Source organism: Pinus tabuliformis, chromosome 7 (genome assembly GCF_031772625.1).
Source record: "Pinus tabuliformis cultivar Carrire ecotype Pingquan chromosome 7, CPIR1, whole genome shotgun sequence".
NCBI lineage: Eukaryota > Viridiplantae > Streptophyta > Pinopsida > Pinales > Pinaceae > Pinus > Pinus tabuliformis.
Window position 1 is genome coordinate 969798928 of NC_142293.1, and position 72089 is coordinate 969871016.

At 37.1% G+C, this 72089-nt stretch overlaps 1 pseudogene; it reads right to left on the reverse strand.

Annotated features, from left to right (window-relative positions):
* Positions 1–18711: 18711 nt before the first annotated feature.
* LOC149250841 (phosphatidylinositol 4-kinase gamma 6-like) lies at positions 18712–41689 on the reverse strand (annotated as a pseudogene).
* Positions 41690–72089: the final 30400 nt, after the last annotated feature.

A 72089-nucleotide genomic window follows, 5' to 3' on the forward strand; every position in this document is an offset into this window, starting at 1 on the left:
CAGATTCGTGGGATAGTCTAGTTATTGCAATAGGTAGCAATGCAACTACCTTGCAATTTGATGAAATAGTCTCAGCCTTGCTGACGGAGGAGATGAGATGGAAAAGTATAGAGAGCTAGAATGGTGATGCCTTGTTTGTACGAGAACGGTCCGAGAACAAAAACAAAAATAAGTCATCGAGTGGGAGATCTAAATCTAGAGGGAGATCTAAATCTCTAGGGAAACCTGTAAAGGTGGTGTGCTGGAAATGCGGAAAGGAAGGGCACTTCAAAAGGGACTGTAAATCTAAAGCTCCTGATAAAGGAAAGGGATCTGATGATGCTCCTTCTGGAGAGGCGAAAACCACCTCAGATGAAGGTGGGGATGTGTACTTGGCTTCTTCAAGTACACATGTAGATCATGAGGCATGGTTGATTGACTTAGGTGCATCATTTCACTTAACTCCCCGTAGATAGTGGTTCTGCGAGTATGAGAAATATAATGGTGGTGATCTCTTCTTAGGGGATGATAGGAAGGCTAGAATCATTGTTCGTGGAAAATTAAAGTTGAAGTTGCAAGGTGGAATGGTTAGAACACTTCCGGGTGTTCTGCATATTCCTGCATTGGCCAAAAATCTGATTTCTGTAAGCAAGTTGGATGATGCAGGTGTAAAAACAGTGTTCAAGAAGGATACCTGCAAAATGGTTCAGGGAGAACTGGTATTGATGCGGGGAGTTCGAATCGGAACTCTGTACAAGCTGCAAGGTAGCACTGCTATTGATGGGTGCAACAGTTTTGTGGTTCCTGGAAGTGGAGCAGAAAATCTAGTGGTCTCTGGAGAGAAGACCATGTTGTGACATCAAAGGCTTGGACAAATTGGAGAAAAGGGCCTTCGAATACTTCATGGTAAAGGTATGGTAGAAGGTATGAGTAATAGCTTTCTGGATTTTTATTTTTGTGAAAATTGTGTATATGGGAAGTAGAATCGGGTGAGTTTCCCCTCTGGTATTAAGAGGGCGAAACAGATATTAGAACTTGTGCACAGTGATGTGTTTGGACCTGTGAAGGTTCCATCACTGGGTAAATCTGTGTACTATGTATCATTTATAGATGACTTCTCAAGGAATACATGGATATATTTCCTTAAGAAGAAATCTAAAGCCTTTGACAGGTTTAAAGAATTTAAGGCTCTCATGGAAAATCAGACAGAGAAGAAGATAAAGGTGTTGAGGACAGATAATGGTGGAGATTTTTGCAGCAACGAATTTGAAGAATTCTGTAACAAGTGTGGTATAGCACGACAGAATACTACACCATATACACCTCAGCAAAATGGAGTTGCAAAAAGAATGAATAAGACGTTGATGGAAAGGGAAAGAAGCATGCTCAGTGGTGCCGGGTTAGGACAAGAATTCCGGGCAGAAGCGGTGGATACTACATGTTACCTGGTCAACAGGTCACCTTCATCAACGTTGGAGGATAAGACTCCACAAGAGGTATGGACTGGTAAGAAACCCTCTCTTTCACATCTGAGGGTATTTGGATGTGATGCATATGTACATGTTCCAAAGGAGAAATGAACCAAGTTGAATAGTAAATCTGAAAAGTGCATCTTTATTGGGTATAAGGATGGTTTAAAGGATTATAAGCTTTGGAACCTAGTCACACGGAAGGTTGTGTACAGCCAAGATGTGGTGTTCAGAGAGGTAAAAGATGTTATTAAACATGAAGTCTAACCAAAGGAACCTGAGAAGATAGAGTTTGAGCTTAAGGAAGAAGAATCAGACTCTATAGCAAAGGATGAATTAGAAGATGAAGAGCCACAAACTCCGGGTGTGAGAAGATCAATTCGAGAAAGAAGGCAGCCAGAAAGGTATAGTCCATCTGCTTTCTATTCAAATTTTGTTTTATCTATTACTGATGATGATCCCATAACTGTGAATGAAGCAGTAGATTCAGGGGGTGGAAAACTCTGGAAAGAAGTAATGGTTGATGAAATGGAATCTTTGCACAAAAATGAGGCTTAGGATCTGGTGGAGTTGTCGGCTAGAAGGAAACCCATTAGCAGCAAATGGGTGTTCAAGAAGAAGACAAATGCATAAGGAAAGGTGGAGAAATACAAAGCTCGGTTGGTAGCAAAAAGTTATTCCCAAGTGCCGAGAATTGATTTTGGTGATATTTTTTCTCCTGTTGTCAAGGTAACTTCTATTAAATTACTTTTATCTGTTGTTGTTGCTTTTGATTTTGAGGTAGAACAGATAGATGTGAAGACAACATTTCTTCACGGGGATCTGGAAGAGGAAATATACATAAAGCAACCTGAAGGCTTTGTGGTGAAGGGTAAGAAAGAACTAGTATGCAAGTTAAAGAAGTCTTTGTATGGGTTAAAACAGTCACCAAAGATGTGGTATCAGAAATTTGATACATTTATACGGGGACTGGGCTTCACCAAAAGCAAAGCAGATCACTGTGTGTATTTTAAATTAATTGCTGACCGTGTTATTTATTTGGTCTTGTATGTGGATGATATGTTGCTGGTCGGAAATGACAAAGAAATTATCCAGGATTTGAAGACCCAATTTTCCTCCAAATTCGACATGAAAGATATTGGCGCTGCAAACTATATTTTGGGAATGGAAATTAAAAGAGATCAAGCAAAGAGGAAGCTCTGGTTAAACCAGAGTAAGTATGTCGAGACAATACTGCAGAAATTTAATATGCAGGATAGTAAACCGGTGAAGGTTCCTATTCCTGTAGGTGTGAGGTTATCTGCTGAACAATGTTCCAAGGCACAAGAAGAGGAAGAGTACATGTCTCGTGTTCCATATGCAAGTGCAGTCAGTAGCTTGATGCATGCAATGGTCTGTACTAAACCAGACATTGCACATGCAATGAGAGTATTGAGCAGGTTTATGTCAAAACCAGGGAAGAAGTATTGGACAACAGTGAAGCGAGTTTTCAGGTATTTGCATGGCACTAGTGATTATGGTTTGTGCTACCAAGGAAGATCAGGATTGGACAGAATGTTGGATATTCATGGCTTTGTTGATGCAGACTAGGCTAGAGATCTAGATCAGAGAAGATTTACAAGTGGGTATGTGTTTAACCTATTTGGAGGTGCAGTTAGTTGGATGAGTAAGAAATAATCTGTAGTGGCACTATCAACTACAGAGGCGAAATACATGGCAGCCACTCATGCAAGCAAGGAAGTAGTTTGGTTGCAGAGATTGTGTTCAAGTATGGGGTTAGTACAGGGAGCTATAAAGATAGACTATGACAGCCAAAGTACAATTTTCTCGGCAAAGAACCCTGTATATCATTCAAAGACAAAGCACATTGAAGTTCAGTATCACTTTGTGAGGGATATGATAGAAGACAAAAAGGTGTTGATGGTAAAGGTGGACACTTTGAAGAATACTGCAGATGCATTGAAAAAACTTGTGAGCTTTGAGAAGTTTTCTTGGTGTAGAGAGACAATGGGCATTTCAGGGCTAGAAAAATGACTAAGCTCTCTTGTGGCCCCCTGTGGAAAGAAAACAAGAAGTGGGAGAATGTTGGATTGTGTTATATTCTTTCCACGACTAGCGCACGTAGTTAACCGGGGGGTTAGAAGCGGCGCAAAGCCCCCCTTCATTGCGTTGATTGTGTAGCAAGGGGGGGTCACAAGGGGTTTAAAAAAAAATTGGACCCTATATTAGGTTGGGCGAACCTACCTATGGTTTTCGGTCCATGGTTTTGGACGCGATGGTTTTCAGTCCACAGTATTAGATGCTTCGGCATGTATATATATGTATTGTAACATTGAAAGAATATAATGAAAAATCAAGCTGGTAGTCCCGGTTTTGGGATCCAGGGGAAAATCTCTATGTATATGTGTTTTATGTGTTATGCAATTGCATTGTTTATTTTATGTGTTTTAGAATTCGTATGCAGGTAATTTTTGTACGGGGTTAAAACCTACATATTGAAAGAGCATGGAGAGTCATTTGTAGTGTGACCATTCATGAGAGAAGCTTATGTAAATTTTCATTCTTTTATTAATAAATTTCCTAAAGTGGCCAAGTTGGCTCAAGCTGTGGATTGTTTCTGTCTTTGAGGGTTTTAACCATGTCAAGAATACTGGTGTATTGATCTGTGATCTGTTTGTGAGTGGTGTCCTTTGGTGTTCTATCTAAGGAACTTACCCTGTAAATTCCTACATGGTACCAGAGCTATTTGGGGGCCGCATTCGTTGGTGATCCAAACCTAAAGCCGGTAAACTGCATCCGACTGTCGTTTCCTAGATCTACTATTTATCACTGCTTTCGGGTCGAGAGGGTTGCTCTATTGTGTTAGGATCATCTGTTCCAGTGAGTTTCACGCGAAAAGGTTTCTGGTAGCCCTAACTACATCATTTTTAAGATCTAGAAGTATACAGTCATTTTGCAGTTTTAGTTATTCATCTCTTTGTTTATTTCAGTTTATTTAGCTCTTTGTTTTTTTATTACCGGATCTATACCTTTCATTTCTGCATATGCTCTTTGGCCCATGGCTCTGTGTGATCTGGGCAAATAAGAAACATAAAGAAAGGATTTTTCTCATGCATATGCTCTTTTTTGCCATTCGTTAGTGTGCTCTCGGAAAATCAGAAACATTGAGGAAAATATTTAATTTCCAGCAAAAGCTAACTTCAAGCCATAAGGTTTGGTTTTCTTTGTATGTCTGTGTTGGGATGTGTGATTTTTTGTTTTGTAGACAAAAAGAGATTTTTCAATTAAGCACGCACTCCAAAGCTTCAGTGACTAAAAAAAACTAACCTTTTAAACTAGCTCACTTGGTCCAAAGTTACTTTATGAGAATAAAGGTCTTGAGTTCAAGTATTTTTTTTTGTTGAGTTACTTTTACTTTATATAAAAGTGTTCTCACCCATTATAAAAAGTGAGTCACTTATAATTCTAAAGTCTCTTTATCTTTTATTTAAGTTACAATTTAGTGGGTAGCTCATAAAGTACCATTGTAAAAGTGGCTTTCACGTATTTATAAAAGTGGGTCACATAAAAAAAAAGTGAGCTAATTACATTAAGTTTGGAAAGTGGAGAATTTAAAATATATATATATATATATATATATATATATATATATATATATATATATATATATATAACATTATCATTCACTTCCGCACATTCACGCACCTTGTCGGCATCTTCAACATCTTTTCTTCAAAAATCCATAACTTCTTCATCCGGAAGCCGTTATCAGAGCCATTTTTTTTATTTGTTGAATTGAGGCTTATGTGATCCATATCAAGTTTAAGACAAATTCTTCGGCGTAAATCACAAGATAAATCATTTGTCGACGCGTTTCGAACCAACAAGTGTGGTTCATCGTCAGGACAAGTTGAAGAAACAGATCCAGCTTAGCAAGTTAAATAGTCTGAGCAGAGACTCCAACGACTATCTTGACTAACGGCTAATTTTGACTTTAGGACCAGAGTCAAGATTTAATGGAAATTAGTTAAATTATGTGAATATATAAATATAAATTAATTTAAAAGTTGTTAAAGGTTAGTTAAAAAGGTATTGTTTAATAATTAAAAATTATAATTCGTTTTTTAATCGGCCTAATTTTTCGAGATATTCCATTGTAACACTTAGTTTCATCATATACAGCTTCAGTTTCTGTTAAAATAGAAAGTCCATGCCAAGTTATTTTTGATAGCACCAACCACTTCTAATGGTAGTCCTACATTGTGGATTTACTTAGAAGTAAAGGTCTTTACATAATAGCCTCAGGCCAAGAAACTAAACCTAAAGATGAAGATAACGCAGTCAAACGGGAAAATAGGGAAAATCAAGAACGTGGGTTGATAGGAATGTCTATTTCTCCAGACCTTAAATTCCTACACTTGCATTATTTTCTTGGTCTTCAAGTCTTGCAATACAAGGAAGGTATTTCCCTTTCCCAGTCCAAGTATGCCCGTGATCTTCTATGACACTTTCACATGGAACACTGTAAGCCAGACCCTTCTCCCTTTCAGTCTAGAGCCAAACTTTTAGTCACTTGTACTTCCATTGAAGTTGATGCTACCTTATACCATCAGTTTGTAGGAAAAATTTTGTATCTGACCCATACCCGTCCTGACCTTTCCTTTGATGTTGCCCTTATTTCTCGGTTTATGCAAAACCCACATGAAATTCATTGGAAAGCAGCTAAAATAATACTTCGTTATGTTCAAGGTACAGTTTATTTTGGGATTCATTATAGTGCAGAAGCATCTCCTCTATTGGTTGGTTTCACTGATTCTGATTGGGTTGGTGACCTTGATGATCAGAAGTCTACTGCAAGTTATGTCTTCACTCTTGGTTCTGGACCTATTACATGGGCTTGCAAGAAACAAAGTTCCATTTCTCTTTCTTCAACAGAAGCAGAGTATCATGGCGCTATAGAAGCTAGTAAGGAAGCCTTGTGGCTTCGTCAAATCCTGTCAGAGCTTGGATTTCAACAGCAGCATCTGACGACATTTTGGTGTGATAATCAAAGTACCATTCAACTATGCAAAGATCTAGTCTAACATCAGTGTAGCGAACACATTGAACTACACATGCACTTCATCAGAAATCTCATTCATGATCGTGTTCTTGAAGTTCAATATTGTTCAACAGATGATCAAGCTGCAGACATTTTTACAAAGGTTCTCACAGAGGTGAAGTTTACTAAACTTCAATTTATGGTTGGAGTTCAAGAAGTTGTCACTAAACGGGGATAGTCTCTAATGCCTCATTTTTTCTCTTATTGTGTCATATTTGTACATCCTTCAATCCTATCCCAAGTTGTTCTTAAGGGGAGTTGTTAGGATATTCCAACACATAAGAAATAGTTAAATATAACTTGGCATAGTGTAGAGTTAGGTAAAGTGTGTTTCTTTACTATGTACTTTTGTAACTTAAGATATGACGGTCACGATATGTTATAGACATTAAGTGATCTGATGATTCATTCTTTCCTCGGTATTGCCAACACTTGATCAGATCTTAACACCTGATTAGTCCATGATCTCTATTTAAAGAGCATGGATGGCCATTTGTAGCCTGACCATTCATGAGAGAAGCTTATGTAAATTTTCATTCTTTTATTAATAAATTTCCTAAAGTGGCCGCGTTGGCTCAAGCCGTGGACTGTTTCCCTCTTTGGGGGTTTTAACCACGTCAAGAATACTGGTGTATTATTTTGTGATATGTTTGTGAGCAGTGTCCTTTAGTGTTCTATCTGAGGAACTTACCCTATAAATTACTACAAAAACCTTGATCCGTCCCACTGTTCTATATGGCTTAGATATTTGGGGACCATCTTTACTTGAGTTAGACTGGGCTTCAGCTGAGAGAGTCTAGATTCTTCTTCTCCACCGCACCATTAGGTGCAAACCGATAGTGTCGCATCACACCATCCTTGCAGAGTTTGGATCTCAACCCTTTCAGCTTGAGAGAGTCTTCAAATTGGTTTCATTCTTGCGGCTCAAAGTTTCCTGAAAGTAACGATAATTATTCTCAGTCAATGTCAGTGTGTGGATTGGTGTGGTAATTATTCTTATTCAGTATGTTGATTGGTACAGGAGAATACTAGAAGCATTGGCTTTAAGGTTTGCACTCCAGATTTGCAACGGTTTTAAATATCGTTTGTGTTTTGGTTATCATCCTGCCAAGGTTCTTCAATGAATAACGGTTCAATTTCCTTTGAGATGCCATTAAACATACCCACTCTACAACATACTTCAGAGAAGGAGAAAAATCTTTGCACGTAGGAATATCCAAATCGAACTCCCAAACATCTTCCTAAACGAGTGTTTAAGAAGATCCTCCAATTATTTCTCTCTGCAAAGTGCTATAAAAGTGGGAATCACATTTGTTCAGGTTTCTCTCTTCTATTTCAATTCATCACTGGCAGATATGGATCCACTGTTAATCATGGAATAATCATTCCTCACCGTAATAATACCTATTGCTCAACATATCAAAGGAAAAAAAATTAGTGTCAGATGAAGTAGAAGAAGCTAATATATTCCCATTAATCACAGACAATCTCCAGCTTTAGCCTTTCACTGACGCTCATAGAAAAATCTCCACTTCATAAACCAAAAGTTGAGGTTAAGAAGGATCATTTTAACTAAAAGTAATAGCCTCCATTAAATTTCTCAATATCATGACTGTTGTTAAATTTGGTGGAGTGTTACGGAGGCATGGGACTGTGTTTAGCAAGGAACACTTTATTCAATAGAATCATGTGATGTTGTGCTAGAAGTTGTCTTGAAAATGGAAATCGGAAGACTCTGTGTTCCAAACAATGAACTCACTCGGAAGACTCTGTGTTCCAAACAATGAACTTAACATTAATGATAAATTAACCATAAGATTAAACAAAGCATGTGAATATTCATTATTCATAATATTAAAATGCTTCATTAGACATATACAACTTTTCAGACCCTCGTAGTGCTAAATGAAAATTGGAAGCTAAGCTAAATCAATCACTGAATCATTTTCTTTTACAAAATTTTACAATTAGTGGAAATGTGGAGAAATCACCATTCTCCATACTCTCGCACACCCTTCAATAATTCAGCGACCTTGGTCGTTGTCACTCACAAGTAATGTGAAGCTAGTGAATCCTCCACTTGAGTGCCATCTCCATATAAAATTTTGAATTGACATTTCGAATTATCTACGCACTTTGTCCCATAAGTTTGTTGACCTGCCTGTGAATCGCAGAGGTTTATATGAGGAAAAAATAAGAACGTTGACCTGCCTGTGAATCGCAGGGGTTTATATGAGGAAAAAATTGTGGGGTCGAAAGTTGGAGTGGCCGACTGTTTGCATGGAATCCAAGTGACATCACTATCGGCGTCTATGAGTGTATACATGCTTTGCTTGGGCATGCCAAAATCAACTTGTATTATGTAATCTATAAATCCAGAGTTAAGGTACATTCACGTTGGCTGTAATATTTCAAACATAAAAAAATTTAACTGGTACACTTTAGGTGTTCTAATAAATATTTTGCAGCAAAAACACCAAACACAAAACAGATCTGAGAATGCAACCTCTTATTTATGTAAATAATTGAAAACAAAGTTACATGCCCACACAAGGCATAGTAAAGCCCATGCCTGTGGCATGTATGGCTACCCATCAATAGAGAAATTGAAGACGCTGGAGCACAATTGTGGACCCTAAATGTATCCACTGGTCAAAGTCACCATGGGGTTTTCGTTGTAGGATCAAGTTAGAACTAGCCACGCTAAGTTCTCAACAAAAAACATAATAAGATAGACAAACTTAGGATGCCCCAAATGCCTAGCTCTTATCTTATTTTAAAGGTCGAATGGACTCCCTTGAAGCCTTATTTTATTGTTTTCCCTCGAAAAATGAAGATAAATACCATGGGAAAACACCACAATAAATACCATGGGAAGATTCTGTCTACTTTGACCATATCAAAAAAAGGGAATATTACAAATCCTCCTGCCAAAATATTGTTTGCCCTCAAGCAATCCACTTCTATCCACAACAGAAGAATTTTTACATTGATACCAGGATCCAATACAACCCAATGTGCTATTCCATGTGTTGTAACATTATTTGGTTTTGATAAGTTAGATTTTTACGCCGTAAGGCATTCCCTCTGAAATCAACTCTCCTCTTATCTTACCTGGCTTATTACCAACCGTTTGATTTGATGTTAGACGATTAAAACGTTTACCACCGTTGATTTGAAACAATAACCGTTTAAACTTCATCTTTTTCCTCTACCAGAGAACCTGAAAGGTAGGCTCACGTTGCAGAGTTCTTTTTCTTCGACCAGTGAACCTGAAAGGTAAACAGCCATGGCTCGTGTTGCAGAGTTCTTTTTCTCCAGAGAACCTGAAAGGTAGGCTCACATTGCAGAGTTCTTTTTCTTCGACCAGTGAACCTGAAAGGTAAACGACCATGGCTTGTGTTGCAGAGTTCTTTTTCTTCGACCGGCGAACCTGAAAGGTAAACGGCCCTGGCTTGCATTGCAGAATGAAGGTAGACGGCCATGGCTTGCAACCGGCTTGCGTTGCAGAATGAAGGTTGATGACCATGGCATAAAACCTCCTCTCATTTGCATTCTTGTCTGGCAAGTTTCCTACTTGTCATTGTCTAGCAAGTTTCGTAGAGAAGGTTTCATGTTCAGGAAATGTCTCATTAAGGTCCTCCACCATGGTATTCCGTTAGCTTAGTTGGCATTTTCCTGCCCTCATCTCATGTCGATTCCCCATTTTCCCTTTTAGCATAGAAAACAAAACAGTCAGTTCCATATTTGGTTCCGTTGTAATGAGTTTCTATTTTGTGGCAAGATCCTTAGATCTCTGGCCTGGTTACTGACAGGCAGATTAGAGATTTCTGGCAGGGATTTGTAGTCGGTTATTAGAAGGTTTGTGGCGTTCAATTTTTGTTGGATCACTAAGATTCTGGCAGTTTGGTGGTTTTGATAAAATTGTGGCTGGACCTGTGATAGGCAAAGGCCGGTAGTAGACATTTTCAGCGTAGACTGAAGGATTTTCTACTCTCAAGTGGTTAAAGGCAAGTTTTTATTTTTCTTTGTTTTCTGTGTGTGATTTCATCTTCGAGAACACTTTGAAAAATTGATATGGGATTAATTGTTCATTCAAAAAGGTAGTCTTAAGAATTTGGGAATTCATTACGGCCTGAAACCCACATCAAACCTGCAAAGATTTCCTTGTCACATTTGTGACAGCAGAATGGCACTCCTTAATGGTGGATTTTGAAGGAAATATGGAATCCTGTCACCTACAAATTGAAGTTAGTAGAGGTTATTTGTTAGAGAATTATCGCATCCATGCAAGAGTACTGAATCTTGGCAGCCGACTAAGGAAACATTGGAAGCATACTCCTTCCCTTTGAGCAGATCTAATTCCATAATCAACATTAGCTTGAGTTACTTTCCTTAGAAGCATGCTAACATAATTTTCACCATGATTCATCATTAAACCAACAGTATTATACCCACAGGTTAGGCAGCCCTTAAAACCCGCAAAGGGCGTCATTCCCAACAGAGTATGATCAGTTTGTTTATGATTCAAGGGGGCAGAATTGATGTAAATGGAGGTATTCCCATAACAAACAGCCTTGTCACTTTGTTGGGTATGGTTGCGTGAGACACAAATATATATATATATATATATATATATATATATATATATATATATATATAGATATATATGCGTCAACTTTTGCAGATTTCATTACGACCTGAAACCCACATCAAACCTGCAAAGATTTCCTTGTCACATTTGTGACAACAGAATGGCACTCTTTGATGGTGGATTTTGAAGGACATATGGAATCCTGTCACCTACAAATTGAAGTTAGCAGAGGTTATTTGTTCTATCTCCTGGTAGCGAATTATCTCATCCATGCAAGAGGACTGAATCTTGGTAGCAGACTAAGGCAGCATTGGAAGCATACTCCTTCCCTTTGAGAAGATTTAACTCCATAATCAGCATTTGCTTGAGTTATTTTTGTTAGGATATTCCGACACATAGGATATAGTTAAGTTCAACTTGGTCTAGCATAGAGTTAGGTTAGAGTTAGGTAAAGTGTGTTTCTTTACCGTTGTACATTTTGTAACTTACAATCCGACGGTCACGATATGTAGTGATCCGATGGTTCACTCTCACCTCGGTATTACCGACACTTGATCCGTGGCTTGACACCCGATTGGTCCATGAGTTCTATTTAAAGCGCATGGAGGGTCATTGTTCGGGTAATCCGTGCATGAGAGAAGCTTATGTAAATTTTCATTCTTTGATTAATAAATTGCCTGTAGTACCCACGTTGGGACAGGCCGTGGACTGTTTCCCTCCTTGCACTCTGAGGGTTTTAACCACGTCAAAAATACTGGTGTATTGATTTGATATCTGGTTGTGAGCGGTGTCCTTTTGGTATTCTTTCTGTGGAACTTACCCTGTAAATTCCTACATGGTATCAGAGCTATTTGAGGGCCGCGTCCGTTGGTGATCCAAATCTGAAGCCGGTAGAACTGCATGCGGCTGTCGTTTCCTAGATCTGCTGTTTCTGACTGCTTTCGGGCCGAGAGGACTGCTCTGTTGCGTTCGGAGCATCTGTTCCAGTGAGGAACCCCTTTCGTTTCACGCGAAAAGGTTTCCGGTAGCCCTAGCTGCGTCATTTTTCAGATCGGGAGGTATACAGTTTTTTTTGCAGTTTACTGTTATTTTCTCTCTGCTTATTTCGGACTCAGTTTATTTAGCCTTTTTTTTAACCGGATCTATACCTTTCATTTCTGCGTATGCTCTTTGCCCTGCGACTCTGTGCGATCTGGGCAAATCAGAAACAGAAAGGAAGGATTTTTCTCATGTGTATGCTCTTTTCCCTGCACCTTAGTGTGATCTCGGAAAATCAGAAACATTGAGAAAAATATTTAGTTTTTCGGCTAAAGCTAACTTTGAGATTTTTTTTAAAATTTCTAGTTTTTTTGGCTAAAGCTAACTTCGAGCCGCAAGGTTCGTTTTTCTTTGCATATTCGTGTTGGGTTTTGTGTTTTGTGTTTTGTAGGGAAAAAGAGCTTTCTCAAGACAAGCACGCAAACCGAGGCCCCCCCCCCCCCCCCCCCTCCCTCCCCCCCCCTCTCTCTCTCTCTCAAATTTTTTGTATAGATCAATTGGTTCAAAGCTATTTTAAGAGAGTAGAGGTCTTGGGTTCAAGTCTCCATTTTGTGGGGGCGGATTTTTTCATTCCCGCACATTCGCGCACTTTGCCGGCAACTTCAACAATTTTTTTTCAAAAAGCCATAACTTCTTCATCCGGAAGCCTTTTTCAGAGCCGTTTTTTTTAAAACCGCCTATTTTTTCGAGATCTATCCATTGGAACACTACTTTCAGCATCTTCAGCTTCAGTTTTTTTAAAAATGGAAAGTCCATGCCAAGTCATTCTTGACAGCACTAACTACTTCCAATGGGTAGAATACATGGAAGATTTACTTAGAAGTAAAGGTCTCTTCAGAATAGCCACAAACCAAGAGAAGAAACCAACAGATGAAGACAAGGCGGCAAAATGGGAAAATAGACAAGATCAAGCACGTGGTTTGATAGGGATGTCTATTTCTCCTGATCTTAGATTCCACATTGCAGGACTTGAGACTCCTCATGAAGCATTAGAAAAACTTGCTAAAGTTTTTGGGATTAAAAATGAAATTAGAGCCCATCAACTTGAAAATGAGCTGCTTACTTTGGATCCTAATAATTTTTCTTGCATTGAAGATTTCTTGTCCAAATTCAAGACCCTTAGATATCTCTTGGAAGGTGTTAAAGTTAAGAAAGATGATGGTAACCTTATTTATTCCATCCTTACTAAGTTAGGACCAGCCTACTCTGTATTTGTTTCCACTTTCCATTCTACAAGGGAAGCTTTCATTTGTCAAGGACAAGACTACAAGGCCCCTTCCTTTGACTCCTTTTGTGATTCCTTAATAAGAGAACAAGAAAAACTCTTACACCTTGGTCTTCTTAATCTTGGAAACTCTTCCACGAAAGCGTTAGCCGCCCAGCAGCACCCAAATTCAAAGAATCCTAAGAAGTCATATCCTCAAAAGAATGGTCCTAAACCATCTCAGCCTCAAAATGAAAGATCATTTCAGCAAAATGATAAGACCAATAAAAACAAATGGAAGAAGACTGATAGACATTGTAACTTTTGTAATCGAGATGGCCACTTAGAATCTAAATGCTTTAAGAAGATGGAAGCCTTGGAAGCCGCAATGAAGAAACATAACATCCATCTGGGGCCTACTTCAACTTCAACTTCCGGAACGGCACTTTCTGCATGTCATCGTTAATCATCTCAGTCTGGTTATGCATTAAATGTATCTTCTTCTTCTTCTCATTCTCATGAGTGGCTCATTGATTCTGGAGCCTCTTGTCACATGGCCAAAAACCAAGCCATGTTTTCTTCTTTAAATGATTGTAACACCAAAAATATATATATTGGTGATGATAGATCTCTTAATGTTGTAGGGACTGGAACTGTTCATCTAGACAATGGTCAGTTCAATGATGTATTATGTGTTCCAAACTTATCCTGCAACCTTCTATCTGTCTATCAGATAACTCATTCAGGTGAAGGTAAAATTGTTGAATTTTCACCTCATGATGTTGTAATCAAGGATCTAAAAGATCCTAAACAGATTCTAGCTACTGGTCTTGCTGATGATTCCAAAAGGTTGTATAAGTTTCACAACTTTGGGTCATCCCATCTTCCCTCAGTATTTGTTGCTCATAATGATGAAGTGAGCAAACTTTGGCATGAGCGGTTTGGTCACTTAAACTATCGCTCCCTTCAGCATCTATGTAAAGAAAATATGGTGACAGGTCTTCCTATGGTATCTTGCAAGATGGTGTTTGTTCCGGATGTGTACTCGGAAAACATCATCGGGACAGTTTTGACAAACGTGCCTCTTGGCACGCCTCAGCCCCTTTACAGCTTGTGCACAGTGATTTATGTGGTCCTCTTCCTGTTGCTTCATTCTCTGGCTGCAAGTACTTCTTAACTTTCATTGATGATTTCTCCAGACGCACTTGGGTATACTTCTTAAAACTCAAGAGCGAAGTATTTACCACTTTTTTGGCCTTCAAAGCATTTGTTGAAAAACAATCTGGACATCAAATTCTTAAGCTAAGAACTGATAATGGTGGAGAATATGTTAAAAACACATTCATCAACTTTTGCACCGAAAATGGAATTCAAATGCAACATACTGTTCCATACACTCCACAACAAAATGGTGTAGCTGAAAGGAAAAATCGCACCTTAAAGGAAATGGCTAATTGTATGCTGCAATCTAAAGGACTCAGTCTTAGTTTTTGGGCCGAAGCAATTAATTGTGCAAATTATATAATCAATCGCACTCCTACTAAGGTTCTAGAGAATATCACTCCAGAAGAAGCTTGGAGTTCCATTAAACCAGATGTAAGTCACTTTCGTGTGTTTGGAAGTGAAGCATGGGCCCATATTCCAGATGAAAAGCATAAAGCTTTAGAACCTAAGAGTGAGAAATGTACTTTTGTTGGATATTCTGAAGATGTAAAAGGTTATAGACTTATTCCATTTAAGTCCAAAAATGTTATCATTAGAAGAGATGTAAAATTTGATGAAAATAAATCGGCCTGCGAGCCTAGTCCGGCGGATGTGCCACCTCTTCCTATCTCTTCTATCTTTGAAAACATTTCTTCTTCTGATGATGAAAGCGAGGATGATAATCCTCCCCCACCTTCTCAGGATCCTCAACTTCCAAGATGGGTCCGTGCTACTCGGGATGCAGCAGGTGATCTTGCCGGTGATCCTACAGATCAGCGACGTACACGTTCTCAGTTTGAAAGAGCCTCTTCTTTACTGGCTCAAGCTCCAGTAAATCATGATCCTGACACTTTTGCAGAAGCTTCAGGCCATCCACATTGGGAAGCAGCTATGAATGAAGAATATCATTCATTGATGACAAATGATACATGGGATCTTGTTCCTCTACCAAAGGGACGCAAACTTGTTAGATGCAAATGGGTTTACAAAACCAAGTATGGACCAGATGGGAAAGTTGATAAACATAAAGCTCGTCTAGTTGCTAAGGGCTTTTCACAGGTTGAAGGCATTGACTACACTGAAACCTTCTCTCCAGTTGCCAAAATGAACTCTATCCGCCTTGTTCTTTCCCTTGCTGCCTCTTTAAAATGGGAAGTCCATCAAATGGATGTTAAATCTGCCTTCTTGCATGGGGACTTGCAGGAAGAAATCTATATGGAACAACCCATTGGCTTCATACAAACAGACTCCAGCCTCGTTTGTCGACTTAAGAAATCCCTTTATGGCCTCAAGCAAGCTCCTCGGGCTTGGTATGCCAAAATGGATAGCTTTCTTTTAGAATCTGGCTTTTCTAGGTGTCATTCTGACAATACTGTCTACACCAAGAAAGTGGGCAACTCTCTTATCATCCTTGTTCTTTATGTTGATGATCTTATTCTTACTGGTAGTGATCCCAACCTTATAAACCATGTGAAGTCCAGCCTTAAAAAGAAATTTGAAATGACAGACTTAGGACACTTACACTATTTTCTCGGTCTTCAAGTCTTGCAATCCCAAGAGGGTATTTTCCTTTCCCAGTCCAAGTATGCTTGTGATATTCTTCGTCATTTTCACATGGAAGACTGTAAGCCAGCCCCTTCTCCCTTTCAGTCTGGAGTCAAACTTTCAGTCTCTTGTACTTCTCCTGAAGTTGATGCTACCTTATACCGTCAACTTGTCGGAAAACTCTTGTATTTAACCCATACTCGTCCTGATCTTTCCTTTGCTGTTGGCCTTGTTGCTCGTTTTATGCAAAACCCCCGTGAAAGTCATTGGAAAGCAGCTAAAAGAATACTTCGTTATGTTCGAGGTACAGTACAGTTTGGGATTCATTACAGTGCCAAAGCAGCTCCTCTGTTAGTTGGTTTCACTGATTCTGATTGGGCTGGTGACCTTGATGATCGGAAGTCTACTGCCGGTTATGTCTTCACTCTTGGTTCAGGACCTATTACATGGGCTTGTAAGAAACAGGCTGCCATTTCTCTTTCGTCAGCAGAAGCAGAGTATCGTGGTGCCGTGGAAGCTAGTAAGGAAGCCTTGTGGCTTCGTCAGATCCTATCAGAGTTTGGCTTTGAGCAGCAGCATCCAACCACACTTTGGTGTGATAATCAAAGTGCCATTCAGCTATGCAAAGATCCAGTCCAGCATCAGCGCAGCAAACACATTGAACTACACATGCACTTCATCAGAAAGCTCATTCATGACCATGTTCTTGAAGTGCAATATTGTCCAACAGATGATCAGGTTGCAGACATCTTCACAAAGGCTCTCACAGAGGCGAAGTTCACTAAACTTCGATATATGCTTGGAGTTCAGGAAGTTGTCACTAAGGGGGGATAGGCTCTAGTGCCTCCTTCCTTCTCCTATTGTGTCATATTTGTAAATCCTTCAATCCTATCCCAATTTGTTCTTAAGGGGGGATGTTAGGATATTCCGACACATAGGATATAGTTAAGTTCAACTTGGTCTAGCATAGAGTTAGGTTAGAGTTAGGTAAAGTGTGTTTCTTTACCATTGTACATTTTGTAACTTACAATCCGACGATCACGATATGTAGTGATCCGATGGTTCACTCTTACCTCGGTATTACCGACACTTGATCCGTGGCTTGACACCCGATTGGTCCATGAGTTCTATTTAAAGCGCATGGAGGGTCATTGTTCGGGTAATCCGTGCATGAGAGAAGCTTATGTAAATTTTCATTCTTTGATTAATAAATTGCCTGTAGTACCCACGTTGGGACAGGCCGTGGACTGTTTCCCTCCTTGCACTCTGAGGGTTTTAACCACGTCAAAAATACTGGTGCATTGATTTGATATCTGGTTGTGAGCGGTGTCCTTTTGGTATTCTTTCTGTGGAACTTACCCTGTAAATTCCTACAATTTTCCTCATAAGGATGCTAACATAATTTTCACCTTGATTCATCATTAAACCGGCAACATTATATACCTACCATAGGGGTTAGGCAACCCTTAAAACCCTCAAAGGGCGTCATTCCCAACAGAGTATGATCAACTTGTTTATGATTCAAGGGGGCCAAATTGAAGTAAATGGAGGTATTCACATAACAAACAACCCTGTCACTTTGTTGGGTATGGTTGTGTGAGACACAAATATATATACACCTCAACTTTTGCAGAATTTTATTTTTGTAGCTATTTATTGATTAATTGAAGCAGAAATGGGTTACAGGCTTACTGTTGAAAGGTTTGTGTGTATAATTCTTGCTACTGTGTTGTCTGTTGATCATTAGTTTTTGTTGGGTGAGTTTGACTACAAAGATGCTCTGCATAAATCTATTTGGTTTCCAGACAATTTCCAGGTGGTAAAGACAATTTGTCATGTTGGAGTCATGTAATGTATAGTGTACATCGGTCTCACACACTGTACACTGTGTGTTTTTCCTCAGAAGGATTCTAACATAATTTTCACCATGATTCATCATTAAACCAATAGCATTACACCGACAAGTTAGGCAACCCTTAAAACCCTCAAAGGGGCATCATTCCCAACAGAGTATGATCAGATTGTTTATGATTCAAGGGGGCCGAATTGATGTAAATGGAGGTAGTCCCATAACAAACAGCCATGTCACTTTATTGGGTATGGTTGCGTGAGACACAAATATATATACGCCTCAACTTTTGCAGATTTTTATTTTTATAGCCATTTATTGATTAATTGCAGCAGAAATGGGTTACAGGCTTACTGTTGAAAGGTTTGTGTGTATAATTCTTGCTACTGTGTTGTCTGTTAATCATTAGTTTGTGTTGGGTGAGTTTGACTACAAAGATGCTTTGCATAAATCTATTCTATTTCCAAACAATTTCCAGGTGGTAAAGACAATTTGACATGTTGGATTCCTGCTATGTATAGTGTACATAGGTCACACAGACTCTGCATTGTGTGTTTGTAAGTGCCACCACCAAGCAGTAGGTATGACATCGATCAGACATAAATAATAGTGCTCTTTGAAAATAGGAGACAAGATAGCTTACATGATTTATTTTTCAACTGCAAAGCAAGGGACAATAGTAAGTTTCACAACATTGAGATCTTCAAGACCAAAATATGATGACAGACTTTAAATTGTCAACTGTAAATTTACAGAGTAGGTGTAACCTTTTACATAGCCGAATGAAATCATTAAGATCAGTCAATGAAATACATGGGGTTGGGCAGCCTGAAGGTCCTATCTCCAAAAGAATATCCAGACAAATCACTCCACTAATCACCTGAGTTCCCTTGGATCCTAAACGCGTTTTGCTCAATCTTCAATCTTCTCTCATATTTATAAAGAATAGTTGGCATCTCATATTCATCAGGACCCCTGCAACACAAATTCCCAATAAATTCAACCTCCAAGACATTGAATAGACCACACTAGTGATCTCATAACTTTTTTCCATGCATTAGCCTTAATAATAATCTACACTACCGTCAAACAAGACGATGAATATTCCGATCACCTAAACGATGGTCAGTGAAATAAGGTCCTGTAAATTTACAGAGCAGTTGTAACCTTACACGTAACCGAATGAAATCATTAAGATTATGCAATGAAATACATGGGGTTGGGCAGCTTGAAGGTCCTGTCTCCAAAAGAATATCTAGACAAATCATTCCACTGATCACCTGAGTTCCCTCGGATCCTAAACCTGTTTTTCTCAATCTTCAATCTTCTCTCATATTTATAAAGAATAGCTGGCATCTCATATTCATCAGGACCCCTGCAACACAAATTCCCAATAAATTCAACCTCCAAGACATTGAATAGACCACACTAGTGATCTCATAACTTTTTTCCATGCATTAGCCTTAATAATAATCTACACTACCATCAAACAAGACGATGAATATTTCGATCACCTCAACGATGGTCAGTGAAATAAGGTCCTATAAATTTACAGAGTAGGTGTAGCCTTTTACATAACTGAATGAAATCATTAAGATCAGGAAATGAAATACATGAGGTTGGGCAGCTTGAAGGTCATGTCTCCAAAAGAATATCCAGACAAATTGCTCCACTGATCACCTGAGTTCCCTCGGATCCTAAATCCGTTTTTCTCAATCTTTAATCTTCTCTCAGATTTATAAAGAATAGCTGGCATCTCATATTCATCAGGACCCCTGCAACACAAATTCCCAATAAATTCAACCTCCAAGACATCGAATAGGCCACACTAGTGATCTCATAACTTTATTCCATGCATTAGCCTTAATAATAATCTACACTACCATCAAACAAGACGATGAATATTCCGATCACCTCAACGATGGTCAGTGAAATAAGGTCCTAGTGGATGCAAGGTTGGTCCTGCCTGGAATTTCTTAAGATTTTTCCTTGGTACTACTCATCAAAATGCACCAACTAGATTGATTTCAGAGTGTTGGAATTTGTTTTTTTCCAACGACTGTATTGCCCAGGAGCACAAGCAGTATTTTTCACTTGAACATTGGGAGTGTAATCAATCTTGTTACAATCTCAATAGTAATTATTATTTCAGACGGAATTTTATATGGCTTACTGATAAACATACAGTAACTTCGAACCTCTAAACTTTTGGAAAATTTTAGTTAGATTTAGTTAACATGGCTTTCATGTTTTGTGAAAGAAAATTAGCCTTACTATCTATGTCTTGAACAAATTTCTTGAAACTTTGAGTTGGTAGTATGTTAGTTTGATGGTCGTTTGTCCAAACAGAAGTCTTATTTTCATTGCATCATGAGATCAGCCTTGAATTACTCTGTTCTGCTATTTTTTTGCCATGCACTCTAAATGGACCTATAGATTGTAATCAATCTTGAGACAATTTTGAAGATCGTTATTATTTAAGATCGTTTACATATAATAATATAAAATATAAAAAGCCAAGGAGATAAAGGACGCTGAATGACATTCAATGGTTTAATGGTTTACTGATGGAGAGAAATCATGCTGGCTGACATTCAATGGTTTTGACCCTTGTGGAAACTGAACATGAAGCATGCAAAATAAACTTTGTGGTAACTAAAGATGAAGTCAGGGAAGGTATAGAATAAATAGAATAAAACATTTTAAAATAGGGCACACTGAAAACAGATTAGTCCAGGCAGATAAAAGATAAAGCATTGAGGGAAATAAATAACATTCTAAAATAGGAAAAGTGAAAAGATTTTATTTTATGGCAGATGAAGCTGGGAATTAATAGGAAGATTTCACAGCAAATGAAGGATATAATTTTTTTTAATAGAACACGCTGAAAAGAGAATACAACATTTGGAAGAGTGTGAAAGGAGACTGTGACAAGAAAGTATGGGAAATGAATCAGAATCACGGCTAGAAATCATTTTTAATAAAACATGCTGAAAAAAGAGTACAATATTTGGAAGAGTGTTAAAAAAAATGTGGCAAGTATGGCTAATGAATCAAAATCACTACTAGAAAACACTCTCATCTTCACTCTCATCTTCTCTTTGACTCTCCTATTTCTAGTTGCAAATTCATACAACTTGCAAAAAAAAGTTGATCAATGTGAAGTTCATAGGATCAAGAATTTCTACTTCTAACTGTAAGTTAATTAAACCTACCCATCCTTATTAAAAGAAGGTTACATCATTTACTTTATGCCAGACAGAAACAAAAACATATATCAAAAGTAATATATACAAGAGGTGGAATTTCAATTCTACTTAAAAATAATTTCAATCACTGAAATGTCAATGCATCTACTTACAAAAAAAAACTTAAAGAGCAGACTCTATTAAAAGAACAATGTTGAAAATTAAAAACTAAATAATTGTTTCCAGACAATTGCCAGGTGGTAAAGACAATTTGTCATGTTGGAGTCCTGGGATGTATAGTGTACATAGGTCACACAAACTCTGCACTGTGTGTTTGTAAGTGCCACCACCAAGCAACATGAATGACATCGATCAGACATAAAGAATAGGGCTCTCTGAAAATAGGAGTCAAGATAGATTAAATGATTTCTTTGTCAAGTGCAAAGAAAGGGACAATAGAAAGTTTCACAACATTGAGATCTTCAAGACCAAAATATGATGATAGCCTTTAAATTGTCAACTGTAAATTTACATAGTAAGTGTAACCTTTTACATAACTGAATGAAATCATTAAGATCAGGCAATGAAATACATGGGGTTGGGCAGCTTGAAGGTCCTGTCTCCAAAAGAATATCCGGACAAATCACTCCATTGATCACCTAAGTTCCCTCAGATCCTAAACCTGTTTTTCTCAATCTTCAATCTTTTCTCATATTTATAAAGAACAACTGGCATCTCATATTCATCAGGACCCTTGCAACACAAATTCCCAATAAATTCAGCCTCCAAGACATCGAATAGACCACACTAGTGATCTCATAACTATTTTCCATGCGTTAGCCTTAATAATAATCTACACTACCATCAAACAAGATGATGAATATTCTGATCACCTTAACGATGGTCAGTGAAATAAGGTCCTAGTGGATGCAAGGTTGGTCCTGCCTGGAATTTCTTAATATTTTTCTTTGGTATTACTCATCAATATGCACCAACTAGATTGATTTCAGAGTGTTGGAATTTGTTTTTTTCCAACGACTGTATTGCCCAGGAGAACAAGCAGTAATTTTCACTTGAACATTGGGAATGTAATCAATCTTGTTATAGTCTCAAGAGTAATGATTATTTCAGATGGAATTTTATATGGCTTACTGATAAACATACAGTAACTTTGAACCTCTAAACCTTTGGAAAATTTCAGTTAGATTTTGTTAATATGGCTTTCATGTTTTGAGAAAGAAAATTAGCCTTACTATCTATGTTTTGAACAAATTTCTTGGAACTTTGAGTTGGTAGTATGTTAGTTTGATAGTCATTTGTCCAAACAGAAGTCTTATTTTCATTGCATCATGAGATCAACCTTGAATTACTCTGTTCTGCAATTTTTTTTTGCCATGCACTCTAAATGGACCTGCAGATTGTAATCAATCTTGAAACAGTTTTGAAGATCGTTATTATTTAAGATGGACATTTACATATAATAATAGAAAATATAAAAAGCCAAGGAGATAAATGATGTTGAATGACATTCAATGGTTCAATGGTTTACTTATGGAGAGAAATCATGCTGGCTGACATTCAATGGTTTACTGAAAGAGTATAACATTGAAATTCCAAATTTCTGTAAATTTTCATATGATTTTTCCGTGGTACTGGTGAGCAAAACAAAGCGTTGTACTAAATGACATATTCAATTACATGAGTATCAAAAAAATTTGAAGAGGAAAATTCATTAAATTAACTTTTAATTTTGAATCTAACACAAACTCTATGGACGCCTTAAAAATAGACATCCTTAACATGGGTTTTATTGTGTATTTGAGCAGGCGAATTTAGTGGGTGGTTACTACGACGCTGGGGATAATGTGAAGCATGGGCTTCCCATGGCATTCTTACGAGCTAATCGTTCTACACTTCCTACTTGGTGTAGCTTGCTATATGGGTCGTGAGTGGGAGCTTAGCTTCCGTCTAGGTATGGTCCTTGGATTGTTGTTGCATACTCAGCTCCTGTTGCAGCTGCTACTACTGTTTTCTTGATCTACCCTATTGGTCAAGAAAGCTTCTATGACAGTATGCCTCTAGGAATCTCTGGTACTTTCAATTTCATGATTGTATTCCAGGCTGAGCACAAAATCTGTTACCATGTTGGCATGGGGAGCCCCTCAGTACAGAGATGAACTTTCAGCAGCAGGAGAGTTGGAAAACGTTAGGGATGCCATTAAGTGGGGAACTGATTATTTCATCAAAGCAAGCGCCATCGAAAACCAACGGTGGGCTTAGGTGAATAAATTACCATGCCAACTAAATTTACTAAAGGATCACAACAAATAGAAATGGGTAAAATTAATTATGAAAATAGTCCAAAAAAATATATGTAGTGTAATTTTGACTGGTTTTCTTTTTAGCTAGGATATCCAATTGCAAACCACAATTGTTGGGAGAATCCAGAGAGGATGGACACTCTAAGGACTTTGTACAAAATATATACATCCACTCACGAGACAAAAATTGCAGCACACTGCTGCAACATTGGTTACTTCCTCCATCGTCTTTGTAGCCATTGACAAACCTTATTCCATTCTCTTGCTCAAAGTTGAAAATAGATACATCCACTCACAGGACAGAAATTGCAGCACACTGCTGAAACATTGGCTGCTTCTTCCATTGTCTTTGTAGCCATTGACAAACCTTAATCCATTCTCTTGCTCAAAAGAGCTACTTTGGTATAATATTATACCTTTTCTCTTGTTCGCATGAGTTCATTCCATGTTGGTAACTTTTATATTTTGTGGTTTTATGGGATAAGATTTTATATATCTTTTCTAAAAAAATTCTAGAAATAGGCAATTATCAATGTCACATCTCTATCTCTATTTTATGTTAAAAGGCAATGAAAAATATTCTTAGATTATTATAAATCCATAAATTTGTATTATGAAAATTCTAGAAGTCATACTCTAAAATAAACTACACCTATTAGCATAACGATATTTGTATCTAAACATAATTTATAATTGAATTATTATTACATATAAACTAAGAAAGAGTTTGAGAATGCAAATACTTTGTAAACACAAATCTTTCTCAATTAAACAAATTAAAAGAAGAGCTTTTTCTTTTCCAAAGCACTCAAAACGAGACAACTAGTTATTTCACAAAAATTTCCCTTTTCGTTTCAAAGCACTCAAACACTACAAAAAACAAACTTTTTCCAAAAGAGATTTTTATATTTTTTAATAAAACACTCAAAACTAATGAACATGACTAACTTTGAGATCTACAAATTATAAAAACCTATTTGAAGTCAAAACCTACTAAAAGTCCTTTTTAAGGATGTTTTACTTAGCTAGATGTAAGCTAAGGACCAATTTATGCAGAATCACAAATAAGTCAAGAACAACCAATTTTGTTTCCTTTTTGAAAATGAAAATCCAAACTTTTAAATACAAGCTTTTCGAAGTTTTGTAAAGAGAAAACTCAAAGCGGATTCCTCAAACAAGGGGAGATTTCATAAATGGTCAGACTCATAAGAAGGCTGGAAGACACTAAGGTGATCTGAAGTCCATACAGCTTCTAAGCTCAGAGCCACTACACAACCAAAATGAAAAACAAACCCAACAAGCAAAACTCCTAGGAATTTCACCTAAAACCCTAACACTAATGAAATCAATCCAAGGAAAGCTTCTGACAAGTTATATGCAGGTCTGGGCAGTGGATAACAATTTCTAAACACAAACTAAGCTGACTAACAGAGGAAATCTTAGGGTTTTCAAAATTTTGACAGGGTCCGCAGGCCCATAGTTGGCACAGGTGCGGTCCCGCTTTGTGCTAAAAGCCAAGCTGCGGGTAAGTACGCATTGTGTCAAACGGCTAGGGTGTGGTCCTCTCCCAAGCTATGAAAAACGAAAAATAACCCTGGATCTACAAACTCTACCCAATTTTACACACAACAAGCCAAAAACAGAAACAAAAATATAGTTTCTTAGGTCAAAGTAAAAACAAGGAAAACAATCAAGTCCCCAGTGGAGTCGCCATTTTGTCACACGGAATAAGTCGATCTTGCGGACAAGATAGACCTTCCTAGAATCTAAAGAAGACCTAATGACAAGAAAACCAACCAGACACTATCTTTCTCTAAATATGCTTTTATAAACAATGGCAAACAAGTGTTTTTAGGGCCTACCTTAGGTGTCCTCGCTCCTTTGATCCAAATGAGTTCCTTTTCGCGAATCTGCAAACACAAACAAGGCAAACAAATTAAATAGCACCTGAAAAGCCAATTGCATAAAACACATTTAACATGAAAGTCAAGGAGTCCATGAAACAAATAACATAAGATACTTGTTGAGAAAAATGAGTTTGATTGTATTAATTCAAAAGAAGAAGAACTTTACAACCTTTGCCTTGACGTTGTACAAGCTCCTCCCAGGGTCCAGCAAGAAGTCTCCTCTACTTTGACAAGTTTCACTCACTCCCCAATGAAGCCAAAAAGATGTGTGATCTCTCCTCTTAAGCTCAACTAGGAAGTCTTGATTTCACCAGCATTTACCCTAAAAAATGTTCAGCTTCTAACCTCCCCAGCAACCAGCCCAATGCCTGTATTTATAGTGCAATGGAGGGAGGTTACTAGGTCCTCCTTCAAAGGGATAAAGCCCTCCTTCAAAGGGATAGCTCCTCTCATCAAGGGATTAGCTCCTTCTCTTTTGGGATGCATGAACCACCTCAGAGCGAACAATCCACGTCAAAATTCCTTCTAGAAACCTCTAGAATTAACCCAAAGTGAGTTTTTTAAGATAAAACTTGCGCCTTTTTACTTTCACAGGGGTCCGCACCTACACCATTAGGGACAGAGCGGGCAGGTTCGCAGTTTTTGTACACAGAAGGTGCGGGACCGCAGGTGACCATGAGAGAAAGTGCGGAACCAGAGTTACATTGATTTTTAATGTCTTTCTCTCATTTCCAAAGCTTGATTTGAAGAGCTAAGGTCTGAGACTTGCTTAGGAGGACAGTACAAGTGATGACAGACCCATACTGACTGCAAATAATCATGGTGACGATATTTTTGTGTAACAACCTCACCTGTCACATTTGCTTCGTGATTTTTTTCTTGTTGTGCATCTCCTTCTTTTCCCTTCCGATATCTACAGTCTTTATTTAGGTGTCCTTTCTTTCTGCATTTCCAGCAGACTATCCCCGATCTGGACTTGGATCTGCCTTTCCTTGATTTACTGCGATATCCTGAGCTCTTTCCTCTTTCCATTTTTCTTCCCCTAGACTCTGCAGTCAAAGCATTACCCGATGTCTCACCAGAGCTTTTCCGTCGCATTTCCTCGGTAAGGATAGCACCAACAACATCATCAAACTTTAAAGTACTATATCCAGAAACAAAGTTACTAATGGCCATTACTAAACCATTCCAACTTTCTGGTAATGAGCACAAGAATAACAAAGTTCTAACTTCATCATCAAAGTTTACCCCTACAGAACTTAACTGAATTGTAACAATAATAAAATCATTTAAATGGTCTGCAATAGATTCACCTTTCGACATCTTCATATCAAATAATCGTTTCATAAGAAATACCTTGTTTGAGGCTGAGGGTTTTTCATATAGTTTTGCCAACGCCTTAATCAAACCCTCTGTCGTTGTTTCCTTCGAAATGTTGAAGGCGACCGACGCTGTGAGGCACAACCATATTGTTCCAAGTGCCTTTCTATCGAGAAGGTTCCATTCTTCATCTGTCATACCCGTCAGCATCTTTGTTTTTCCACCAAATGGTAGGTACAAATCTTTCTGATACAGATAATATTCCATCTACATCTTCCACAATGAGAAGTTTTGGCCGTTAAATTTCTCGACCCTAAACTTACCATCTTCCACCATTACTCCCACTCGAACCAAGAACCCTTCTTTCCTACGAGTTTACCAGCCAAATAGACCTTCGGCTCTGATACCAGTTGTTAGAAAATTATATATTATAGACCAATGGAACACATAGAATATTGCAGAAATATAAACACAAAAAATGCATAAAACCAGAGACACAGATATATATGGTTCACCCAGTTTGGGCTACGTCCACCCCAAATAGCCAGTCCTTCCTTTCTATTATCCAGCAACATGAAGAGACACAACCTATAGCAGATCCGCTATAATATCCTTTGTTTTCTCTCACAATCTCACCTCTATGTTTCTCGCTCGAAGAATACACATCTATTACACAACCTCAATACAATGCCCTCATACAAAGAGAGGGGTTGCCTTCTAGGGAAAAAAACCCCAAACTAAACATAAGTTCTACCGTCAGATCATCCGCCTAATGAATGACCCAGATTGACTAGAAATTACTATATTTTTACAAGGCAATTTTACATCTGTTTTTAGCTTCGGGGGCGCTACCCCCGAAACCCCCATTGGGGAACCATTGGCCCCCAGACCCCCCAGCCGGGGGGGATCGGCCCCCTGGAACCCCCGCGGGGGGGACAAGTCCCCCCCGCACCCCCTGCGTGGAGGGGTGTACAAACTTCCTGGGGTATACATTCGACTGAAACAAAGACCTCTAAATAATCATGCTCCACACCCAACAATCTCCCACTTGGAGAATGATTGTAGCAACTCCACCGCTGCTTCATTTGCTAGATAATGACTCCTCTTTGGACTTGGCTATTTCTCATCTTCATCGTCGTCCTTGAAGACCAATTGAAACTGAGCATATTCTCAGTTTCTCCCTGGTTACAACTTTTGTTATCATATCTACAGGATTCTGGCTAGTATATATCTTTTCTAGCTTCAACTCTCCATCTTCCAACACTGATCATATGAAATGGTACTTGAGCTGTATGTGCTTAGTCTTGGAACGAAATGTTGAGTTCTTTTCAAGATGAATGGCACTTTGGCTATCACTGTATAACATGCCCATATCATGCTTCTTACCCAATTCACCCATAAACCTTTATAACCAAATCATTTCTTTACTAGCCTCTGTAGCAGCAACATACTCTGCTTCTGTTGTTGAAAGTGCAACAACACTTTGGATTTTTGAAACCCAACTGACAGTTATTCCAACTACAGTAAATACATATCCTGTAGTGCTCCTCTTGTTATCACTGTCACCTACGATGTCTGCATCAACATATCCATGTAGAGAAATGTTTAAACCACCAAAGCATAATGTTTGATTTGTGGCACCTTTCAAATATCTAAGAATCCATTTCACTACCATCCAATGTTCCTTTCCTGGATTGTTCATGTACCTGCTTACAACTCCCACTGCATGTGCAATATCAGGCCTTGTGCAGACATATAATCCAACTGCTGATGCATATGGAACTTTAGGCATATAATCCATGTCTTCTTGGGTCTTTGGGCACATTTCCTTACTAAGTTTGAAATGGCTAGAAAAAGGTGTACTAACTAGTTTTGCATTGTGCATATTAAATATTTTCAACACTTTTTGTATGTACTCATTATGAGACAATGTTAATTTGTGATTTTTCCTGTCTCTTGTTATTCTCATACCAAGGATTTGTTTTGCAGCTCCCAAATCCTTCATTGCAAATGAATTTGCCAATTTTCTTTTGAACACATTTATTTCTTGCATGTTATACCCTGTAACAAGCATGTCATCCACATACAATAACAATATAATATAGCTGCCATCATTTTGATTTTTCAAATAAACACAATGATTAGAGTGACATCTAGTATAACCTTGTTCAGACATAAACTTGTCAAATTTTAGATACCACTGCCTTGGAGCCTATTTTAAGCCATACAAGCTCTTCTTCAACCTGCACACTAGTTTATCCTTCCTTTTCACCTCATATCCTTGTGGCTGTTGCATATATATCTCTTCCTCCAAATCCCCAGGGAGAAAGGTTGTCTTTACATCTAACTGCTCAAGATGCAAAACTTCAACTGCTACTAGACTTAAAATAGTTCTGATTGAAGTCATTTTAACAACAGGAGAAAATATTTCATAAAAATCAATACCTTTCTTTTGTGCAAACCCCTTCACCACAAGTCTAGCTTTGTACCTTTGTTTTCCTCCATCTTCTTCCTTCAGCTTGTAAACCCATTTATTCTTTAATGTATTTTTTCCTGCAGGCAACATGATTAAGTCCCAAGTCTGGTTATGCATCAAGGAGTCCATCTCTTTTTCCATGGCTAGCTCCCACTTCTTCCTGCTTTCAACCTGCATTGCTTCTTCATAACATTCAGGTTCACCAGAACCAGTCAACAATAAATAATATAATGAAGGAGAGTATCGTTCAGGGGGTATACTTATCCTGGTAGATCTTCTAACACCACTTTTATGCATTTGGGGTCCCTTTTGCTGTTGTGGTGGTTGTTGATTATTATTATTTTTGAGCACCTTTACTTTTTCAGTGATCTCATCAAGAACTATGTATTCCTTGTTTTCTTTTTCCCGTTTCTTTTGCTGCAACTGATTCTTATACAAGACCTTTTCATTGAATATTATATCTCTGCTCCTAATGATTTTGTGGTTTTCCTAATCATATAAGCGATAACCAAAATCATTAACACCATATCAGATAAAGGTACATTTCTTTGATTTTGCCTCAAGATTTGTTCTATTTTCTTTATTAATATGGACAAAGGCCTCACAACCAAAAGGCTTTAAAAAGGAGTAGTTTACCTTTTTACCTGCCCATGCTTCCTCTGGAACACCACCATCCAAGGAACTTGAAGGCCCTCTGTTTATTAGATAAACAGCAGTATCTATAGCATCTGCCCATAATTGTAAAGGCAATCCTGCATGCAATCGCATGCACCTTGTACGCTCCATGATTGTTCTGTTCATCCTTTCTGACACACCATTTTTTTGTGGTGTTCTTGGAACTGTCTTCTCTCTGCGAATTCCATGATCTGAACAGTACCTATCAAACTCTTTGCTGAAATATTCACCTCCATTGTCTGATCTGAGACACTTCAATTTCTTTCCTATCTCAATCTCAACCAAAGCTTTCCATTTCTTGAAAGTATCAAATAGATCAGATTTATTCTTAATTCAATAAATCCAAGTTTTTCTAGTTGCATCATCAATCAAAGTAAAATAATAATGAGAGCCATTGAGAGATGATACCTGAGCAGGTCCCCATACATCTGTATGCACAAGGTCTAATTTTTCACTCTTCTTTTCTTTCCCAACTCTGAGAAATCTGACTCTCTTCTATTTTCCATAAATGCAATTCTCACAGAAGTCCAAATCAGCATTCTTCAAACCCGGCAACAAATTCCTTGAGTGAAGGATATTCATCCTCTTCTCACTCATGTGTCTAAGCCTATGATGCCATAATGCTGCATCTTCTCCTTTGGAAGTTAAATCATTAACAGAGTTAGAAATACCATTACATAAATACAATGTACCAACCTTTTCGCCTTTTGCTATTACCAGTGCTCCTTTGGTGACCTTCCAAGCTTTATTTGTGAAAGTTGTCACACAACCTTCACCGCTTAACTGCCCTGTTGAAATCAAATTTTTCTTCAGATCTGGAACATGCCTTACCTCCTTTAGTAGCCATTGGTTTCCATTCTGCTGTTGTACAAGAACCTTACCCATTCCAACAATTTGACAGGGTTTATCATCACCCAAACAGACTTGTCCAAAATCTCCTTGAACATAGTCATGAAAGTATTTCTTATCAGGTGTGGCATGGAATGAGGCCCCTGAATCTACCACTCAGGAATCAGTAATATTTTCGAAAGAAGGAATCAAAGCATCTTGTAACACCTCACCTATCACATTCGCTTCATGTTTGTTTTCTTGTTGTGCATCTCCTTCTTTTCCCTTCTGAGATCTACAGTCTTTCTTTAGGTGTCCTTTCTTTCCACATTTCCAACAAACTATCCCCGATCTGGACTTGGATCTGACTTTCCTTGATTTACTGCGATATCCTGAGCTATTTCCTCTTTCCATTTTTCTTCACCTAGACTCTACATTCAAAGCATTACCTGATGTCTCACCGGAGTTTTTCTGTCGCATTTCCTCGCTAAGGATAGCACCGACAACATCATCAAACTTTAAAGTACTATATCCAGAAACAGAGTTACTAATGGCCATTACTAAACCATTCCAACTTTCTGGCAATGAGCACAAGAATAACAGAGCTCTAACTTCATCATCAAATTTTACCCCTACAGAACTTAACTGAATTATAACAGTATTAAAATCATTTAAATGGTCTGCAACAGATCCACCTTCCAACATCTTCATATTAAATAATCGTTTCATAAGAAATACCTTTTTTCAGGCTGATGGTTTTTCATATAGTTTCATCAACGCCTTAATCAAACCCTCTATCGTTGTTTCCTTCGAAATGTTGAAGGTGACCGATGCTGCGAGGCACAACCGTATTGTTCCGAGTGCCTTTCTATCGAGAAGGTTCCATTCTTCATCTATCATACTCGTCGGCATCTTTGTTTTTCTGCTCAATGGTAGGTACAAGTCTTTTTGATACAGATAATCTTCCATCTACATCTTCCACAGCGAGAAGTTTTGGCCATTAAATTTCTCGACCCTAAACTTACCATCTTCCGCCATTTCTCCCACTCGAACCAGGAACCTTTCCTTCCTGCGCGTTTATCAGCCAAATAGACCTTCGGCTTTGATACCAGTTGTTAGAAAATTATATATTACAGAGCAATGGAACACATAGAATATTGCAGAAATATAAACACAAAAAACGCATAAAACTAGAGAGACACAGATATACGTGGTTCACCCAGTTTGGGCTATGTCCACCCCAAACAGCCAGTCCTTCCTTTCTATTATCCAGAAAAATGAAGAGATACAACCTACAGTAGATCCGTTATAATATCCTTTGTTTTCTCTCACAATCTCACCTCTATGTTTCTTGCTCGGAAAATACACATCTATTACACAACCTTAATACAATGCCCTCATACAAAGAGAGGGGTTCCTTCTAGGAAAAAAACACTAAACTAAACATAAGTTCTACCGTCAGATCATCCGCCTAATGAACGACCCAGATTGACTAGAAATTACTATACTTTTACAAGGCAATTTTACATCTGTTTTCAGCTTCGGGGGCGCTACCCCTGGAACCCCCGCCGGGGGATCGCTGGCCCCTGGACCCCCCAGCCAGGGGGGGTCGGCCCCCCTAAACCCTCACGGGGGGGACAAGTCCCCCCTGCACCCCCCCGGGTGGAGGGGTGTATAATTTTCCCGGGGTATACATCCAGCTGAAACAAACACCTCTAAATAATCATGCTCCACACTCAACATTTCATAGAGGATTCTGTGAGCTATCTATCCTATGGAGGTCATATGGACTTGTATGATGTTGTGAAGAAGTATCTAGATAAGATGTTGATAAATAAGCCCCATTTATATATATGGAAAACACATTATATTAGTAGGCCACAAAATAAATTGGCTCAACCACTTCTAATTTCTCTTCATAAGTCTATACAAGTATTGTACAATATATTACAATTAAAATCAAGCATGCAACAAGCAGCTTTCAAAACCTTTTTCAGAAGACTAGTCCCCAAAACTGGCATGCACCAAGCAACCTTCAAAACCTTTTTCAGAAGACCAATCCTCAAAACTGGCATGATGTTCCGAGTCTCTGCCTGTGGTTTCTAGTCCTGGTTCTTCTTGATGCGACTGCTTTGGGCAGAAATTCCTGGAAAATTTTAATGGACAAGGTCCAATTCCCCTCACTCAAGTCTGAAAACATTATGTTTTTTGGAGCCACCATACCCATTTCATGGTCACTTTGCATTTCTATTAAAGTCGAAACAACTTGCCCTGAATGCTCTTTCCATGCTCCTTTACGGCTTGGACAGCGCTGATTTTTCCAAGGGAAGCAAATACTCCTGGGTGATATAAATTTCCCATGTGATGGGCCTCGTTGTTTCAAAACATGAATTTCTCGCTTGCTCTTAGAAAGCTCTTCCTGTAGTTATTCCCCTCCTAAATAAGGAATATCAAACTATCCATGCGATGGACCTTGTTGATTCAAACCATGGATTTCTCGCTTGCTCTCGAAAATCTCTTCCTACAGTTCTTCCCCTTCTAAATAAGGAATCTCTTCCAATTTCGAGAGTGGGCACCCTCTGGTGTTTTTTGTGGAGGATCCCCTCCTAAATAAGGAATCTCAAACTGTACATGTGATGGACCTTGTTGCTTCAAACCATGGATTTCTTGTTTTCTCTCAGAAAGCTCTTCCTGTAGTTCTTCCCCTCCTAAATAAGGAATCTCTTCCAATTTCGAGAGTGGGCACCCTCTGGTGGTTTTTGGGGAGGAGAAATTATATGGAAAATACATTCTAGTACCTCCATGCAAAAGTCTTGGTGATGAAGGATAATTTACAAAAAAATCTTTGGAAACAACACCATGAAATGACCCATTCAAAGCCGAATGATGTTGGAAATCATTTCTTTCCTGGTAATGACCTGGGAATGTAGATTGAGAGAGCAAGCATGGAAGTCCAGTCACTTCAGTTATTTTAGGTAGGGTATTATACCTACCTAATTTCTAAGGATCATGCATCCTGCCAAAGTTCAACCCATTCTCCACATAATTCAGAGAGTTAGCAACATGCTGAAAATATTCCTCATACTCCATATCATCAAACTCAAACTGATTTTTTGCATGTTCCTTCTCAGGGAAGGCTTCTGAGAAATTAGTAACCGATTCACAACTAGTGGTAGACATTTGTTGATCTGCCTCAAATTTAGCCTGCATACAAATTAGTTCCAGCTCACTCACTTCCTCTTCTACACCATGAAACTATGGACTCATCATTTCACCAATTTCTGCAAGGCAAAGACCAACAATGACAACAGTTTTTAAGAATGTGGTGCACAATATAAGAATCCTTAAAGATGACTCCCTCAGCATGGGAAACTTCAATCTCAACATATCTACATCTTTATTTGCATCAAGCCTATTTATATACTCTAACTCATCCTCTGAAAATGGCAGAGAAGCTTGAGGCCAATGAAGCCACTCAAAGAAAGGATCCTCCAGCATTTTTGGAAGGCAGAGACCGTGGTCTATAGGTATAAGCTCAACAACATCACTCATTTGAGGATATCTGCCAAAATATCTTTCCAACCTTTTTACAAGGATGTTTCCAGCATGTCTGTCAGTATTTAATATCCTTATATCTAAAATTCATATCCTATGTACAACAACAACAGAGAAGCTAGATGTCCCATGGTCACTGGCATCACAATTATGTATAACAAACTGCTGAAATGAAGCAATTTTACTTGTTTACTTTTTGGGCTTTTGTTTATGGTCATCCCATTGTTAATATTAAAAATTGGATGTGAAATCTTAACAAGCACAGTTGGAGGCACCTTTGCAAAATTTCTGTGATCTAGAAGGTAAGCAGCAACTTCTTGGACACCTGTCTCTCCCACATGAACTGAACTCTTTAGGTCAGGTTGCCCTAGAATCTTTCCAATGCAACCTTTTGCTGAATGATGTTGGGAATCATTTCTTTCCTAGTAGTGACCTGGGAATGTAGATTCAGAGAGCAAGCATGGAAGTTGAGTCACTTCAGGTATTTTAGGTAGGGTATTATACCTACTTGATTTATGAGGATCATGCATCCTACCAATGTTCAACTCATTCTCCACATAATTCAGAGAGTCAACAACAAGCTGAAAATCTTCCTCATTCTTCATGTCGTCAAACTCAAACTGATTTTTTTCATGTTCCTTCTCAGGGAAGGCTTCTGAGAAATTAGTTCAACCCATTCTCCACATAATTCAGAGAGTCAACAACATGTTGAAAAACTTCCTCATACTCCGTGTCATCAAAGTAAAACTGATTTTTTGCATGTTCCTTCTTAGGGAAGGCTTCTGATAAATTAGTAACTGATTCACAACTAGTGGTAGACATTTGTTGTTCTACCTCAAATTTACCCTGCATACAAATTAGTTCCATCTCACTCACTTCCTCTTCTACACCATGAAACTATGGACTCATCATTTTGCTAACTTCTACAAGGCAAAGACTAGCAGCGGTAACATTTTTTAAGAATGTGGTGTACAATATAAGAATCCTTAAAGACAACTCCCTCAGCATGGGCAACTTCAATCTCAGCATATTTGCATCTTTATTTGCATCAAGCCTATTTATATACTCTAACTCATCCTCTGAAAATGGCAAATGATTACAAAGTTCTTGCTGTCACAGTACCCTGTACAACACTAACTTAAAGGATAGGACCTGCCCTCCTGTTAGAGCCTACAAAGAAGAACTAATAAGCTTTTACCATTTTGCATTCATTGTCTCGACTTGCTTTGAATGAAACATTTTAAGAAAAAGTAACTAGGAGAGTAAACCGGGTCATGAAATGTGATCATCGAAGCTTCTTTAGAGGCTGGTACATAATTCCCAGCACCCATCGAGAGTATCAGTTCATAATATGCATGGAGTTATATTTGAGCTCTAAGCTTCACAAGCTGAAAACACAATGAAGTTACTTCAAAATAACAAAAATTCACATGATTTAAGAAAAAAATGCCTTCACCAATTAGTACCATGTTTTATCTTGGAATAGGGTATATGACTTACAACGGACCATTATTGGTCTAAAAATGCAACAAAATATACGCATAGATTCTTAATATTGAAAAAAGTGTTGATATGGACAAGCATGAAATTTTAAGTAATGGCCATGCATGATTCCAATACAAATAAATAGAGCTCCACGAATACTGAACCCTAGTTTAATTAATGGTCACACACAAATCCAATTTAAAGCAGTACACTTCCAGAGTCCACACAAACTGAACCATGGGAGTGGTAGCAGGGTCAAATATATAAGATAAGATCCTAGAACAAAGAACTATATTTAAAGAGGAGAAGGAATGAGGGAGGAGGAGATTATTGAAGTGGACTCAGTTGAATGACTCGAAACATTGGTTATGGATGACAGCTTATCATATAAACTACAACAACATCGGAGGAGTAGCAAGTCCAAAGAGGTAAATATCTTACAACAAAGCATAATGATTTTAAGGGAGGAGTTGCAAGTCTAGAGATGTAAAGATCTTACGACAAAACACAATATTTTTAAGGAGGAGAAGAATGAATGAATGTATATTTGCACCCCAAAGTCTGCTTCCTGAGTGGAAAAGCTTTTAGTATAGGATGGTACCGAAACCGCTAGCAATATTAGGACTACATGTTGACACATCAAACTGGGGACTTGCATCCCAAAGTCTGCTTCTAGATTACCATAGCTTTTGGTGTAGATGTTACCTCATAAACTAGCTCTGTAAGATGGCATCAAAACTGCCAACAATGATTATATGCTCACACATCAACTTGGAGATTTGCATACCAAAGTCTATATATTAGGTATATATGTTAACACATCAAACTGGGATATATATTATGGCACCAAAACAGCCCAACAATTATTGTATATTGACACATCAACTTGGAGACTTGCATCCCAAAGTCAGCATATTATGACTATATGCTGACACATCAAGCTAGGGACCTGCATCCCAAAGTATACTTCTAGATTAGCATAGCTTTTGGTGCAGATAACGCCTCATAAGCCAGCTTTATAAGATGGCACCAAAATAGCTAGCAGTGACACATTAATCTTAACACATCAACGTGGAGACTTGCATCCCAAAGTATGCATATTAGGACTATATGTTGACACATCAAATTGGGGACTTGCATCTAAATGTTTGCTTCTAGATTAGCATACATTTTGGTGTAGATAATGCCTCATAAACTAGCTTTGTAAGATGGAACCAAAACATCCAACAATAACTGTATGCTAACAGACACGTCAACCTGGAGACTTTCATTAGCCTGCATATTAGGACTATATGCTGACATATCAAACTAGGGACTTGCATCCCAAAGCCTGCTTCTAGATTAGCATAGCTTTTGGTGCAGATAATAAATCATAAATCAGCTCTGTAAGATGGCACCAAAACAACCAGCAATGACTATATGCTGACATATCAACCTGGAGACTATACCAAAGTCTGCTTCTAGATTAGCATACCTTTTAGTGCAGATAATGCCTCATAAACCAGATCTGTAAGATGGCACCAAAATAGGTAGCAAGGTTAGTATCGAAGACCTGCAAACACAACAAACCAGAAACTTGTACTCCAAAGTGTACTTCTAGAGTAACAAATATTTTGACGTGGCTAATCCCTCGTAATCCAGATCTGCCTCACAATTGTTATCCGGTGTGGGATTATAAACAAAGACACAAGAACAATTCAAAGAAAAAGTCTTGCATTCTGCTATGGTGGGTAGATTCCCATGTAGAGAAATTATGATATAGCACCCAACATGATAACCCCATTACAGGATGGCATGATAACACCATGGCAGGATGGATAACATCATGTAGAAATACAGAGGAACCACCCTTTGATAAACACTTCAATTTAAGCAACACATCATGAGTGATCCTCAATGCTAGCAATAATTTCAGATCAAGTAATTAACTAAGAAGTTAAACTATCAGCATACCATCCATGACAATCTGTTAGACCCTCATACCTTTGCAACTTTAGAAGCCATTTTGTCAGGGTCAGTGAGATTTGAACCAAAGGCATTGATGAGCTTCCCAAAGAATATGAGCTTAGTTTCTTCAAGGAAACTACTTTTCAGGACAAGACAATGTCTATTTCTAATTGCAGTGGATTGGTATTATGATTTTGGAGTACCCCTTGTTAGTAGACAAGCTATTATCATCCAAGAGATTATGAATGCAGTTCATTCTATTTTGCAACTTTTCATCTCCTAGATTCATTTTATCTACTGCATTAACAGTTTCAGAAACACTTTATTTGCTTCATTCTATTGGAATCAAAGTGTCTGCATTTGATGCTCTAATCTGTAGCAGTGGGAGTAAAATTTTATATATAGCTGGTTACAATTCATATTCACCCATAGATCCAATATCTAGACTATGATTCTCATATTGATTAATGTCGGGGTGCCGAAGGACTAAGGAAAAGCATGAAAAAATTGAGAGATCCAAAGAATTCTCAGTTCCTAGTGGAAGACCTTGAAGCATCTAACTTCCATTGCTTGAATTATAAAGTCAAGAATATATCAACTATAAGTTTCAATTCTAGATGTCATTTTCAATGGCTAGTGCATGTTTTATGAGTGGGATCCAACATCTTGAAATAAAAAAAGTAAAAATTGGTTGTTGATTTAGGCACTTCTTTACTAGATCCAATTTGATGACATTAATACCCTATTATAAACAATTAGAATGGAGTACATGAACTAGCTTTATTTATGCTAGATATTAGGGATCCATGACAACTATTAGTAGGATAAAAACAAGATTCAGGACTATCATTGAATGTTAACTAGTCTTGTTAATTTGTTAACATTTTGCTTATGTACAATTTTGCCAGGCTCCCAAAGTAGATGAATTGAGGCGGAAACTAAGAATGAGAGGTTTGAGATGCCATGTGGTTTATACTCAAAATTGTTCCTAGCTATGTGTGATGCCTCTTCATGCTTCGAGATCTCAAGCTTTAAGGTGATAAAATTGAAGACAACTCTTTTGCCTATGAATTTAATTTGATGATTTTAGTCTTTAATTTGATGATTTTGGACATATTACTAATCCTTCACCAAAAATTTTCACAATAGCATATTGTATTCTTAAAAGAGTGAAAATTGTTGCATCCCTAAAAATAATCATATAATGAATCCTCAAACAATCCTGGATACAAACTTTGTGGCACAATGACAATCGCAACAAATATCAAATTCAAGGCCTTTTGGTTATGTGAATGGATGACCTATAGCTAATAAACCCAAAACAAACGACTCAGTTCTAACTTTGTTTTCAAAATATATGTTTCTTATCGCAGTACTTCATCATTGTAATGCAATGTAAAGTTCTTGTCCATTATATTACCTTCACCATTCATTAGTTGGGCCAAGCTCTCTAAAACCATGTATATTTTCTGTGACTGTGGGTGCGATCTAGCTGCTTCAATAGATGCACGGACCCTCTTATTGATCTCAATCCAACTACACCCTAGATTTTTTTTTAACCCCCTGTGGTTTAATATTGTTCTCACTTTGACTACATGAACCCATCTTCCAACTGCAATAGAGAGGTTCAATACCAATACATAGTTTCCTACATTTTTGGAGCCTAACTCAAAACTCCATTATGATACCCATTCTCCTAGCTCCACATTGCAATGAATGTTGCATGAACCAAGTGAGGCATTCCATATGGTAGGATTAGGTTCTATTGGAACCATCCTTATAAAATTTTGATCCTCATAATGATGTTGAGAACAACCAAGAATTTCAACCATGCATGCATATTGTTCTATCCTATGGGTAATGCCATAATCTTAACTAAAGCAATGAAATCATTTCCAATGCAATTCCACTAAGCTTGCATGACTACATGTGTACAAAAGGCAAGTAAAAGTGATATGAGATGGTTTAACTCCCATCTATTTCATTTGGTGGAAACAACAAAGGCATCCTCACAACCATGATTCCATACCCATCAATCATCATGTTCCATGAAACCAAATCTTTTTCAGACATATTGTCAAACATCTAGTGAGCTATATCTATGCTTCCACACTTGCAATATATGGATATCTCGATAATATCTAGGGAAACATCCAATTCAATTCCATTTTTTAGAATAAAATCATGATTAGACTTACCATGTTGAAGGGTTGCTAGATACACACATCCATGGCGAACACCCAAGTTGATCACTCGGTTAGGTTTCATATCTGTCAATTTAAACTGATTAAAAAATGTCAATGCCTCACTAGCATGTCCATTCTACATGTATGCTGAGATCATGTTGCTCATTGAGATAATATCCCTTTAGGAATTTTGTTAAAGAATTGGTGTGCATTTGCACAATTTCCACACTTTGCATACATTTCCAGAACAAAGACATCAAACTCAAATCCAATTTTGACAAAATGGGCTTAGGTCTTCTCCCTTTCTCTTAGAACAGACAAGTTGACACATGCCTAAAGAGCAGAGGAAAAAATGATTATATTTGTTTGTACACAGACTCCATACATTTGGTAATATGGAAAGGTCACATCCTCATAAAGACCACTTCCTACATGGCATTTAATTGTTTCTTCCATAAGAAAACATTTCTAATACTAATGTTGTCAAAAAAGTTGTGTGGATTCTCCATGCTATTGCACATGGCATATATAATCAGAAGCTTGGAGATAATGTTTTGATCGAGCTTAATCCTAATCATGTAGGAATAAATCCATTAATCATCTTGCAAAACCCCTAAGTGTGCACACACTGGCAACACGCTAACTAGATTACCATAGCTTTTGGTGTAGATGATACCTCATAAACCAGCTCTGTAAGATGGCATCAAAACTGCCAACAATGACTATATGCTGACACATCAAGCCAGTGACCTGCATCCCAAATTCTGCTTCTAGATTAGCATAGCTATTGGTGTAGATAACACCTCATAAACCAGCTTTATAAGATGGCACCAAAATGCCCAGCAATGACACATTAACCTGAACACATCAACCTGGATACTTGCATCCCAAAGTCTACATATTAGGACTATATGTTGACACATCAAATTGGGGACTTGCATCTAAATGTTTGCTTCTAGATTAGCATAGATTTTGTTGCATATAATGCCTCATAAAATAGCTTTGTAAGTTGGCACCAAAACATCCAGCAATAAATATATTCTAACAGACACATCAACCTGGAGACTTGCATTACACTACATATTAGGACTATATGCTGACATATCAAACTAGGGACTTGCATCCCAAAGCCTGCTTATAGATTAGCATAGCTTTTGGTGTAGATAATAAACCATAAATCAACTTTGTAAGATGGCATCAAAACAACCAACAATGACTATATGTTGGCATATCAGCCTGGAGGCTATACCAAAGTCTACTTCTAGATTAGCATACCTTTTAGTGCAGATAATGCCTCATTAACCAGATCTTTAAGATGGCACCAAAACAACCAGCAAAGTCAGTACCAGATACCTACAAACACATCAAACCAGAAACTTGTACTCCAATGTGTACTTATAGAGTAACAAATATTTTGACGTGGCTAATCCCTCTAAACCAGCTCTTCCTCACAATTGTTATCCGGTGTGGGATTATAAACAGAGATACAAGAACAATTCAAAGAAAAAGGCTTGCATTCTGCAATGGTGGGTAGATTCCCATGTAGAGAAATTATGATATAACAGTACAAAGCAAACGACCCAATGTGATAACCCCATAGTAGGATGGCATGATAACACCATGACAGGATGGATAACATCTTGTAGAAATACAGAGGAACCATCCTTTGATAAACACTTCAATTTAAGCAACACATCATGAGTGATCCTCAATGCGAGCAATAATTTCAGATCAAGTAATTAACTAAGAATTTAGACTATCAGCATACCAGCCATGACAATCTGTCAAACCCTCATACCTTTGCAACTTCAGAAGCCATTTTGTCAGGGTCAGTGACATTTGAACCAAAGGCATTGATGAGCTTCCCAAAGAATATGAGCTTAGTTTCCTCAAGGAAACTACTTCTCAAGACAAGAAAGTGTCTATTTCTGATTGCAGTGGATTGGTATTATGATTTTGGAGGACCCCTTGTTAGTAGACAAGCTATTATCATCCAAGAGATTATGAATGCAGTTCATTCTATTTTGCAACTTTTCATCTCCTAGATTCATTTTATCTATTACATTAACAGTTTCAGAAACACTTCATATGCTTCATTCTATTGGAATCAAAGTGTCTGCATTTGATGCTCTAATTTGCAGCAGTGGGAGTCAAATTTTATATACAGCTGGTTACAATTCATATTCACCCATATATCCAAGATCTAGACTATGATTCTCATATTGATTAATGTCAGGGTGAAAAAGGACTCAGGAAAAGCATGAAAAAATTGAGAGATCCAAAGAATTCTCAGTTCCTAGTGGAAGATCATGAAGCATCTAGCTTCCATTGCTTGACTTATAGAGTCAAGAACATATCCATTGTAAGTTTCAATTCTAGATGTCATTTTCAGTGTTGGTGCATGTTTTATGAGTGGGATCCAACATCTTGAAAATAAATAAATAAATTGGTTGTTGATTTAGGCACTTCTTTACTGGTTCCAATTTGATGATATTAATACCCTATTATAAAAAATTAGAATGGAGTACATGAACTATATTTATTTATGCTACATATTCGGGATCCATTACAACTATTAGTAGGATAAAAACAAGATTCAGGACTATCATTGAATGTTAACTAGTCTTATTAGTTTGTTAACATTTTACTTGTGTACTATTTTTCCAGGCACCCAAAGTAGATGAATTGAGGCGACAACTAAGAATGAGAGGTTTGAGATGCCATGTGGTTTATACTCAAAATTGTTGCTAGCTATATGTGATGCCTCTTCATGCTTCGAGAAGTCAAGCTTTAAGGTGATAAAATTGAAGACAATGCTTTTGCCTCTTAATTTAATTTGATGATTTTGGACATATTACTAAGCCTTCACCAAAATTTTCCACAATAACATATTGTATTCTTAAAATAGTGAAAATTGTTACATCCCTCAAAATAATCATATAATGAATCCTGAAACAATCCTAGATACAATCTTTGTGGCACAATGACAATCACTACAAATATCAAATTCAAAGACTTTTGGTTATGTGAATACATGACTTGTAGCTAATAAACCCAAAACAAATGACTAAGTTCTAACTTTGGTTTCAAAATATATGCTTCTTGTCACAGTCCTTCATCATTGTAATGCAACATAAAGTTCTTGTCCATTATATTACCTTCACCATTCATTAGTTGGGCCAAGCTCTCTAAAACCATGTATATTTTCTGTGATTGTGGTTGTGATCTAGCTACTTCAATAGATTCATAGACCGTCTTATTGATCTCAATCCAACTGCACCCTAGTTTTTTTATTAACCCCCTATGGTTTAATATTTTTCTCACTTTGACTACATCAACCCATCTTCCAGCTGCAACAGAGAGGTTCAATACCAATACATAGTTTCCTACATTTTTGGAGCCTAACTCAAAACTCCAATATGATTCCCATTCTCCTAGCTCCACATTACAATGAATGTTGCAAGCACCAAGTGAGGCATTCGATATGGTAGAATTAGGTTCTATTGGAACCATCCTTATAAAATTTTGATCCTCATAAAGATGTCGAGCACAACCAAGAATGTCAACCATGCATGCATACTGTTCTATCCTATGGGTAATTCCATAATCTTGGCTAAAGCAATGAAATATTTTCCAACACAATTCCACTAATCTTGCATGACTACATGCGTACAAAAGGCAAGTAAAAGTGATATGAGATGGTTTAACTCCCATCTATTGCATTTGGTGGAAACAACAAAGGAATCCTCACAACCATGATCCCATACCCATCAATCATCATGTTCCATGAAACCAAATATTTTTCAGACATATTGTCAAACATCTAGTGAGCTATATTTATGCTTCCACAATTGCAATATATGGATATCTAGATAATATCTAGGGAAACATCCAATTCAATTCCATTTTTTAGAATAAAATCATGATTAGACTTACCATGTTGAAGGGTTGCTAGATACACACATCCATGGCGAACACCCAAGTTGATCACTCGGTTAGGTTTCATATCTGTCAATTTAAACTTATTAAAAAATGTCAATGCCTCACTAGCATTTCCATTATACATGTATGCTGATATCATGTTGCTCATTGAGATAATATCCCTTTAGTCATTTTGTTAAAGAATTGGTGTGCATCTGCACAATTTCCACACTTTGCATACATTTCTAGAATAAATGCATCAAACTCAAATCCAATTTTGACAAAATGGGCTTAGGTCTTCTCCCTTTCCCTTAGAACAAACAAGTTGACACATGTCTAAAAAGCAGAGGAAAAAATGATTATATTTGGTTGTACACACACTCCATACATTTGGTAATATGGAAAGTTCACATCCTCATAAAGACCACTTCCTACATGGAATTTAATTGTTTCTTCCATAAGAAAACATTTCTAATACTAATGTTGTCAAAAAATTTATGTGGATTCTCCATGCTATTGCACATGGCATACATAATCACAATCTTGGGGATAATGTTTTGATCGAGCTTAATCCTAATCATGTAGGCATAAATCCATTAATCATCTTGCAAAAGCCTAAGTGTGCACACATTGGCAACATGCTAACTAGATTACCATAGCTTTTGGTGCAGATGATACCTCAGAAACCAACTTTGTAAGATGGCATCAAAACTGCCAATAATAACTATATGCTGACACATCAACTTGGAGACTTGCATAACAAATTCTACATATTAGGTATATATGTTAACACATCAAACCGAGAACTTGCATCCCAAAGTCTGCTTCTAGATTAGCATAGTTTTTTGAGTAGATAATGCCTCATAAACCAGCTCTGTAGGATGGCACAAAATATCCCAACACTGACTATATACTGACACATCAACCTGGCGACTTGAATCCCAAAGTAAGCATATTATGACTATATGTTGATACATCAAGGTGGTGACCTGCATCCCAAAGTTTGCTTCTAGATTAGCATAGCTTTTGGTGCAGATAACGCCTCATAAACCATATTTATAAGATGGCACCAAAATAGCCAGCAATGACACATTAACCTAAACACATCAACCTAGAGACTTGCATCCTAAAGTCTGCATATTAGGACTATATGTTGACACATCAAACTCGGGACTTGCATCTCAATGTCAGCTTCTAAATTAGCATAGATTTTGGTGTAGATAATGCCTCATAAACTAGATTTGTATGTTGGCACCAAAACAACCAGTAATAACTATATGCTAATAGATACATCAACCCCGGTGACTTGCATTAGCCTGCATATTAGGACTGCATGCTGACATATCAAACTAGGGACTTGCATCCCAAAGCTTGCTTCTAGATTAGCATAGTTTTTGGTGCAGATAATAAATCATAAATCAGCTCTTTAAGATGGCACCAAAACATACAACAATGACTATATGATGACATATCAACTTGGAGACTATACCAAATTCTGCTTCTAGATTATCATACCTTTTAGTGCAGATAATGCCTCATAAACCATATCTGTAAGATGGCACCAAAATAGCCAGCAAGGTTAGTACCAGAGACCTGCAAACATATCAAAGCAGAAACTTGTACTCCAAAGTGTACTTCTAGAGTAACAAATATTTTGACATGGTTAATCCCTCATAAACCAGATTTGCCTCACAATTGGTATCCGGTGTGGGATTATAAATAGAGACACAAGAACAATTCAAAGAAAAAGGCTTGCATTCTATTATGATGGGTAGATTCCCATGTAAAGCAATTCTGATATAGTAGTTCAAACCAAATGACCCAACATGATAACCCCATAGCAGGATGGCATGATAACACCATGGCAGGATGGATAACATCATGTAGAAATACAAAGGAACCACACTTTGATAAAAACTTCAATTTAAGCAACACATCATGAGTGATCCTCGATGCTAGCAATAATTTCAAATTAAGTAATTAACCAAGAAGTTAAACTATCAGCATACCAACCATGACAATCTATCAGACCCTCATACCTTTGCAACTTCGGAAGCCATTTTGTTAGGGTTAGTGACATTTGAACCAAAGGCATTGATGAGATTCCCAAAGGATATGAGCTTAGTTTCTTCAAGGAAACTACTTCCCAAGACAAGAAAGTGTCTATTTCTTATTGCAGTGGATTGGTATTATGATTTTGGAGAACCCCTTGTTAGTAGACAAGCTATTATCATCCAAGAGATTATGAATGCAGTTCATTCTATTTTGCAACTTTTCATCTCCTAGATTCATTTTATCTACTGCATTAACAGTTTCAAAAACACTTTATATGCTTCATTCTATTGGAATCAAAGTGTATGCATTTGATGCTCTAATTTGGAGCAGTGGGAGTAAACTTTTATATACATTTGGTTACAATTCATATTCAACCATATATCAAAGATCTATACTATGATTCTCATATTGATTAATGCCGAGGTGTAGAAGGACTGAGGAAAAGCATGAAAAAATTGAGAGATCCAAAGAATTCTCATTTCCTAGTGGAAGATCTTGAAGCATCTAACTTCCATTGCTTGACTTATAAAGTCAAGAACATATCCACTGTAAGTTTCAATTCTAGATGTCTTTTTCAGTGGTTGGTGCATGTTTTATGAGTGGGATCCAACATCTTGAAAATAAAATAAAAAAAATTGGTTGTTGATTTAGGCACTTCTTTACTAGTTCCAATTTGATGAAATTAATACCCTATTATATACAGCTGATGTTCCAGCATTCTTAGGGTCTGCGGTTCAAATATTTGCTGTTGTTCCAGCATTCTTTCGATCTGGTGCAGATCTGCGTAAAATATGGCTCCGAGCTTCGCAAAAATAACTGGTGGCTCATCCGCCTCTGGAGGGAAATCTCCTGCCCATATTGTGAGTGAAGCCCCAGCTCCCACTATCCAAGTGGTCCAGGACTCACTCGATGAAGCTTTGAAGTTCTCCGAAAGTGCCCTAATTTGCCGGTTCAATGGTTTTTGGCCGCGGCTGATAGCACTCCACAATTGGATCTCGGAGGTATGGAAGCCTATCATTTCTGATGAAATTAATATCTACCCCTGTGCTAGAGGTTTCTTTATAGTAGATTTTGAAAATCCTGAAAGCAGACAATGGATTCTAGATTCCGGCCCTTGGTTTTGGGAAAATCAGGCCTATTCATGAAGCCATGGAACCCATCATTCGATCCCTCTACAACAGTGATAACCTCAGCACCAGTTTGGGTGAGATTGCCAAGCCTACCCTTGCATCTCTGGAATCTCTCCTCGCTAAAAGCCATCAGAAATGCAATTGGAAAATTTTACTGCAGGTGCCCAGAAACAGAGGAATATGCCAGAACCACCTATGCACGCATCTGTGTGGAAATGGATTTCAGCGCCGGATTCCTAGCTGAAATAAACCTAACAAGTAAAGACTATGTGTGGAACCAGAAGCTTGATTATGAAAGTGTCCTCTTCAGATGTCGATCGTGCTTTGAGACGGGGCATCTAGCCAAAAATTGCCCAAAAGCCTCTGAGAAAAATTTTGCTAGAAAAAACCACCACAGATCTACATGGTGGGAAGGAGCACAAAAAGAACACTACACTGTCATCAAAGAAGAATATTCTAGCGAAAACTCTGAGTCACAAGAAATCAAGGAAGAAGGAAACAACTCTCAAAGCAAGCAAGGAGAAAGCCCGCCCCAACAAATCAACAGTTATGAGGATTTGAATACCGCAGAAAATAAATCTTCATTTAATAGCAAAGTAGATCTCTTAAACCAAACTTCTCTGACTATAGATCGTGAAGCTAAGACACCAATGTCCCAAGAACCAGAAGAGATGAAGGAGATGCAAGACAAAGGAAGTTGGAAGACCGTAGAGACAAGTAAAAATTAAGAAAATTGTAGGTCCGATAGACCAATTTGGTCTCAGTGGACGTTAACCACCACCACCATCATCATCATCATAAACAATTAGGATGGAGTACATGAATTAGCTTTATTTATGCTAGATATTAGGGATCCATGACAACTATTAGTAGGATAAAAACAAGATTCACGACTATCTTTTTTTTCTAAGGTAATCTATCAATATGTACAGAAAAATATAGAGAGGACTAAGCCTCGACCAAGTTTAGCATAGAGTATCAGCAAAATCTGGACTGCCCCAACATTGGGGAAACCAGTCCACCAAGATCATAAAAACCAAAAATGGTATCAATTCTTGAGTCCAGAACCCACAAAAGAAATAGTAAGATGATGCCCTGACAAATAGTCCAGCTAGGAAACCAGATTCCATCCAAAACTAGTAGAAACAAACATAAAAACTAGATAGAAAACACATGTTCAGCCACATCCTAACACCAGGCAGCCACGTCCGAACCCCTGACAACCTCGTCCATTTCTCTGGCTGCCACGTCCAGCCACCTGGAAGCCACGTCAGCCTAGATGAAGTCATCCGGGATGGGTTCCTCGATGATTGGGCATGCCCACTCATCTGCCTCGTCCCTGGGAATGCTGTCGTGTGGCTCTCCACCTCTGCCATGAGGCTCTTCCCCATCGCTAGATGCAACCCGCAGAGCAGACCCGTCCTGACTCGAACCACCAGCGGGGCGCATGGCCGCAGAGCTGCCCCCTCCGCCATGCTGATTGCCACCCAAATTCTGTCCATGCGAGGTGAAGAGGCTCTCGTCCATCTCATTCTTGCCAGTATCTCTGCAATTACTACATCTGAGAGCGTCCTCCTGCGGCAAGTTGGAATTGTCATCCTGAGAGGCCGTCTGAGAGTTTTCTTCAGTGAAGAAGATGGAAATATTAGCGGTGATGACAGGCCTGTTCAGGGAGCTACAGAACCTGAATTGGGCAGTGTGGGGAGCGGGTTGAAGGGGAAAAGGAAGATTAGCAGAGTGGACAGCAAAGTCGCCATGAATAGCCTCTGAAGAATGAGCCAGACCCCGCCTACTTCTAGTGCAAGGATATCTGCCCACCCTATGAATTGGAGGATGATGCAGTTCCGGGGAAGGAGAGGAGGTGGCGCGCTCAGGGTACTGCTCAGTCAGAGGGCGAGAACTTCCTCCCCGAGTTCCTCCCCTACGACTTCTCATACGATGTCTCACCATGCTGTTATCACTGGCTGAGCGCTCAGAGGTAGCAGTGACAGGAGGGACAATGACAGAGGGAGCTCTAGCAGAGGAGTTGCGAGGCGAAACAGGGTCGTTCTGAGCTGAGGTTAAAATGCAGAGACCCGAATGAGAATGGTGAAACCCATTACCAAAGTCCACGCAACAAACAATCCAGCAACGACGGCCAGTTGCAGTGCGAAGGCTGGGCTCATAGGCCTGAGGCGGACAGTTGCAGCAGAGCAGGGGAGACGGTGTAAGAATGAACCAAGGTACCTCCATAACCAAACAATGAATGACTTTTTGCCGATCCGGACCTGCAATGAATGTAACCTGCAGAGTGTCTTGAAGTCGCCTCAGGGTGGTATGGGGAGGGGCGCCATCAGCCAAGTGGCATGTCCCCTCACCGCCATCCATCAAGGTGTTCATTAAAGACTTAATGTGTCACCCGCATCCGGGTACAAGATTCACGACTATAATTGAATGCTAACTAGTCTTGTTATTTTGTTAACATTTTACTTGTATACTATTTTGTCAGGCTCCCAGAGTAGATGAATTGAGGCAGAAAATAAGAATGAGAGGTTTGAGATGCCATGTGGTTTATAATCAAAATTGTTCCTAGCTATGTGTGATGCCTCTTCATGCTTCAAGATATCAAGCTTTAAGGTGATAAAATTGAAGACAACTCTTTTGCCTCTGAATTTAATTTGATGATTTTAGTCTTTAATTTGATGATTTTGGACATATTACTAAGCCTTCACCAAAATTTTCCACAATAACATATTGTATTCTTAAAATAGTGAAAATTGTTACATCCCTCAAAATAATCATATAATGACTCCTCAAACAATCCTAGATACAAACTTTGTGGCACAATGACAATCACTACAAATATCAAATTCAAAGCCTTTTGGTTATGTGAATAGATGGCCTATAGCTAATAAACCCAAAAGAAATGACTAAGTTCTAACTTTGGTTTCAAAATATATGCTTCTTGTCACAGTCCTTCATCATTGTAATGCAACATAAAGTTTTTGTCCATTATATTACCTTCACCATTCATTAGTTGGGCCAAGCTCTCTAAAACCATGTATATTTTCTATGACTGTGGGTGTGATCTAGCTGCTTTAACAGATGCAAGAACCCTCTTATTGATCTCAATCCAATTGCACCCTAGATTTTTTTTTAACCCCCAGTGGTTTAATATTGTTCTCACTTTGAATACATCAACCCATCTTCCAGCTACAAAAGAGAGGTTTCATACCAATACATAGTTTCCTACATTTTTGGAGCCTAACTCAAAACTCCATTATGATGCCCATTCTCCTAGCTCCACATTGCAATGAATGTTGCAAACACCAAGTGAGGCATTCCATATGTTATAATTAGGTTCTATTGGCACCATCTTTATAAAATTTTGATCCTCATAAAGACGTTGAGCACAACCAAGAATGTCAACCATGCATGCATATTGTTCTATCCTATGGGTAATGCCATAATCTTGACTAAAGAAATGAAATCATTTCCAATGCAATTCCACTAAGCTTGCATGACTACATCCATACAAAAGGCAAGTAAAAGTGATATGAGATGGTTTAACTCTCATCTATTGTATTTGGTGGAAACGACGAAGGCATCCTCACAACCATGATACCATACCCATCAATCATCATGTTTCATGAAACCAAATCTTTTTCAGACATATTGTCAAACATCTAGTGAGTTATATCTATGATTCCACACTTGCAATATATGGATATCTCAATAATATCTAGGGAAACATCCAATTCGATTCCCTTTTTTGAGAATAAAATCATGATTAGACTTACCATGTTGAAGGGTTGCTAGATACACACATCCATGGCGAACACCCAAGCTGATCACTCAGTTAGGTTTCATATCTGTCAATTTAAACTAATTAAAAAATGGCAATGCCTCACTAGCATGTCCATTCCACATGTATGCTAGGATCATGTTGCTCATTGAGATAATATCCCTTTAGGCATTTTTTTTTTTAAATTGGCATTCATTTGCACAATTTCCACACTTTGTGTACATTTCCAGAACAAAGACAACAAACTCAAATCCAATTTTGACAAAATGGGCTTAGGTCTTCTCCCTTTCTCTTAGAACAGACAAGTTGACACATGCCTAAAGAGGAGAGGAAAAAATGATTATATTTGGTTGTACACAGACTCCATACATTTGGTAATATGGAAAGGTCACATCCTCATAAAGACCACTTCCTACATGGCATTTATTTGTTTCTTCCATAAGAAAACATTTCTAATACTAATGTTGTCAAAAAAGTTATGTGGATTCTCCATGCTATTACACATGGCATATATAATCACAAGCATGGGGATAATGTTTTGATCAAGCTTAATCCTAATCATGTAGACATAAATCCATTAATCATCTTGCAAAACCCCTAAGTGTGCACACACTGGAAACACGCTAACAATGGCAACAACATCATGGTTCACTCTTTCTGGCCTTAAGGCCTCGTTGACATCTTCACTCTGAGCATAAGAGAAAATCATGGTAAACCATGAGATGGCATCTCGTTCATGCCATTGGTCACACAATTGACGTGAAAACTCCAAATTCCCATATTTGGCATACATTATAACAGGTGAATTATCCACTGATGTATTTGACTCAACCATGTTTGACCGCATGGGTGTGAATTTTCTTCCCCTCTAGAAGAACATTGAGCTTACTACATGTCTTGAATAAAAAGAGAAATGTAACTAATTGGTCATTTTGTACTAGTGTTATATACTTGACCAAGTTCATGCATTAGAAAATGAAATTTTGCTACAAATAAAATGACAAGAATTAAACATCACAACTCAGATTATTTGTTTTTACAAGTTATCTACAACTTGAGATTTTTAGCATGTAACTTAGTTGGCATAATTTTGCCTAAGCTTTCACTGAAGGTTGAATACTAAGCTATTAAGGTGTTATTTTATATGGTGACATTTTATTTTCTTTGTTTATACAGGTCATATGACCATATTATAGTGGCCACTAATGCCCAAATGAAGAAAACATGTTTGGGTTTCTTTCTTGTATGGGGAAAAATGGCTTTGACATTGTTGATGTTGAGGTATATGTCATATAAAATAATTATATTCTACTTTATTTTATATTCTAGTGTTCATTGTATTTCATGTCTTACACTCTTCATTATATCTTCTTTTGTTTTCAAAAAAGGAACTTGGTATTGATGGTAAGAAGCAAGAATTGAAGAAAGAGGCTCAAAGCAATAACACTGGAGCGACAAATGAAAAAAGAAAGATAGAAGAGAACTGATAGTGATACCCTTATATTCAATATCCCATACAAGACACACACATAGAGGTTGGTGGTCAAGTCTCGAGAGTTGGTGAATTCACCTGTAATGCCTTGGCAACATAATGATAATGTTTTGAAATGATGAAACATCATTTCACATGTAAATTGTAGTCCAACCAATATTAAGTTGGAAACTCATATTGTAATACTTTAACATTTCATATAATACAATTTACGTGGTTGAAATTATTTATAGTTGCACTTGATATTGTTTAGTATTGTAATTAACATATGTAACTTTGTGTTTTCATATAAGATGAATATGCACATTCACTAGTACAAACTGGCTAATTAGTTACTAAAAAAAAAACTAAAATTTGCATATAAATGACCATTTTTTAGTCGGTGACCAATAGTAGTTAATTTATAGTATCTTATAATGTGACCAAATTTTAGTCATTTTTAGCTTAGTCATTAATTGGTTTCCTAATTTTTACCATCTAGTAGTATATTTAGTCATAAATTTTTTTATTAATTTTTCATTAGTTTAGTGACGCAGGGTTACCCTTGCTTTACCCATAGTTTGCATGATCTATGCACATTTCTGATCTGTCCCAGGAATTTTAACTCACTAAGGAGTTAAATCTTCATTTACTAAGGTTAAGACCCTAATAATCAACCCTTTGCGGAATAATTCATTACTAACCTATCAATGCCTAACTCCTAGGCAATATCCACTTATCGGAATTTAAATCGCCCCTTAAGCCTTCAATTAGGACTTTATTAAAGGCCTTCTCTTAATTCCTTCCTATCGGGATATTATTAGAACACATACACCCACCTAAACCTTTAATCATTCATTATCGGGACTATCGGGACTTTATAAACCCTTATAACCTTCATCCATTTATAATCGGGACTTGTTCGACCCTTCTAAGCCCTCATTAGCCCTTGGCTGCATATATATAAACTCCCCCTTCCTTATGCATTGGTTATATACAATTTAACACATAAAACCTTATATCCGCGTTATAATCCTTTATAACCATTTACAAAGGAAATTAACCATAAACATACCTTTCCGCCTTTGGTACGGCCTCTACACAATTCTCGAGGCTACACCTTTATCACAATCAGCAATCACTCCTCCGCAGGTTCCACTAACATATGTTCCCCCATATCCTCCAATATACGATAACGCATAACCTTTCGGACTTCAAATGTCATTAAATGTGCTTCATCTCCCTATCGGGTCTGCTCCTATCACATGCCTCCATACTCCTCTGCCGATACAATGCTAATAAATTGTTGCGATGTGATATTTTATAACAATCTCCACCGTTGATACTTTTCTTGATCCAACGGTCATTAACTCTCCTGATCTCCAAAGCTGCATTACAATTCCCCACCGTTGATCTGCATATAGAAGATCTGATGGTCCACACCCATTTTGGGTGAACAACAAACCCAACAATTATTTGGATATATGGACTCGATGGGAATTATACGTTCCCAATCTAATACAATTCGGGTCTGGCTTCTCAATTAAACTCTGATTACTTTGGTGCCCGATGTCTGTCCGATGGAGAGATCTCTTGATCACTGATGCGATTTAATCCCGACCATTGATCATAAAGATCCAATGGCTACGATTCGCCCATACTCCATTTCTTTTGCCCTTCTATTTACTTGGTTTTTTTCGACATTTCTTCAAGGTTTCTATGGTTTTAGGTTTTCTTCAGGGTTTCGCTCTTTCACTCTTCCATTGTTCAATTCACTTCTTCTTAAGCTTAACTCTAAGAATTATTAATCATGATCATTCCATAGCCTTACTTGGGTTCTCCAATTGGGTTCTACGCCATTTACGATACTCTGTCTCGTCTCAATTCTACCTCTTTGCATTCACCGCACTTCGCTTGCATAAATATATATATACAATTCTTTGATGCGCTCAATCTATCATTCAACACTCAATCACGCATTTATACAGATTGAATCAATCTCTGTATATATAAATACAAACAATTAATTACAAAATGAGGTCTCTGTCTCTCTGGCCTAATCTTCTAATATCAGTGGCCTCTATTCCAACTCTGCTCGTAGGCTTACAGTCACTCCAGATATCTAACCTATCTAACCCCTTTCTCTGCTTTTTAGGCTTACATTTATACAAAGGGATTCTTGAACCAATTCTGGTTTAGATCCATGAATTCCTTAAAAAAATTCCTAAATCTCTTCCTTGTTCCTAAAACTCCTCTCCAATCCCTAAATTCATGAATTGACTCCTAATCTAGGATTTACAATCAATTCTCAATCCCTCAATCTCTCAACTATCCTAAATCTCTCATGTTCTCCTATATTCGAGAACATTTACAAATATGACTCACAATATTCAATTAATTCCCTACTCTAGCTTCTCTCATTAAAATCACTCAAAACAGTAATAATTACATTTAATTCACTTTTACGAAACCAACTTCCTTGAAAACACAATACCTCTATGTTTACTAAAATACAATGAGTTTTTCTTGGGTTGGATGCTCCTGCATCATTTAGTCATTAATTGTCGCAATTAATGACCAAAACATTGGTCATGTTATAAGATACTGTAAATTAGCTACTAATAGTCATATACATGCAAATTTTAGTCATCATTTAAAACCAGTTAATGACAAAAGAAATATGACTAAATTTTAGTCATGTTATAAGATGCTATAAATTAGCTACTAATAGTCGTATATATGCAAAATTTAGTCATCATTTAATAATAAAAAATTATCATTTGCAGTAGTCATTTATCTTTTTTTGGTATTTTCATATTCATTATATAAACGACTAATTTAGTCATATATTCATTTTATTCGTGTTCACCATTAATTAATATAAACTACTAATTTAGTAGTTTTAGATTTATTTTATGTGTTTATTATTAATCACCATAAATTAATTAGTATGATTTTGCGACTAAATTTTAAGAAAATGTCATACAATGTACATGTTTATCTAATATGATAACGCAAAGTTACATATGTTAATTACAAGACTAAATAATATCAAGTACAAATAAAAATAATTTCAACCATATAAATTTTATTATATAAAATATCAAGTATTATAATATGAGTTTCCAACTTAATATGGGTTGGACTACAATTTACACATGAAATATTGTTTCATCATTTCAAACATTATCACTGTGTTGCCAAAGCATTGCAAGTGAATTCACCAACTCTGAAGGCTTGACCATCAATCTCTATGAGTGTGTCTTATGCAAGATATTGGCTCTAAGGGTATCACTAGACAAATTCTCTTCTCTCTTTCATTTTGCATTTGTCGCTCCAGTGTTATTGTTCTCCTCTTTCTTCAATTGTTGCTTCTTACCATCAATATTGAGTTCCTCTCCTGAAAATGAAAGAACATACAATGCAGAGTATAAGACATGAAGGACAATGAATACTTGAATATAAAATAAAGTATACTATAAAAGATTTATATGACATATACCTCAACATTTGATAGTGGCCACTATGTGGCTAGATGACTTGTATAAACAAAGCAAATAAAATGTCACCATAGAAAATGGAATTGGAGGGGGATTCATCATGCATGCTAGGACTTTTTGTGTGTGCACACATCATATTGCTCACTTCTAACTTTATAAAAAACAAAGACTATGCACAATGACATGTAGTGACATGTGGGTGTCTATTTGACTCAATGATATGCTTGATTTTTTAGCCCATTCCATTCCTACCACAATGAAATTAAGAGAGACAAAGACACAAGAAGGATTATCAATAAATGAAATTAGATACTTTAGAATGCAACTCAATTGTACCGGAATGTAACGATAAGTATTTGCAGCTTCCTAGTCACCGATGAGCATCAAATCACACTTTGAAAAATTCCTTGCATTATGATAATTTGGTTGCACTTGCACTAATCCTTTGTAGTAGTCCCTTGACTTGCATTTAGATATAATTTTAGAAACAATACTACTCCTGCAATTCTTCCCTATATGGATCATCTTTGTCCCCCCTATTGATAGTTATTTTTCAAGGCAACAGAATGTAACTCTCCAATTGCATCATTGCCTTTCAAAACGATGCTTGAGTATTTCTAGGTGATTGTTGAACCAGACTCTACTCAGGTCCATGAAATCCTTGATTTGTCTCCATTGTAAAAACCTCTTTTCCTAATAAAATTATAAATCCCACATCTGCATTCCTCGTCCCCGACATACCAATTATTTACAGTGGAATACTTTATCATTTCTCCCTCAGTGCAATAGAGATCCACTACTATGGCATGGAGATGATTGGTGTCATAAAATGGTATAGTTCATCCTTTAATATATGTCACATAACTCCTCTCACCTCACAGAACACCTCTCATCTACAAAAATAATAGTCCTCTCAAAATACCTGGTCTCCATCTCATTCATCTTGAAATAAGTGGATATTTCCATGGGTGACAAAGTGTACTTGGATATTTAATAGAAGGAGCTATCACTAAGAAAATAAAAATACAATGCAGCATAATAGTTATCAGCAAGAGAAACAACCTTGCAAAGCTACTTCCTGACTGAATAAAGATACTCCTGAATTACCTCTTATAACAAACAAAAGATAACCTCAACTACCTATAGAGTCTACCTATGCATGGTAGCAATGAAAACACTATCGACAATAACTTCTACAACAACGTTGGTCAATCTCTTCTTCTAGTCAAGGGCATGCCCAACTTTTGAAAAGTATCAAGTACTTTAGGGTCCACCTCATCTAGGCTCCTCTTCTTCTTCTATTCTCTCTGTTTAGGTTCAGAATAATACCAAATTTCTTAGAAATTGATGGGTGGGTAAAAGCTATCAGACCATTGAGTTCTTCCATTTTTAATAATTGTCAGTAAGAATTGAATCTAAATTGCAAAATCTGTTCAGATTCCTTCTTTTTAGCTGAAATTAACCTAAGATTTGGAGATTGTAAGGTTTAATGGATCTAAGTATATTCTACTTAAAATATAATAACATGGTTTAAAAATGTATGCATTGAGATAAGAATCTAAGGATGAAACATAAAAGATTTTATGTTCATATCTGCAAGAAATTTTAATTTCATGTAACAAATTTTGAGGAAGGTCTAGCATTTGCATCCTACCAGAAAAATTTCTTGCATCACTCGAACCCTTTTAATTTGGGCATGGTAGATTCCATTACACAAATAATCAACCACTAAAAAAAGGTGAAAAGAAAAAATAAAATTTCATGCATTATGATCCTAGAAAAGTTAGGGAGGAGAGAACTAATCTATACAATAAGGACATGAAAAATTCTTACCTGTCCATTGTCTTTTGATGAATTGTTGGCCGCAATCAAGATCTGCATTATCATAATCATTAAACCCTTTGAATAATAAGGACATGCAAAATTCTTACTTGTGCATTGTATATCATACTCATTAAACCCTTTGTACAATAAGGACATGCAAAATGCTTACTTTTGCATTGTCTTTTGATGAAATGTTGGCCGCAATCAAGATCTACATTATCATAATCATTAAACTCTCAACTCATAAAATTTATTATTTGATCGTATAAACCCTCAAAATTATTTACCCATAAGAACAAAAATCCTCTTTAGTAAAAGGAAGAACAAAGTCCAAATTCATACCCATGTACAAATTCCCAAAATATCATTATCATTAAACCCTCAACTCTAGATAAAACTTATGCTTTGATCATATAAACCCTTGAAATTATTTACCCATAAGAACAAAAATCCTCTTTAGTAAAGAGGAAGAACAGAGTCCAAATTCATACCCATGTACAAATTACCACAATATCCATGCCTAATGACCTTGCCCTTATCATAATCATTAAACCCTCAACTCTAGATAGATAAAATTTATACTTTGATCATATAAACCCTAAAAATTATTTACCCATACAAACAAAAATCCTCTTTAGTAAAAAGGAAGAATAGATTCCAAATTCATACCCATGTAAAAATTACCAAAACATCCACACCGAGTGACCCTGCCCTTCCTCCATCTAATCGTTGATTCTCTCCTAAGGTGTTTCCCATGCAAACTCCATCTGTGGTTTAGATCCCATGAAATCCATAGATCACTTTGATGGTCTTCCTTCTTTTGGAATTTTGCAATTGGGTTAAATGATTTATTTTTAATATTAATTTTTTATTTTCTCCTACGACGCTAAATTAAAAAGAAGAAGAAGAAGAAGTTAAAAATGATATTGGGATGAGTGTAAACATTTAAATATGACCTCAATTAATAATAAAAAGTTAAATTAATAAAAATAATAAAATTTAATTTGTTATATTTTGATTTTGTTATTAACTTGTGAATAGGTTTTGTTACAATACCATGGGCCAATATAATGGCTTATCAATACTACAAGTCCAAAATCATAACTCATTTCACAACAAAAATATTTTACAATAATATGACAAGATTTTTAATCATGGATATTCACCCCCATATTACGGTAGATATTATTAACTTGTAAAAAATAGCATTTGTTACAATACCATGGGTCAATACCATGGATTATCAATACCACATGCCCAAAAAACATAAATTATTTCACAATCAAATATTTTATAACAATATGACAAGATTGTTAACCATGGATATTCACCTTCACTTTACCATGGATATTAACTTGTAAATCCGCTTTGTTACAATACAGTGGGCGAATACCATGGCTTATCAATACCACATGTCAAAAAACCATAACTTATTTCATAGTAAAAATATTTTAATTTAATTTAATTTTACAACATTTTTTTAATTGAATCTAATTTGAGATATATCTAAACCCTCTATCCTCACGACTACTAAAAATATTCCCATGGAAATTAAATTAAAGTTTTAATAAAATTAAGCCAAGATGGCTCTATTCCGGTTCTTTATATATATATATATATATATATATATATATATATATATATATATATATATATATATATATATCCATCTCCCCTAAGGATCCAAGACATGAGAGCAAGAAAATTGACTAATTATAATAGATTAAATATAGTGTATGATTTTTTAAAGTTTTTCATTATTCTTAACTGTGGATATTCACCCCCACATTACAGAAGATAATATTAACATGTAAAAAAATAGCCTTTGTTACAATAACATGGGTCAATAACATGTATTATCAATACCACTGTTGGAAATAATACTGAGAGGGGGGTGAATCAGTATTATCTAACTCTTATAATAAATCTTTCTTATTTGTTCCTTGAATTATTTTTGCATGTCAGTGCCATAAAATAATGAACATGAACAAAGAAAATAGATAGTCACACCAAAGAACACAAGATGTAAGGTGGAAACCCAATGTGGGTGAAAACCACCTGCTACAATATGTCTCTATCTTCTTTCAAATTAGAAACTCCTTTTACAATGGTTATGTACTGGTGCAGTCATTTACCAGTACGCAGGCTGCAACCTGCAGAGAGCTACAACTCTCTCTCTCTCGTTTTCCAGTCTCTCCTGGAAGGGAGCTACAACCCCCTACTTCTTTTCTTACAAGGACCACTTTTCATAAATTTTCAAACTGGAGCCATAAGCATCAAATGATCATCAAGTATAAGAGAATCACCCAATCAACTGTAGTAACCAAATCAACAATAATAGGACCAAACCCAGAACACAGCAATGATAAACAAAGATTTTAAGAGAAGTAAGCAGCTTCACCCATGTACTGCCTGCTTACAGTAAGCACCATGCTCAACTGCTCGCCTGCTTACGTACGCACCCTGCTCAACTGCTCGCCTGCTTACGTACGCACTGTAGTCAACTGCTCACCTGCGTACCTCGCTCTGAGTCCATTGAACTGCCTGCAGACCTCCGCACCTGCAACCCTTCTGTGCCTGCGTACCGGCGCACCTGAAACGCTTCGTTCCCGCATATGTACGCACTTTTCTTTCACTGTACCTGCGTAGCTTCGGGCATAGATGATTTTAAGACTTCAGAAATAACCCAAACATTCAGATCTACAGATCTGAACATGCGCCGAAGAGATCTCAATCCATCAGTAGATTTGCCTTATTTAGATCTAGACATACTCCCAAGAGATCATAATATTTCAGATCTAGCCCTCATAAGATATTCAACCCAAACACATACTCAAGCCAAATGATCTCCTTTGCTTTATATAGGAAAGCTCTTCCTTATATCATGGATCAATACCACGGGCCGACACCATAATAACACAATACCGTCGGCTAAATACCAAGAGTAAAACATAAGAAAACCCCACATGTGAATTTCTTTGCCTTGAAATGTGTGCACTGGGGGTACGCACCTCCTGAACGGGATAACTGCGGGTATGTACGCACTTTATGTAACACTGACCTGCGTGTACGCACCTTATGTAAGGTGTACCTGCGTACCCCTTGTTTTCTTCAATATTTGATAGCTGATCATCAATCTCTGCTACTGACTTGAAGTACTGTGATCCTTCACCTGAATGGGTTGCCATCAAGGACAACACTTTAGCCATAATGCCAACAATCTCCCCCTTTGGACTTGATGGCAACCTCAAAACTTCAGCTTCATTCTCCCCCTTTGACATCAAGGGCAAAAGGGTTATGCTCCCCCTAAGAACATGCTCCCCCTGAATATGAACCAGATCTGCAACGAAGAACCATAATCCACCATGAAAGAGATAGAGACATATTGCAGCTACTTCCAAGATCTCCTTCTGCACATCCTCCATAATGCCAACAATGCATTATATGCTCCCCCTGAACCTGTACCATCAATGAGAAGAGGTTCAGCAATAAGATGATGCATCAACAACCCCCAGCTTTTGCCTGAGGTATTCAAAAGTGTCCCTGGGCAATGGTTTGGTGAGAATATCAGCAACTTGTTCCTTAGAAGGAACATACTCCAACTTGACCTTCTGTTCAAGCACTTGTTCCCGGAGAAAATGATACTTGATTGGTATGTGCTTGGTTTTTGAATGCATAACTGGATTCTTTGAGATGCTGATTGCACTTGTGTTATCACATAAGATGGGGATAGGTGGTGTACAAGTGATTTGAAAATCCTGCAAAGTCTGCATCATCCAAAGGAGTTGGGTGCAACAAGATGCAGCAGCAACATATTCCGCTTCAGCTGTAGACAAGGCAATCGAACTCTGTTTCTTGCTGAACCAAGATACCAGTCTGGAACCCATAAAGAACGCACCACCACTTGTGCTTTTCCTGTCATCCACGCTTCCGGCCCAATCTGCATCTGTATAAGCATGAAGTGTAAGATCTGTATCTCTAGGATACCATAAGCCATAATTTTGAGTCCCTTGAAGATATTTGAAAATTCTCTTCACTGCCTGAAGATGAGTCTCCTTCGGATTTGCCTGAAATCTTCCAACTATTCCAACTGCATGCATGATGTCCGGTCGGGTACCTGTCAAATAAAGTAAACTTCCAATCATAGATCTGTAGGTTGGTTGATGTACTGCTGCAGATTCATCATTTGCACTGAGGCTACATCCTGTGACCATGGGTGTACATACTGGTTTTGCATCTTCCATACCATATTTCTTCAAAATCTGTTTGAGATACTTGGTTTGAGATAAAAAGATTCCTCCTTCTTTTTGTTGGATTTGCAAACCAAGGAAATATGTCAGTTCTCCTAGCAAGGACATTTCAAATTCTTTCTACATGACCAAGGCAAAGCTTTGACTCATAGCTTCTTCATTGCTCCCAAAAATAATGTCATCTACATACATAACAAGTATTAGCAATTTGTCATTTTCAACTTTTATATAAAGATTGCTATCTGCTGATCCTTTTGAAAAGCCTTGTTGATGAAGATATTTGTCCAAACGGTAGTACCAAGCCCTTGGAGCTTGTTTGAGACCATAGAGAGCCTTTTTCAATCTGCATACAAGATTTGGATCATTTCCAAGAATGAACCCATCTGGCTGTTCAATGTACACTTCTTCTTCCAAGTCTCCATTCAGAAAGGTTGATTTCACGTCCATTTGAAATACTTTGAAGTTTTGAAAACTTGAGAGAGCAAGGAACATTCGGATGGCCTCAAGTCTTGCAACAGGAGCAAAGGTTTCTTCAAAGTCTATTCCTTCTTGCTGCGCATACCCTTTACAAACAAGTCTGGCTTTGTTTCTAATTACTTCTCCATTTTCATTCAATTTATTTTTGAAGACCCATTTTGTTCCGATAACATTCTTATCTTTTGGTCTAGGAACCAGCTCCCAAGTGTTGTTCTTTTCGATCTGCTCAAGTTCTTCATCCATTGCTTTCACCCAACATTCATCTTCGCATGCCTCTTTCACATTTTTTGGTTCAGTAGAGGAGAGTAATGCCAAATAGCTTGAAGCTTCTGCAACTGTTCTTCTTGTTTGTACACCTGCTTCTTTCTGCCCCATAATCTGAGATTCTGGATGATTCTTCTGAACATATCTGGATGGAGTCTTTTCTTCTATTCTTGTTTGCTCCTCTGGTTCTTCTTGAGGTTCTTCTTCTTCATCATTCTGTCGTTGGGGGTAGCCTTCATCTTCTTCGATGTCTTCATGATGTACTTGCCTAGGAATGTATCCCTTCTCATCAACCACTACATCAATGCTGTCAACAATTCTGCCAAGTCTTTTATTGTAGCATTTGTATGCTTTGCTATGTGGAGAGTAACCAAGAAGAATGCCTTCATCTGCTCTAGGTTCAAGTTTGCCAAGCTGCTCATCAGTATTCTTGATATAGCATTTGCTCCCAAAGATTTTGAAGTGCTTTACCGAAGGAGTCCTACCACTCCAGAGCTCATGAGGAGTTTGAGTGTTGTTCACCCGGACATTTGTTTTGTTGAGAATAACAACCGCAGCATGTGCAGCTTCACCCCAGAAAGTTGCGGGAGTTCCTGACTCATCAAGCATAGCACGAGCCATTTGTTGGACTGTTCTGTTCATTCTTTCCACAACTCCATTTTGCTGAGGAGTTCTTGTTGTAGAGAATTCTCTTCTTATCCCATGTTCTTCACAGAAATCGAAAAATTCATTTGAAGTAAATTCCCCACCTCTGTCGGATCTGAGGCACTTAATTTTGTGACCTGATTCATTTTCAACCAAGGCTTTGAAGGATTTGAATTTTTCGAATGCTTCATCTTTGTGCTTCATAAGTCCTAACCAGACAAACCTGGAGAAATCGTCAATGAATAATATCAAGTATTCTTCTCCTCGAGGATTTCTTTTCCTGAAAGGACCGCATGTATCTGTATGTACTAGCTCAAGAGGCATGCTAGCTGAACCTTCTTTCTCTGGAAAGTTAGTTCTGGTTTGTTTTCCAAACTGACATGATTTGCATATGGTGTTGTCAGGAATTTTGATATCTGGAAGATCGCGAACTGCCTGATATTTGCATGCTTTCCTTATTTGTGAAAAGCTTAGATGTCCCAACCTCCGATGCCATAACCAGTGCTCATCATCCTTGCTCAGATAGCATTGTTGTTGTCCTTCTTCAAATATGTACAGATTATTTGGAGTTCTTTTTCCTTTGATCATTGTTTTACCTGTATCAAGATCACGAACAAGACATCCATTTGATCTGAATATAACCTCGGTTCTTTGATCACACATCTGGCTGACACTTAGAAGATTATGCTTCAATCCATCAACATACAAAACATTTCCAGCCTTGACCTTTTCTTTTAACTGAGCAATGCCTTTTCCTTTTATAGTTGCAGGAGTATCATTTCCAAAAGAGACTTTCTTTCCTTTTTCTAGAGCAGAATATGACTCAAGTTTTTCTTTATCACCTGTCATATGCTTCGAACATCCACTATCAATGTACCATAGATTTTCCTGTCCCTCTGCATAAAATGCTATCCCACATCTTTCTGTTTGTGGTTCCTTTATTCTCCATGTTTTGGTGCTTGAGGCTTGTTCCTTTTTCTGCTGAAACCTGCTCCTGCATTCAGAGTCTTCATGACCAAAGTTATTGCAAATAGAACATTCAACTTCATTTTCAAGAACCGAAAAGTTGTTATAGGTCCTTTTTGTAATCCCAGTCATACTTCTTTGTTTTTGAGCTTCCCTAGTCATGATTGTTTTATATGCAACACATTGAGCTGCTTTGTGACCAAAGTTATGGCAAGAAAAGCATTGTCCATTGAAGAAACTTCTGTGGTTATCGAATCTACCAGCCAATTGATTGTAATTTCTATTTTCATCTATTCTTGAACCAAATTGAGAAGATTTTACCTGTGGCTGGTTGTAGCTTTTGTTCACCCTTAAGATGGATTGCCCCTGATAGTTTCTGTTTGTAATTCGTCCCTGCTTTACCTGATGATCTTCATTGTGCTTTTGCTCATTTCTTCTTGCTGCATCAAGATAACTTTTTGAGGTGGATGCTTGAGAAGTTTCTCCATTATAGCCCAGACCTGTCTTGTTTAGTGGAGACCGCTGCACATTGATAATCTCATCCAAAGTTTCAGATCCTTTGACAAACTTGAGATTAATAGTTTTTGTTTTCTCAATCTCTTTTCTAAGACCAACAATTTCACCTTCTAATTTTTCAAGATGTTTTTCCTTTTCATCAATTTGAAATTGTAGAGTATCAATGATCATGTTCTTTTCTTCTATACATCTCTTGAGTCTAGTAATTTCATCATAAAGGTTATCCACATCTATAACATCCATATAATCATCATCTTCAAATTCCATTAACAACTTATATTCATTACCTTGTTCATCTTCATCACTGTTTGATAGACCATCACTATCTTCATGAGTGTAGTAGCTTTTCTTATTTGCGTTCTGTTTCTTGTTCCATCTAGCAGGTTCCTTTCCTTTATCCTTATAAGGACATTTTGCAGCATAATGACCTACTCTTCCACAAGTAAAGCATTTAAAAGGTAACTTACCTCTGAACCTTCCAGAACCCCTTTGAAGATTTCTGACAAAATTTGATTCTTCTTCCTCTTCTTCTGGGACGTGGCTTGCTTCATAATAATCTCCTTTGCCTGATGCCTTGAAAGCAGCTTCTCTTCTGTCTGATGGACCTCCCTTTCTCATTTCATAAGCAGTTAGAATTCCATGTAGCTGAGACATAGTAAGAATTCGTAGATTTTCCTTTTCTTCTATTGCAGATACTTTAGATTCAAACTTGGGGGACAATGATCTTAGAACCTTTTCAACCACAATAGCCTCTTTTATTTCTTCACCCAAATTTTTCATACAATTAACAACCTCATCTACCCGAAGAAAATAGTTAGCCACACTTTCATCATTATACATTTTGAGAGTCTCATACTGAATTCTGAGAGTTTGAAGTTTAGCACGCTTTACCTGTTCATCTCCTTCATAGCTCGTGACAATTTTGTCCCATATCTCTTTTGCGGATTTATAGTGCATTACCTTCATGAATTCTGATTGAGATATACATCCTAATAGAGTACTGACTGCTTTCGCATTTGTTTCATACTTCTTTTTCTCGGCTGCATCTGTAGGAGTAGCTGAAGGAAAAGCGTAGCCTGTCTCTACGATGTCCCAAACTTCTGTACCAAGAGATTGAAGATAGGCAGTAACTCTTACCTTCCAATAATTGAAGTTTGTCCCATCAAAAACTGGTGGCCTGATTGATGCTTCTCTCTCGTAGTTGATCATGATGAACGATCTACCTTCAAGCGATCAAGCTTCTCTGAAGGACCTGCTCTGATACCAATTGTTGGAAATAATACTGAGGGGGGGGGGGGTGAATCAGTATTATCTAACTCTTATAATAAATATTTCTTATTTGTTCCTTGAATTATTTTTGCATGTCAGTACCATAAAATAATGAACATGAACAAAGAAAATAGATAGTCACACCAAAGAACACAAGATGTAAGGTGGAAACCCAATGTGGGTGAAAACCACCTGCTGCAATATGTCTCTATCTTCTTTCAAATTAGAAACTCCTTTTACAATGGTTATGTACTGGTGCAGTCATTTACCAGTACGCAGGCTGCAACCTGCAGAGAGCTACAACTCTCTCTCTCTCGTTTTCCAGTCTCTCCTGGAAGGGAGCTACAACCCCCTACTTCTTTTCTTACAAGGACCACTTTTCATAAATTTTCAAACTGGATCCATAAGCATCAAATGATCATCAAGTATAAGAGAATCACCCAATCAATTGTAGTAACCAGATCAACAATAATAGGACCAAACCCAGAACACAGCAATGATAAACAAAGATTTTAAGAGAAGTAAGCAGCTTCACCCATGTACTGCCTGCTCACAGTAAGCACCTTGCTCAACTGCTCGCCTGCTTATGTACGCACCCTGCTCAACTACTCGCATGCTTACGTACGCACCCTGCTCAACTACTCGCCTGCTTACGTACGCACTGTAGTCAACTGCTCACCTGCGTACCTCGCTCTGAGTCCATTGAACTGCCTGCGGACCTCCGCACCTGCAACCCTTCTGTGCCTGCGTACCGGTGCACCTGAAACGCTTCGTTCCTGCGTATGTACGCACTTTTCTTTCACTGTACCTGCGTACCTTCGGGCATAGATGATTTCAAGACTTCAGAAATAACCCAGACAGTCGGATCTACAGATCTGAACATGCGCCGAAGAGATCTCAGTCCATCAGTAGATTCGCCTTATTTAGATCTAGACATACTCCCAAGAGATCATAATATTTCATATCTAGCCCTCATAAGATATTCAACCCAAACACATACTCAAGCCAAATGATCTCCTTTGCTTTATATAGGAAAGCTCCTCCTTAAATCATGGATCAATACCACGGGCTGACACCATAATAACATAATACCGTCGGCTAAATACCAAGAGTAAAACATAAGAAAACCCCACATGTGAATTTCTTTGCCTTGAAATGTGTGCACTGGGGGTACGCACCTCCTGAACGGGATAACTGCGGGTATGTACGCACTTTATGTAACACTGACCTGCGTGTACGCACCTTATGTAAGGTGTACCTACGTACCCCTTGTTTTCTTCAATATTTGATAGCTGATCATCAATCTCTGCTACTAACTTGAAGTACTGTGATCTTTCACCTGAATGGGTTGCCATCAAGGACAACACTTTAGCCATAATGCCAACAACCACATGCCCAAAAAACATAAATTATTTCACAACCAAAATATTTTATAACAATACAACATGCACAAAAAACATAAATTATTTCACAATCAAATATTTTATAACAATATGACAAGATTGTTAACCATGGATATTCACCCTCACTTTACCATGGATATTAACTTGTAAATCCATTTTGTTATAATACCATGGGCCAATACCATGGCTTATCAATACCACATGCCAAAAAACCATAACTTATTTCATAGTAAAAATATTTTATTTTAATTTAATTTTACAACATTTTTTTAATTGAATTTAAAAGGGAAAATGTTACAATTTGAGATACATCTAAACTCTCTATCCTCACAACTACTAAGAATATTCCCATAGAAATTAAAATAAGGTTTTAATAAAATTAAGCTAAGATGATCTATGTCGGTTATATATATATATATATATATATATATATATATATATATATATATATATAAAGAACCAACATGGATCCATCATAACTAAGGATACAAGCGATGAGAGCAAGAAAATTGACTAATTATAATAGATTAAATATATTGCATGTTTTTTTAAGTTTTTCATTACTTTATTTTCTTTGACATGATTGATCCAAAATATAGGTTTAATATTTTACAACCAATTGAGTTTTTCTAATTTCGATAATTTCTTAAACAAAGTACAATGTGATCAAATTTAAGAGAGAGTTGGGGAGGGGGTGGAGAGAGGGAGCGAGACGGTGAAAAAGTTGGAGGATAGAGAGAGAGAAAGAGAGAGTGATGGAGGGAGAGAGAGAGTGAGGTGGGAGAGAGGGAGCGAGAGGAAGGAAGAGAGAGGAGAGAGAGAGAGAGATGGAGTTGGAGACTTGGAGTGGGAGAGAGAGGGAGGAAAGAACAAAGACATGGAGAGATATAGGTGGAGAGAGAGAGGAGTGAGAAGGGAGATATGGAAAGAGAGTGAGGGAGAGAGGAGAGGAGGGAAGAGAAAGAAGAGGAGAGGATAGAGATAGGGAGAGAAGGGGAAGGGAAAGAGATGGATACATAGAGATGGAGAAGGACAGGGGGGGGAGATATTGATAGAGTTGGAAGGAAGAGAGATAGAGAGAGGGAGAGTGATTTGGGGGGAGAGATAGAGAGAGGGAATAACAAAGAGATAAAAATACAAATATAGATATTATATAGTATTATATAACCAACCTAGATCCATATTAACCCTATAACTATCAAGTGCCAATAGGGATCCAATCTCTCGAGGTGAAAACATTTCCTCAAGTTTTTCACTAGAAAAAAAAGTGTGCACCTCGAAAGATTGGACCCCTCTCAATGCTTGATAGGTTCGGGTTTAAGATGGATGTAGGTCGGTTAATATGAAATTAAAGTAGTTTTTATTTGATATTATAGTCTTAAAAATTAAATTTTCCCTTTAAATTAATTTCAAATTAGAAATAGATCCAATTAGATTCAATGAATAGATTTTTAAAAAATACATAAAATAAATTTTTTAATTAAAAAAATATATTTTTAAAATTACAAATTGTTAGAGATCCATAGTGCAAAGTTGGCTTACCTATACACCATGTGAGGATGAAGAAGTGTTTAAAGAAGGATAACCTTTTAACTAATCTTTAACAACCTTTCAATCCCCTATCACTTGTAAGTTTAGATTGCTTGACACAATTAAGATGACTAACATAAAAAACTGATGCATATTATTGTACTACTTGTTAGGTAGTTATATTTTTGTTCTTAGACTAAATTAGTCATTCATGTTAGTAATTTTAAGTTGTATTACTTATTAGCTAGTCACATATTTTAACATGTGACTAAATTAGTGATTTATGTTAGTCGTTTTTAGTTCAGTCACTTAAGATTGCTCATTTTTTGTAGTATTGGAAAAGCTGTGGTGACTAACTTTTTTAGTCACCTAGTCACTAATTGCTCATTTTCTACTAGTGATTGTATGCCATTTTTTAAATTTAGTTGCAAAAACATACTAATTAATTTATGTTGATTAATAATGAACACATAAAATTAATTTAAAGCTTATATTGATTAATGATGAACACAAATAAAATGAATATATGACTAAATTAGTCATTTATAATGATTATTAATGAAAGTAAATGAATGAATATAAACTACTAAATTAGTCATTTATATAATGAATATGAAACTACCAGAAAAAGATAAATGACTACTGCAAATGATAAATTTGTGATTACAAATGAGGACTAAATTTTGCATATATACAACTATTAGTAGCTAATTTATAGTATCTTATAACACGACCAAAATTTAGTTACATTTCTTCAGTTATTTATTGGTTTCAAACGATAACTAAAATTTTCATTTATATGACTATTAATAGCTAATTTACAGTGTCTTATAACACAACCAACATTTTGGTCATATTTCTTTGGTCATTAATTGGTTTTCTCGGGTGATCATATAGTAATATTTTGATGTATATTTGGTCATTAATTCTGGCAATTAATGACTAAATTTATGACTAAATATACTACTAGAAGATAAAATTGAAACAACCAATAAATGACTAAGCTAAAAACAACTAAAAGTTGGTCACATTATAAGATACTGTAAATTAGCTACTACTGGTCACTGACTGAAAAATAGTCGTTTATATGCAAATTTTAGTCGTTTTTTAGTAATTAATTAGCCATTTTGTACTAGTGACTTGTCAAACTTTGAGAAAATAAATATTAATATTTAATTATGAAATAACTTTGAAGAGACAACTTATCAAACCTTGGAGAAATGAAATAATAAATAATAATAGAATATTAATATTGAGTCATATCAGTAAAATTTTAGATTCACAAGAATCTAATATACTTAATATTAATAAGTATATACCAATATAACTTAATAGTTAGAAGCTAATATTTTAAGATTAATTAAATACTAATCAAGATTATTCATTAATCAATATTAACCATTTATTTAAACTTTAGAATACTAATGTATCCATAGGAGGTTTGGGTATGTAGCTAGCATACACATGCCTCGTACATATGCTAATAATACTTCTTGGAATCAAGCATAAAAAGTCAATTGTTCAATAGGTAGGCTAATGAGATAATGTAAGATAATAGGATTAGGTAGGGCATTACAATCCCCAAAGACCTGTAAAGAGTCCAAACCTAAGAATTTAGCATATGATAATAATCCCCATAGGGCTAATAACTCATATTTCATATTAGATCATATACCACACCCCCATTAAAGATTAAAAAAATGGCGTTGCTCCAAATATATCACTCCACCATAACCACAAATATTAGAGCTAACAACTCCATCGAAGTATGTTGAGGGAAGGTGACTCATCAAAATATGAGTATATGAAATTCTTAGCTTATGAGGATGTGTTCTAGGACCCAAATCCAAAAAACTCCTCGTTATCTTAGCACTGGTTCTCTTGATGACTAGTTCTTTGTCCTCAAATATTAAGCACTTCCTTGTTCTCCAAATCCCTTAGGAAATATAAATAGGGAGTGTTGCATACTCCATATTGGTAAACATCCAGTATTTCAAAAAAATCTCCAAATTCTCCCCATCCCATGAGATTTTTTTACTTCCTTTCAAACAACTTTCTAGATAGCCAAAGCAAATGGGCACTATAGAAAAACATGTGATATGTTCTCCTCCTTCCTCTTGCATAATGCACATCTACTTGGGCCACTAAAGCCTCTTTTACAAATGTTATCATATGTAAGTATTTTGTTTCTCAAATATATCCACCCAAATACCTTCAATTTCAATAGAAGCTTCCACTTCCAAAGTTTCTCATTACACCAGACAAATATAGAAGTATCAAATGTCATAGAAATATGTTTATATGCATCTTTCATAATGATACTACCCTCCTTCGTGCATTCATTCCAAAGTAGAGTATCTTCATATTGGTTTAGACTAACTCTGGCTTGTTGCAGATTCATAATTTATCTATCCCATAGACCTGCCATATCTCCAAAACTACCCAAGTCAGTAGCAGACATCTAGACAGTACTTGCATTGTAATTCGTCCCCCATTTATTTATCTGATTGATGTAGTAAATTCCTTTGTTGTGTAGATAATTAAGGAATTATTGAGGAAAATGTAAGATTGTAGAGGATCCTATAAATCCCTCTCCAATCCCCACCATTGATCCATCCCCAATTTAACAAAGCACGTAACTAGCCAACCATCAGTTAACTGATAGTAAATTGCACCAAATCAAAGAAGTGTCTCAGCTGCCCTGAATATGTCCTCTAACTCAATCTTCCATATTTATATCTACTACATATTTGTCATTGGAGATGTGCTGCTATAAAGAATCTTTAAATAAGTATCTCCAAAGAGTTTTTGTTGCTAGATCTCATCCAAACCAAAGAAGGCTTTTTTGCCCCCAACCTCCATCTTTTTTGGATTTCGAGATATCCTCCCAATTAACGAAATGGATTTTATGTTGTTTTGTGGCACCAACCCATATAAAATTAGCTATGATAGAATTGAGCTTCTAAAGAATAGATTTAGGGACCCTTACTATATGCATCCAATACACTGGCATATTATGTAGAACAACCTTTACAAGGGTGAGCCTACCCCCTATCGACAACCACTTATTTGTCCAATTCAATAGCTTTTGTTCAAAATTATCGATCAACCACCACCAATCTCTACCAAATATTTATTTGATTTAAGGAAAAAACCCAAGTAAGAAAAACCTTGTGTTGGATGTACCACCCTAATAGAAAAAATATCTCCAATT